We start from the raw sequence: 71,523 nt of genomic DNA, 5'->3' as shown, positions 1-71,523 counted from the left end.
GAAAAATAGTAAAAAATAATGAAATGCAAACTTTCATCATATATTCTCATTATTTTTAAAACCTAAACAAAATGAGACAAATGTTTGTTTACAATTAATACTTTTTGTGGTATTGAATTGCCATTAAATATTATTAAGTCCAACAAAATCCGATAGTAAAAGAATGTATAAAAACACAGCTGAGACGAAAATATGATTTATTAAGACCAATCATAGTTTAGTCAGTATACTATAAAAACGAAAATCTTAAATATTTTTATACTAAAATTAGAAGCTATTAAAACATATGGTATAAAAATAAGAGCATGTCAAACAAATCATTACACCCATTTAATTATCAGAGTAAAAAAAAATCCACAAATGGTCCACTTCATAGGATGGGTTAAATATAAATAAACGAATATATTCCATTGAATGAAAAATAGTTATATTTTAAGCTTTATACCAAAACTGAAAATTGCTAAAACCTCCGTATGAAAAACGTTGTATCTTTTTTTCCTTCATAAATACTTAAAAAGTGACGGAAATATTTATTCGTAATACATTAGACGTTAGTCCCATGGTGCAATAATTAGAAATTAATCTGTCCCTTTTACTTTTGTGTGACGCATGACAAGCTTGTTCCATGAACATGTACAAACCAATCTTCAAACGTTTAAAAGTTTTAGAGTGATGACCATGGTAACGATGAGACAACGTAAATAAGACAAAAGATGCAGTTCGTTTTTACATGTAAGATATCAACGGACAGAGCCATTTTCAACCGATGAAGGCGCAACTTGTTTTGCTTGTTCCTCTTCTCCCTTGTTGTCCTCTTTCACAGCCAACACAACCAGAACCAACAACAAGGGATAGCTAACACTAGTCAACACCCAATTCACAATCAACTGACCCATACCTGACACCTTATGGTTATCAATTTGCCATGCCACTGCAGCTCCTGCACTTTGTACGCCTTTATAGAACCCAGCATACCTGCATAACCATAACCACAAACATTACTTAGTTCCCAAATTTCAAGCATGGTTACGAGTATATTCTCAATTAATCAAACAATTAAGAATGAGAGATCATGAGATTGTTAATCTAAGTAGTCAGATTGAAATCCTGATTCTTAACACAAATCTGTTTGTGTGTTAACTGAAAGAAAAAACAGAACATAAGACATTCGCTATTACATATGTACCTGCTAAGAATCTCAGAATCATTGGCGAGGGCCCCAATAACCCAATAGACCATGCTTTGGAACATGGAATCAAGCAAGCCAAAACTGAAATACAAGACAAAGGGTCCAGCATAGCGAGAACCAGAGTCCTTAAAATCCATGATCACACCGAGGTCACGCTTGATCTGATTCGCAAGGGCACCACCCCATATACCAGACGCAAGAAGAGCAACCACACAAATTCCCACAACCCCTCTTTTCCTGCGACTCTTGAAACTGAAATCCATCACATAACCAATGGCAACCGAACCCAGCATCTGCGCCCCCCAATAGAACACATTGTTGAACCCTCTGGTCCTCAGATTGAACTGTGGCTTATTAACATGGTTGAACTGGTAGGTGTAGAAGAAGTTGCTCGACCAAGCAGCGGGAACGATGAGAAGCATCTTCCAATTGTAGAAAAGCTTGAGAATTTCGTAGGATTCAGTTGTCACATTGGAGTACACCATGTGAGTGCACCTGGTGCCATCGTCTCGAACAACCTTGCTCGCTGGCAAAATGGTCAACGATAAAACAGCCCCAGCGGACATAAAAGCCATGAACCCTATGTAGGTTCCGTCGTTGACGGTGGCAGGAGCGTCGCCACGGTTGTAATTCAAAATGAAGGGAATTAAACCACCGATGACACCCCCCATGTTGAAAATGCTCCAGAAGAGGGAAATGTAAGTGCCTTTGCGATTCTCTGGCGGGTAGGAGGTCATGATGGCGCCCTGCGCCGCCCAGAGGAGACCGGCACCGATTCCCAGAATGGCGCCGGCGGTGATGGCGAAGAACTGGTGCTGGTAGTGGTTGTAGTAAAGGAACGAGCCGGCGTAGAGAACGTAGGTGGAGCAACCTGCGAAGAGGGTGAGGTGGGGTCCGAGGATGTTGTAGATGCCGCCACCGAGAATACCGAAGACTGCGAAGGTGGTGTAGAGGGCGGTGAGGGCGTTATTGGAAGCGGTGGAGTTGACTTGGCCACCGCCACCCATGCCGGAGAGGGCATTGAACATGCCGGGACAGCAAAAGCATACCAACCCAATAAGAACGATCTGAATGGTCGGTGAATTGTATCTGAAAAGGTTAAAACTTTTTCCGTATTCAGGAATCTGGGTGTTTGAATCCCCCATTTGAGAAGGATAATTGATTTGGCAGAGTAGAAGAGTAGAAGAGAGGTAGAAGAAAAATTATGATTGATTGAGGGAATAGAAGAGTTTAAGTAGAAGAGTAATGGAAAAAGAAACTGGGGTCCATAATAGGACAAATTTAGAGTAAATTCTCCCTTTTCTTTTGTAGTTTGCAATTGAAAGCATTGAAGAAGCTTACGCAAACTCCTTCAGTCAGCGGAAATGGCCGTTTTCTGCTATGGAAATTATTTGTTTATGATGAAATATTTGATTCAGGAAGATGCTCTCAGCGAAAATGGATGAGTGGATTTCTTTCTCTTCGTTTACTTCCGTTCCGCATCACAAAACTTTATCACAATAATTATCAATTTAAAAGTCAAGCTTCTTATGACTGATGTCGGCATCTTTGTTGGAAAATAAAATAAATCTGATAGAAACAAAATATAAAAGAGTAATATATATATATATATATATATATATATATATATATATATATATATATATATATATATATATATATATATATATATATTACTCTTTTATTCTGAAGTCGAAACAAGAAAAATAAAAGCCTTTTTAGATTCACACTCCAAACTATGTAGAGTCACATGGAAATTAAACAAAATTATAATACAAAAAAGCTAAAATAAAATAAATGCCTACTATTTTTTGTGTTCGTTCTACTTTATATATATCAAATTTTTTTATATAATTAAAATTTAAAATAAATGAACTTCTTAAATATATATTAGTTATATTTAAATTAAGATAATGCCTAAAATATATTATTTGTGTTATTTTAATTTTTAATAAATAAATTAAATTTAGATATAAGTAATTTTTTAAATCAAATGAAAAGATAAAGATAAACGAATGGTAGCAGAGATGGTTAATAGAAATTCTTTTTATATTTACTATCTTTTTTATTATAGTAGTTCTTATTATTTATAGTCCTTTATCTATAGCTTCCCAAGCAATGGTGAAAATGTAATAAAAATATTTAATGCTCCATTGATATATTATAAAATAAGAGAGTAACAAGGAGCAAGCTATTTTGACAATTTCTAGAGCAAATATTATCCACAGCGATATGATTTTCTTTGAGGGACAATTTTCGAACAAAAATAATTCACTCCACACGATTTTACGTGAATGAATGAACTGTTGTTAAGTAGTGACAATTTTAAAGTTACTATATAATTAATTAAACAAGAAATTATAATTAAAAAGTGGGTTAAATATGTTTTTAGTCCCTAAACTATTGACAGTTTCTGGTTTTCGTCCCTCTTCCAAAGTAAGGTATAATTTAGTCCTCAATCTTTAAAAAACGTTCGTTTTAATCGAAAAAACGAACGTTTTGAGGACTAAAACGAGGACTAAAAACAAAATTTTGAGGACTAAAACGAACGTTTTTCTAAAGAATGAGGACCAAATTGTACCTTACTTTGGAAGAGGAACGAAAACCAGAAATGACCAATAGTTTAGGGACTAAAAACATATTTAACCCTTAAAAAGTACATCTTTCTTATTAAATTAATTTAGGTGGTTCAAGTATTTTTTTTATCGATCTATAGCATCCACGTGAATGAAAGCTGGATTCAGTTGTAGCGGTAAAACCAATGGGATAACGATACAGAATAGAAGCCAATGGAATCAACGATGTACTTTTCTTGTTTCGAGAACTGAAATGAATGAACTTTTTATCAAAGTCATCCTTGCTATTTGTTATTTTTAAAATTAACTTAATCTGATTTAAGGCTTTGATTTAAAAATAAAATAAAATGTGGCGAGTGTCTGAAGTTCAAATTCCACGTGTGGTTGAAAGTTTCATAAGCATTGATTATGAATTGATACGAGACATTTGTAGTTTTGTAATAACCCTTTTGTTGTTGTCACATAGGATGAATAGCGACCGAGCCGTCTGGGCCGGCTTCAAATTCAGCCCCTGTTACTTCCTCCTCTTTAGTTTTTTTGCCTTAATTTTGACTTATCACAATCATAACATCATCACTGCTTAATTCTACTTCTACCTCTATTCTATTTAAACAACAAAATGGAAAATACAATTCCATTCCATTACTATCAATGACTTTTTCAGATAAACTTATACCAAATTGTATCGGATACAGTGTATATTAATTGGTGAATAAATAAATTTGTTATTAATAGACTTAGTTATTTGGGTTAAATATGTTTTTAGTCCCTAAACTATTGACCGTTTCTGGTTTTCGTCCCTCTTCCAAAGTAAGGTACAATTTAGTCCTCAATCTTTAAAAAACGTTCGTTTTAGTCGAAAAAACGAACGTTTTGAGGACTAAAACGAGGATTAAAAACAAAATTTTGAGGACTAAAACGAACGTTTTTCTAAAGAATGAGGACCAAATTGTACCTTACTTTGGAAGAGGGACGAAAACCAGAAATGGCCAATAGTTTAGGGACTAAAAACATATTTAACCCTAGTTATTTTGTATGTAGAAAGACTTGTTTAATATATATATATATATATATATATATATATATATATATATATATATATATATATATATATATATATATATATATATCCTAATTTTAATAAAAAGGGAAATTTATCATTTGTATTATAATTCTAATATTTATGATTTTGTGAGCATCTTAACCAACTATGGATTTTAACCATTTGGTCATTACTATTAAGTTTAAAAAATAAAAATTGTGGTATTTTGATAACATTTTCTTCCACTTCGATATTTTGAATTCCAAATCTGTCTTGTTTTTCTTGTTTGCGTGCCCTCTTTTATACACACAAAATCCTAATTAGTATAATTATATCATTTATTTCTTTATAAATTTGATAAAAACTTTACAACACCCAAACGGCCAAATGTGATATCTTTAAATTCTTAAAAAAAATTCCAGTTTTCATATTTTATTTTCTTTTGCTCAAACATGTAGCATACAAGTGATTTCTTAAATATTACACAGCTAAAAATGTTAACAACACAAACAAGAAATAGTTGGATGATTGTTGAAATTCAGAGAATTAATGTTGGATCAGGAGTTGTTTTGTGGACTTAGAATTTGGAAAAGAACACAGTGGATAGTGCAAACTAGTGTTATAGAAAACTCAAATTCACCAAATGAACAGAATCAAACAAGCACAGTAAGTGGAAGTTTTTACTTAGATCCCATATGCATACAACAACAAAAACTCATTATTTTCTTGTCTTGTGTATATAACCCAACCCAACAAATGGTTGTAGGATATTTAAATATGACTCAATATCCACAAGACATCCTCTTCCAAACAAAAACCAGCTCTACTTTGTCTTCCAAGCCCAATGGGGCCCTCTCTTGTTCTACACAATCCAAAACAACATTGTTATATCCTAACTCATACACCATATCACCAGTTTTACAAAAGAAAAATCTACACCATCAATATAGTCAAACACAGACCCTGAAAAATCATCTATGAATAACTGAATAAAATCCTAAACTGATAGAGATGATTAAAAATAAAATTAATTTGTAATAAAAATAAATATCTTTCTAATAAATTACTTTAATGAAATTAAGTTAAAATTAAATTTCATTAACTCAATATAATATCAAAACAATTCAAAGTTTATCTTATTCAAAATTTGAATATATTATGTTAATATCGGAACCCTCTCAATTTTTATTTTTAGGCATGGAAAAATAGATCGGATATCTCATCTCACCTACATAAGACAAATTTTTAACGTGTAAATGATAAGAAATTTAGTCTTTCAAATACTTTGTGACATCAAACTAAAAAAATTACTCACTCATTTTTTGATCAGATCCTCTCCAAATTTGTCTTGTTAATAGTGATAATGTGGATCTTATTTTGAAATTAACCCAACTGGTGTTGGTTTTTTTGCAAGTAAAGACAAAATGTTGGGTTGTCTCCTTGTGTTTAGAACAAAGCAATTGTTTCACTTGTTATTGTATTTTAAAAGATTAAATATGTTTTTGGTAATTTTATGTGACAATGGAAATTAGTCCAATTTTAAAATTTTGGTCCAATTTAGTTTTCCACTTTAAAAATATGTGGATTTAATCATTTTAAACAAATTTTGTTTAGTTTATTTGACAATTTAAATACATGTCAGGATAATATTTGAGTTATTACATCGTTTAACATATTATTGGTCTAACATTTTGAAGATGGACTAATTTCAATTTTTACTGAAAATTCAAAGAGAAAAACATATTTAACCCTAATTTAAAATGTAGAACTTGTAGGGAGGTTTAATATACACACATATCTCCACACTGGTAAGATATTGTGCGCTTTGGGTCAAGCCCTCACGGATTTGCTTTTGGTACCACTCCAAAATGCCTCTTACCAATGGAGGTATCTTATGTGTATATAAATCCATGTTCATCTCTTATTTTATCCGATGTGGGACTTTGTTTGTACCCAACATCCTCCCCTAAAACAAAGGATTATGGTTCTCCTACCTCCACCTCCCTACAGCGGAAGTCTTTTCTTATCCTCGAGTACACCATGGTCAACACTGAGTGTCTCCTTGCCCACTTTCACGATCCATGGTCACAACACTGAGCATCTTTTGTTCTCCACCTCTCATGATACATCCGACCACCTACCAGGCTTCACCTTATCATGGAGGGACGTACTCGTCTGAGCCTGGTCACCAGACCTGAACCATGGGCTCTGATACCATTTGTAGGGAGGGACAACACACATATATACATAGATCTCCATATTGGTAAGATATTGTCCGCTTTGGGCCAAGCCCTCATAGATTTGCTTTTGGTTCCACTCCAAAAGGCCTTTTACCAATGGAGGTATCTTATGTGTATATAAGTCTATGTTTATCTCTTATTTTATCCGATGTGGGACTTTATTTGTAACCAACATAATTGTTGGGAATCCAAGTGTGAGTCTAAGTCCCACATTGGATAGAAATGAGAAAGTAGAGCACCTTATAAAGGTGAAAGACCCATTAACCCATTGCCTTAAGGTTTTGGGTAAAGAGTGGTGTCGATCCCTTATATAGTTGGCTCAGATGTTATTGGTGTTTGTGTAACCCACAAGGAACCTCCTCCTCAATAGACCTAACAGTGGTATCATTGCCGAAGGTTTGTCTTGGTGACCGGCTTAGACGAGTATAATGATCCATATATCGAAAGTCTATCTGGCAAAGGGTATTCAGGTAAGCAAGTTCCGTTAAGATGAACGGCGGTTGGAAAGGGTGTGAAAGACCCATTAACTCATTGCCTTAAGATTTTGGATAAAGAGTGGTGTCGATCCCTTATATAGTTGGCTCAGATGTTATTGGTGTTTGTGTAACCTACAGGGAACCTCCTCCTTGATAGACCCAACATAACTATCTAGAATGACTCTACAATTTTCGTAAGTAAAATCTAAAAAATCTAGAAAGTTTCTAATTAAAAAGGATGTATATAATGGAGTTTTAATTTGAGAAGCTCCTAAAAGAGAGTTTATATCTCCCAATGAAACACCTATAATATTTGATATTTTCAAGCAAGGAAATTTAAGTTTTATCTTCTACTTCTCACCCCTTCCTCTAACAAAGTGATATTACGAGTTAGGTTTTAATTATAGAGTTTAGAGAACATAAAACAAATATAGAGTTGAGAGATGAAAAACAATGAGTATATTACCTTCTAATTTCCTTGTCTTATAAAATAAAATTATTAAGAATAGTATCTTCGTATGAAAGTGTTGCTTGACTTTCAAAGTTTTTGGGAGATTATAAGATAGATTATCTCCAAATGCGATGGAGACTTTTTTGAAAACAAAGAAAAATGATCAACAAACCCTTACTCTCATCCATCAATGTTTGGATAACCACATGTTTGAGAAGGTTGCATACACTACTACATTAAAGGAAGCTTGAGAGATCTTGGAAAAATCCATCCAAAGCATCGACAAAGTGAAGAATATAAGGTTTCAATAACTAAAGAGTAAATTTGAAGCTTTGAAGATGAAGGAATCAAGATCAATTTCATATTACTACTCAAGAATAAAGGAAATGGTTAATCAATTGAAGAAATATGGAGATAAAATAGAAGATGTTCGTGTGATGGAGAAGATCCTTTGTTCTTTGATTCCAAAATTCGAGTATGTGGTATATGTAATTAAAGAGTCAGAAGTTCTTCACTCCATGAGTCTTGAAGAATTGAAAGGTTTTTTACAAGCTCGTGAAGAAATAATAAAGAGGGGATAGAAAGAGTTGTAGGAGAAATCCCTCAAAACTCAAGCTTTTTTTCTTAAATATAATAAAGGCTTTGGTAGTCAATTAGAATGTGGATGAAGAAGAGGATGTGGTTAGGGACAAGGAGGAAGAGGACATGCTCATGTACACGGAGGAAGAGGAAATGGTAACAATGATTCAAACATTGAAAAAATAAGTTATATATTCATCATTAATAGCCTATCGAAGAGCAAGAGGAAGAGGTCATGGTTATTTTCAAAATGAAAGAAGGTATGAGAAATATAAAGTTGAATGTTGCAATTTCAAAAACTTGGTCATATATCTTGGAAATGTCATCTTAATGACATTGAGGAAAAATCTAATCTTGTTAATGAAGAAGAAGAACCAACATTGTTAATAACACTAAAAGGTGAAAATAAGGATGCCATTTGTTTATGGTACTAGACTTAGGTGCTAGGAATTACATGTGTGGATATAAGGGAAGTTCATGGAACTTAATGAGAATGTGAATTAAAAATGTGTCTATGGGAGACTCATCGAAAGTTTGAATTGAAGGAAAAAGGTACAATTCTTATCTCTTGCAAAGATCGAGTCATAAGTTGATCAATGTTGTTTATTGCATTTCTAAATTAAAAAATAATATTTTAAGTCTAGGTCAACTTCTTCAAAAAAGATGTGAGATTCTCATTAAAGATAAATACTTTTGGTTTAAATCAAAATGAAATTTGATTGATGAGGTGCTTATGTCAAGAAATAAAATGTTTATCTTAAATTTAAAAACCATTAAAGTAAAGTGTCTGAAGGTGAGTGTGCAAGATAAAGCATGACACATGAGGTTTGGACACTTAAACTTTGGAACCCTTAAAAGTTTAGGAGAAAAGAGATGTTGAAAGGGATACCTACAATTAACAATCCTAATCCTATGCAGTCCATTTGTGTAACCGCTCCTCGACATCCAATCTAAAAAAAATCAAACTCCATAAGAAACATGGAGTGGAAGAAAGCCTAGTGTTAATCATTTATGCATCTTTGGGAGTATAACATGTGTCCATGTACCAAAACAACAAATATCCAAGATGAATGACTAGAGTGTCAAACATGTCTTTATTGGCTATGATGCTCAATCTAAAGGCTATAAATTATACAATACAAACAAGGGCAAATTCATGGTAAGTTATGATATTGAATATGATGAAGAAACTTTGTGGAACTAGGAGACTCAAGAAGAAACCAATTTCAATGAAGACACAAGATATATGTGACATCTATGAAAGGTTTAAGGAAGTCACTTGTAATATTGAAGAATTATATTGCCTTCAAATAGAATATGAGCCATTGAATTTTGAGGAAGCTCTGAAAGATAAAAGGTGAAAATGTGTCATGGAAGAGGAGGTAAATTCAATCAAGAAGAATGATACTTGAAAATTAACATTTGTTTTCCAACGTCATGAAATAATTGAAGTAAAATGAGTATACAAAACGAAGAAAAATGTTAGTGGAGAGGTGGAGAGATAGAAAACATAACTTTTGTAAGAAGCTACAAGAAAAAACATGAAGTAAACTATGATGAAGTTTGTACACCTGTTAATCGTATAAATATAATTTGTTTGTTGATTTCTTTGGTGGCTTGAATGAAGTGGAATGTTTGGAGTCTCTTAAACCCTAAAGTTTAAATTTAAATTTTAATAATAAAACAACTAATGGATTATGTAGCTCAATAGGTTAAAACATGAGTTTACCACAGGGTTCATGAGTTCTACTATTAACTAGAGCACTTATCAGTTTAAATATTATTTTAAAAAACAATTGGAATTGTTAAGTGGAAAGTTTGATATTAAGGTGTATGTGAATGATATGGTCAAAGTAGTATTGGTGTGTGATAATTAAAGTGCAAGTAAACCTCGACAAAGTGTATGATATTGGTGTTGGTTTCATGAATTAATTTAGATCTTCGTGATGCGAGGAGGATATTTAAGAAAAATTAATGGACTGTCTTATCTTTTAAGGTAATTAAATTATATAAGACGTATGCAGGGATGGATATCTAAAGTATATAAATATCATTATTTTTACTTAGTTTAAGTTTGATGTGGTAGGTATTAACAACGGAAGATACCAAGAATGTGTAGTTATGATTATATTTTCTTCGACTGTGGAAAAGTTAAAGTATGTTTGGGTCACTGAATTTTAGTATTATCATTAATATTATAAGGTATAGGTATATATTCATATTTCTAAACCTTATTTTATTACATTTGTGTGTGTGATAAATGTATACCTTTGTATGCTTCAGTGCATCATTATTGTTTTTTACTTATTTATGAATTTAGTAATTGTATGGTATATAATATCTACTGAACGGTTAGCATCCATCACCGTTCGGTCCATCCGTTACATCAACAATGTTGAATCATAATTGGGTCACCGTTCGGTCCATCCGTTACATCAACAATGTTGAATCATAATTGGGTCAGTATTGTTTAAGTTATTATTATTTAAATCATTATTGGACCAAAAGTTTAACACACGATAAAATAATAAAAGATATCTTATTAGAGATATTGATAAGCTGTTTATGAGTAACTAACCAAATCTCAAGGTAAGATTGTTTTTATTTAATCTATGAAACACTTATAAATAAAATAAGAAGGCCAAAAGCCAGGTACGTTCAATTACAACTAAAATACTCAACTGTGATAAACAGTTCATTAAACCGCTTCTAACTTGAGCGACAGAAGGTCTTTTGTAGGTATCTCCCCCTTTGATCAATAATACAACCGAGCGGAGCAGGCGACGGTCGAACGGAACAGTTGACAAGCGAGCGGTCCAGACTGAAAGCGAGCGGTTCAGACGATCCAGACATTCGGAAGCAAGGAGGACACGTTAGAAAGGTTAGTCTCTCGGTCCTGCACAAATATCTACCGGAACATTTTGGCGCCCACCGTGGGGCCGAGTGACATCCCACTAAAATCGCAAGGAACCAGATAAGGACGCAGTCTTAGTATCATCATGTCAACCAGGCCCCTACATATTGATCCCGATTAAAGAAACTCTCACCATCAACAATTCAATGACGCACTCACCACTTAGCCATATTTGGCATCAAGTGCTCAATCATTCAACTATTAGGTCATTCGGCCTCAACTATTCAGCCATTCGGCCTCATAGGTATTCAGTCATTCAGCCTCACAGGTATTCGGTCATTCAGCCTCACAGGTATTCGGTCATTCAGCCTCACAGGTATCACAGGTATTCGACCCTTCGGCCTCCACTATTAGGTCATTTGGCCTTACAATTATTCGGTCTTTCGGCCTCACAGGTATCACAGGTATTTGGCCCTTCGGCCTCAACTACTCAGCCTTCCATGGCCTCAAATACTTTAGCCAAATTTGACATTAAGTCTTTAAGCATTCAACTGTTCGCCCATTCGGCCTAACAGTGCAAATGCCAAGCGGATCAAGACAAAGGCACTTCGGACAACTAACATATTACAAATATGAAAACCTTTAGCGAGATGAACCTTCAACATCTTCAACACAGCACCAACAAGCTCATCGATGACACATCTTAATATGGATTTCAGTTTTGATCTCCAAACAGTCAATTGAGGACCGAGCGGTCTTACTTGCTTGACCGACTAGCCTTATAGCATAATATATTTTGATATTAATTGTCTAACCTTGTAAATTCATCGGTTTGTTTTGCTACTCTTTTTCTCACAATGTAAAATTCGAGTTGTTATATTTCTTCCCTATAGATCACAAGATCTTTCACACAAATCGTGTGGCCAATCCAAAATTTTCCGTTCGGGCCATCCACAACCCAGGGAAGGTTCTCTAAGAACTTGTAGGTCAAAGCCGAGAGGTAAAGCCCTCTCACAAGGAAGTTCTCCAGGAAATCCTAGGTCAAAGCCGAGAGGTAAAGCCCTCTCACTAGGAAGTTCTCCAGGAACTCCTAGGTCAAAGCCGAGAGGTAAAGCCCTCTCACTAGGAAGTTCTCTAGGAACTCCTAGGTCAAAGTCGAAAGGTAAAGCCTTCTCACTAGGAAGTTCTCCAGAAACTCCTAGGTCAAAGCCGAGAGGTAAAGCTCTCTCAATAGGAAGTTCTCCAAGAACTCCTAGGTCAAAGCTGAGAGGTAAAGCCTTCTTACTAGGAAGTTCTCCAAAAACTCCTAGGTCAAAGTCAAGAGGTAAAGCCCTCTCACTAGGAAGTTCTCCAGGAACTCCTAGGTCAAAGCCGAGAGGTAAAGCCCTCTCACTAGGAAATTCTCCAGGAACTCTTAGGTCAAAGCCGAGAGGTAAAGCCCTCTCACTAGGAAGTTCTCCAGGAACTCCTAGGTCAAAAACGAGAGGTAAAGACATCTCACTAGGAAGTTCTCAAGGAACTCCTAGGTCAAAGCCGAGAGGTAAAGCCCTCTCACTAGGAAGTTCTCTAGGAACTCCTAGGTCAAAGCCGAGACGTAAAGCCCTCTCACTAGGAAGTTCTCCAGGAACTTCTTGGTCAAAGCCGAGAAGTAAAGCCCTCTCACTAGGAAGTTTTCTAGGAACTCCTAGATCAAATCCGAGAGGTAAAGCCCTCTCACTAGGAGGTTCTCTAGGAACTCCTAGATCGAACTCCTATCACTCACGGTTTGGTTTAGCCTTACCAGGTTCTAATTGTAAGACCCGGATAAAATAAAAATATCTATTTTTTATTTTATATTTTCTAATATTGGATATATAATTATGGTATGATATTGGGTTGTTTATTAGCCAATAGAGTTTCTTTTTGGATTGAAGAGAGAGAAAATTACATGGTATGGTAACAAAGGGCAGCGTGCATCTTTAGTTTTGTTGGCTTTCAGGTGCTTGGCTTTCTTTTCTTTGGATTTGTAGCCAGAGAATTGTATTTTCTTTAAGGTTTCCTTGCAGGTGTTTAACGTTAGGGGAAGGGTTTAGACATTTCTGGGTAACCATGGGTATTGACCCTTTGACTGGAGAGAGGAAATGCATCCCCATGCATTTTATTTTTGAACCAGAAGAGAGAAATTGGGTACACTTCTTGGATGGTTAAGGGAAGAGAGAGAGGCGTGGGGTCTAGTGCTCTTGAGTGACGTTTGGAGAACTTATTTCTCTCCTTTTGGCTTTTGCACGAGAATGGGCAAATTTGCCTATAATATTACCAAAATGGGCAAATTCAACCAAATTTACGTAAATGGGGAAGTCGTGGGGGGTCCAAACGACTTCAAATGAAGAAGTCGTGCCCCCCCTGCACGACTTCACACTGTAGATTACTACAGTGCTGAAGTCGTGCACCCCAAAAACGACTTCAGAGGACTGTAATCGATTACAATGTCAGGGTAATCGATTACACCGTGTTGAAATCGTGGCCACCCAGCACGACTTCAAATAATATGGGAAATACCCACTGGTAATCGATTACCACAGTTGTGTAATCGATTACCAGGTTGTTTTTGGTGGAAGATTCATACTGGTAAGCGATTACAGGGTTGTGGTAATCGATTACCAGTGGGTTTTTGGTTGGTTTATGAAATTTTGTATTGTAATTCTGGTGGATATTTTGAAGTTTATTAAGTGTGTTGATATGAAGTTGTGTAAGCACGCATTGTTGTTGATTACATTGTGATGTATTGTTTTGTATAGGAAGAGTATGTGATTTGATGTAATAGAAATAAGAGAATATCATAATATGAAAAGAGAAACGTAAATTAGTATTTTATTGAATGAAAAGTGCATTACATAAGGAAGAACAACCTAAAATGAATAGAAAATGACAGTACAAATTGAAAGGCATCTAGGAAGATGATCCACCGTGTGGACCAAAATGACGACGCAGATACTGGATGTCGTGCTCCACATTTTCAACTCTAGCATCAATAGTATCGAACCGGTCACCCATATTCAGCTCCAATTGTTCAAATCTTGCATTCATCGTTTCATAAGTGTATTGAAGCTGTCCCCAACAAATGTTCGGAGATCGTTTATCCCCGTCATGACATCATCAAATCTACTAGTTTGTTCTGGACGAACTGGTGGTAGTTGTAGTTCAGGAGGTGGGTGACGCTGACGTGGAGGAGGAGAATTTCTGTGCACCCATCTGTTGTCAGCATTTTGGATCAGTCCAAATGATTGTATGACTGCTCCTGATATCATCCAATGCCTAGTTGGTGGGACCGATATTTCATCCTCCAGTGGAACTTGAAAATGTTCCAAGATGCGGGTGACCAATGTTGGATATGGAAGTGGAGCACCGTCCCTCAAAGCCTTCTTCATCCTATGTCGGATGAGATGGGTCCAGTTGATCTGCTTTGCCGTCATTATAACCCACATTATCAGAATATCTTCCTCGGTTGCCTGTGCAAAGTTAGAAACACGAGGAAACAAAACACGACATATAGTATAATGTAATACTCTAGCCTCAGTTGTCATATTCCCTGCTAGAAATCTAGTGGTAGGGCGATTGTGTGGCAAACAAATTAATTGTCTGGCTACGTTCATATTGAAATCATTGGCCCAATCCTCACATAATTTCCCTTCAAAGGGCAACCCAACCGAGGGAAGATTGGCTATAGCAGCGAAAATGCTGGGTTTGATAATAATTTGGACATTGTTGACCTCAGTTTTCATTGTGCCATTTTCAGAAAATTTGAGGTTACTATAAAATAGACGTACCAAATGAGGATTATATGGACTAAAATCGCAGCAAAATTCATCTAATCCCAAATTTTTTAGCATGCCAAAAAATTCAAAATCATGTGTCTCAAAATACTGCTCATCTAGATATTTTGGCTCAATGATTAGGCGGTCTTTGTATAGGGACAAATACCTTTGGGCTTGTGCAGGAGTTGAAAACTGAACATTGTGGTGTTCAGCGGTGGGTGACGGTGGTGGTGAGGGTGGCGGAGAGTTTTGTGGCGGTGAAGGTTGACGGCGGCGACGTCCCCCACCTGTAGAAGATGACCCCCTTACTCTTTGCCTTTTTAAAGATTCCGCCATTTCAAAATCCAATCGGTGCAAAGTGAAGAGAATTGAAAGGGGAGTGAAGTTAAGGTGTTTTAGAGTGAAAAAGGTGGAAGATTAGATGATTTTTGGAGGTTGGAGAGGGTGGAAAAACCCTTGTTGCCGCTGCTGCTCGAGTGGGAGGGGGTGTTGGTGCGTGAGGAGAGAGAAAAAGTTGAATATATAGAGTCTGGTCGGACGAGTATCGATTACAGGTTTTCCGTAATCGATTACAAGAGCCCACTGGTAATCGATTACCAAAACCATGTAATCGATTACCAGTCAGTCTGGTAAGGCCCAGTTTAAAAAATCCTGGAAGTCCTATGAGTGTTATTGTGGTAATCGATTACGGACTTCATGTAATCGATTAACAGTCAGTCTTGGCTGTGGATTTGGAAAATTTTTGACCTGTTACGTTAAATTAGTTATTGAATGCATTATGTATTAAAATTCCTTTGTATATAAAGTTCAATTGAATAAGGTAATATGACGATAATAGTTTATGATGTTATAAATGTTTTTAATTACTTTAAGAGAATTAAACAAATTACATATTTTTAAATAAATAAGGCAAGCAGTCTATCTATGTCCTCTAGTCCCACACGGTGGTCGTCGTCGTTGTCGTTGGGCTCGCCTTTGTGATTGTTGTTCAAGTGTGGGATCGTGCGTTGGTTGGTCTTCATCCGTCGGATCACTTTGATTGCACTGTTGAAGGCTTTGAAAGTCAAATGTCGGTCGATTCACGTTATGTGAGGATGAAGGGTGTACGTATGAAGATGGTGGAGTCATTGTGGTGGTTCCAAAATAATTGGATGGACCTCCACTGAACGGTGTGGATGGTGGAAAGGCGAAATAACCACTCTCAACCCCAGGATATGTTGGTGTCGGTGGAATGTTCTGTTGAAACCTTGAATTTACAGCTGGATGTTGATAGTTGCCATGGTCAGAGGTAGACCTTTGTGGATCATGATATGAAGAAGATGCACGGTGTTGAGATGGCGGGTGGAAGTGTTCGTCGTGGTCCATGTCATACTGCCAAACACAATTTGTGATGTTCATAACACAAGATATGAACACTATCATAATTTTTATGGAGGGAATATTGTAGTACCTCAGAGTCCGTTGAATCTTCTATTAAACCAATGTAGCGGATGGTATGAGTTATATACCACTGCATATACTCCGATTCATCTCGCAAGTGACCATTTTTCTGAAAAGGTATCCCGTTGAACACACGATTATGCCGGTCATTCCACAATGCAATCCACTGGTGATGGTGTTCATGCCAATTCCAATCAGCGCGTCCTCTCATATCCAATTTATGTTCCTCATCTAGATTCATTGGTGGATGGGGAACATTTTGTCTAAAACCAAATTGTTGCATGACCCGGTTTGATTGTTGGTATTCTACCACAGAGAAACATATAAGTGGCACAACTGCCCGACATGTCGGTGGCACTTGTACTTGAATGAGATGTGAAATTTCAGCACGTCTGTACGGTGTCCATAGGAACTGCATGATATGAAGTTTTTGGTTTAGGGTATAGTAATTAAGCCATCAATTGTACATTAATTTTATAACCCAATATTTGTTATGTATTTAAAATATACCTGTCGAGGTGATACGTCGTCTATTTTCTGGCGAAATTGTTTGACAGTTGTAGTGTCCTGGAATATTGACTGTGTTGTGCGACATCATCTTTTCGCAAGTGGAAAAACTGCACCAGAAGAAATCTCGTGTTCTGTGACTTCAAGTAATTCTGGTGAAAGACATGTTATTCTTTCCCATGCCCAGCACTGTAACAAGATCATGCACCCTCTGATATTGTCTTGGTCAACCCTAGTCCCGTGATCAAGGGCACGATACAAGCAGGAGAGCGTGGCTGATCCCCAACTATACTGTGAAACGTTCTGCAGGTCGGCCAATAGGGGGAGATACATCAAATGCACCATGCTTGCAGATGTATCTGGCATCATCACACTGCCAATTATTATCAACATATACGCTCTAGCGTATTGTTCAATAACCTGTTCCGTTGCATGATGAGGCAATTGGCGGAAAGTGTTATTCAACCATGACAACTTGATTCTGTTTCCCCTTACACAATTCTCAGGTGGAACATCTCCTAGTAGTTGATGACAAAATACTGTTAGGGGACCACTACTGATGCCAGTCACCACCTGTCCTTCAATAGTAAGCCCCAGTTGTAATGCAACGTCTTCCAATGTAATCGTACTTTCACCATGAGGGAAGTGGAAAGTATGAGTCTCCACTCTCCACCTTTCAACCAAAGCAGTAACAAGGTAGTGATTTATCTCCAGACTTGAAGCTTGCAAAATATGGATAAAACCTGCTCCATGTAAAATATTCTTTATTCTTTCATCAATTTCGTGGACATGCTTTGCTAACCAAATTGCATGTCTTCGAGGGCAAATGACTCGTTCATTGCCTTCCCAAATAGAATTGACGACGTGTTTATCTTGTAGACGTAGAAGGGACATATGAACGGGAAGTTGACGGGCAGTAGCCATATTAAATTTTGTGGGTGAAAGTGGGTTATTCAAGCAATGACAAAGGAGAAGTCTTTTTGGTATTGCAACTCAGATTTGAAGTGGGTAGACTAGAGGGATATGGAAGAAAAGACCATGTTTTAGGGGGTTTGGGTATTGGAACTCAGAGGACGTTGGGAGAAATGAAATGCACCCTCTACCAAATTAAGTAGAAGAATTGATTCCCAACAATCTTGAAAGTCACGGGACAGAGCACATGGAAATGACAATTGATATAATACACAATAAGTGCCCCTCAGAGATTCTTCAACCTGCAAAAAAATAAGAGAGCCATGTGAAAAAGTACAAGTATCATTCAAGGTCAGCAAATGTAAATGTAGGCATGCAAATGAATAGGAAGATGAATAGGAAATTTGGTAAGCATAGTTCAATACCATTATTGGTGGTCAGAGGAAAATGTGAAGCATGCATGTGTACCATCTCTTGTCCCGTAGCCCAATGCATCCATAAATATAATTTACATATTTCTAATGAATATTATTAAATTCATATAATACATTTTTATGAATTGGAAAAATAATAGAAGCAATTTCATAAATTTAATACAGTGTACAAATTATTTTTCAAATTGTAAAAGTCATGGGAATAGGATATTTGAAACAAAAAAAATCTGAAATAGGGAAGTTGGGGGGGGGGGGGGGGGGGCACGACTTCAATAGGTGAAGTCGTGTACCCCCTACAAGACTTCAACAATTGAAGTCGTGTAGGGGGTGCACGACTTCACCTATTGAAGTCGTGCCCCACCCCCACAACTTCCCTTTTTTGTGTTTTGTTTTTCAAAAATTCCCTTTTAAAATTTTTTTTTAAACATCCTTTATCTATATGTATTTTTAATTTAATTCATTTATAAACTATTTTATTATTATATTTTAAAGGTTTAATCCTTTTTGACGTCCCTATTTGTGTAGGAATGTCTCAGATAGGTCCTCGTTTTCTAAAGTGTATCAAAATGGTCCTTAATTTTGAAAATTTATATCAATTGAGTCCTTTCCGTTAAGTTAGTTGGACGGCGTTAAAAAAATTGATGAGTGAGATGCTGAGATGACGAACGAACGCTCGTCCACCAGCGAACGAACGCTCGTCGACCTCTTACCGCTGGACGACCGTTCGTTCCACACTGGACGACCGTTCGTTCGGTGGTCGCCGAGCGTTCGTTCGCTGGTGGACGAGCGTTCGTTCGGTGGTGGACGAGCGTTCGTTCGTCATCTCAGCATCCCACTCATCAATTTTTTTAACGCCGTCCAGCCAACTTAACGGAAAGGACTCAATTGATATCAATTTTCAAAATTAAGGACCATTTTGATACACTTTAGAAAACGAGGACCTATCTGAGACATTCCTACACAAATTGGGACGTCAAAAAGGATTAAACCTATTTTAAATTATTTACAAACTATTTTATGAATCACTAGTTTAGGGGAACTATAAAAATGACAGTGCTCTCTATTGATAGCCATATTCATATCACTTTATACGAAACCAATAAATCTAATACTATTGGTACCTTCCCTTTACATCAAAGTCTATGTCTATAGATGACAGTGTCCAGTGCTATACTCACAGTCCTGGAATATTGTTCACTACTTTCTATTTGACATCATAACACCCACTCATACTTGTGAATGTATTATACGCTATAAGAAGTGTATCTTCACATCCGAACTCCACCCCCAAAACCTCTTCTACTACTGCTTGCTAACCAAACTCTACCCAATATTTAGTAAAAAATGGCATCATGGAACTTGCCATCATCTTCATCATCGCAGTTCATTGATGAAGAACCTTTAATATTGGATAACATTGATGACTTCAGCACGGATGATGAATTAGACAACATACTCGAAGATGACAACAACGACGACGGCCACATAACACAATCATCTGCACAAGTAATTCCAGAGTTGAATCAAGGTATGCAGTTCCAGTCAAAGGAGGAAACTATTCTTGCAATCAAACATTATCACATTACAAACGGTTACAAATACAGCGTCATTGAGTCCAAACCCAACATTTATGTTATCCGTTGTCTGGAATATCACAACGGTTGTCAATGGCGTCTGAGGGCAGCTTATAGCAAAGTCCGTAAATATTGGGAAATAAAAAACATAGACGGACAACATTCGTGTTTCTCAACAATACTATCTCAAGATCATACAAATCTTCATAGTACTCACATTGCGACGATCATATCCAATTCAATCCGGACAAACCCATCCATTCGTGTGAAGAGTTTGATTGCAGATATTAAGGGTCGATTCGGATATTCTGTGTCGTACATAAAAGCTTGGATCGCTAAACAGAAGGCTCTTGCTATGGAGTTTGGAGACTGGGAGGACTCTTATAACCACATGCCGAGGTGGTTGCATGCCGTCAAGGAAGCAAACCCAAGTACAATTTTACAATGCACTGGTTCTCCTGTGAATATTGATGGAGAAACCGACGATAATTGCTATATTATGGAAAGAGTTTTCTGGTCTTTCGGTCCTTGCATAGAAGGATTCAAATACTGTAAACCCATTCTCCAAGTTGATGGCACATTTATCACGGGTAAATATCATGGAACTTTGCTAACCGCCATAGGTCAAGATGGCAATAGAAATATTTTCCCACTGGCCTTTGCCATTGTAGAAGGTGAGACAAAGGAGGCCTTGATATGGTTTTTTGAACTACTTCGAGAACATCTTTGTCATCAACAAAATATTTGCATCATCACTGACAAAGGAAAGGGTATACTATCCGCCTTAAGATCAGATGAAGTTGGTTGGGAACAAGATGGTTTGAACTCTATTTATTGCATACGTCATCTAGCATCCAACTTCAACAGCAAATTCAAAAATCACGACCTAAAAAAACAATTCATCAATTTAGGTACTCATACAAAAATTCTTCTAACACTTATACTTTTATAATTTTTTTAACATTATTATTCTTTAATTTAATTTTGGTATTACCTTATTACAGCTTACGAGGTCAAGCAACCAACTGTCACGGCAAAACTTGCTGCATTGAGAAACCAATACCCACAACAAGTTCAATGGATAGATAAAATTCCATTACAAAAATGGTCTCAGGCTTTTGATGGAGGGAGAAGATATGGACATATGACGACTAATCTTGCTGAGTGCACCAACTCCATTTTAAAGGGAGCACGTTCATTACCAATATGTGCTCTCATCAGAACAACATTTGAGAGGACACAATCATGGTTTGTTGAACGCGGATTAAAGGCGAACTCTATGCTACAAGCAGGACACCAATATCCTGAACAAATCGCCGACATCATTAGGAAAAATCAACAACAATCCGCATATTGTCATGTTCATCGCTACAATCGTGAAAATTCTGAATTTGATGTTCAAGAAATTTCAACACCTCACCACTACCGCCCTGTTCCACTTTCCTACAAGGTCAACCTAAATGACTGGTGGTGTGATTGTGGACACTTCCAGGCTACTCGTCTCCCATGTCATCATGTCATTGCTGTTTGTGCATTTTCGCATATCCCACTAACCCAAGTAATCGATCCAGTATACAGTCTTAACAACATTTTCAAGGCATACAAAGTACAATTTCACCCAATCCAAAATGAAGACTATTGGTCTCTGTATACAGGTCCAAACTTCATACCAGATCCTAAAATGCGACGCAAGGCATCCGGAAGACCATCTACAAATAGGCTTCATAATGAAATGGATCAATCCAATCCAGATAACCCAAAAAAATGCTCTTACTGCCGCAACGAAGGTCATCATAGGGGAAATTGTCCTTTTCGCCAATAGTTATTTCTTAATCTTACCAAATTGTAATCAAATCCATTACTGATATATTACTATAAATATTTCCTACATATATTTATTTTCTCTTTTCCTATAACATAACCAATACATAACATATGTCAAATACAAAATCATTTTCATAAACCAAACAAATACACACTGGTAATCGATTACACAAACTCTGTAATCGATTACCCGAGTGCTTCTTGCTTCACAACCAACCTGGTAATAGATTACTCACATGCTGTAATCGATTACCAGTACGTTTTCTATCTACAAATTTCAAAACCTTCAGCCACTCCATTTCAACACTCTGTAATCGATTACGAGGTTTATTGTAATCGATTACATGACCCAGAAGTCGTTTTTGGGGTGCACGACTTCAACACTGTTCCTATGAACAGTGTGAAGTCTATAAAGATATGTAACAGATTCATACTGAAGATTCAATAAATCTAAATATATCAAACAAGCACATTTAATCATATTCAGATTTACAAGAATAAAAGTGGAAGCAGAAAGACCAACCTCCAGCCATTGTTGTATGCTTGCCTAATTTCTGGTTTCTGAACCCTTGCTCTTAAAACACGATGGTGATGTATATGAAGGAAAGATTAGGTTCAGTGACCTAATATGAAATTTTTCTGTAGTCTATATTACTCCAAAAACCATCACAGAGTATTTAACGTTAAAAGAGATTATTGTGGGAATAATGGCACACCCACACGTTTGAAAACGGTTTTAAAATGGACCACTTCCAGAATATTAACTGCTTTATAATATTAACTAAAAGAAATAAAATAAATGGGAAAGATATAATATTAAAATGTAACCTCTCTTCTGTATAAGGCTAACATTCTCCCACTTGGCCCATTTTATTCAACCATCAAACGTAATAAGAGACCAAATATATGAATCATGGTGATAGTTCCTCTAATAATGAGTATTATCTCCCATGTATTACGATGTATTTAGTCTCACATCGCAATCTCTTAACTTTAATGAATAAACCATATGTCTATTCTAGGTCACAATTAAATGAGTTTTCTCAAAGTAATTAATTGTGTGCACAAATAATTGAGAAAACATTAAACTGAATAAGAGTTTTATCAAAATGAAAGTACTTACAATGATTGTCACATCATGGAACCAAGTCCCATTCGCGTTCATTATCCTTAAAATTCTTTGGTGGCATGCCTTTAGTTAAAGGATCAGCAATCATCAACTCAGTGCTAACGTGCTCAATAACCACTTTCTTTTCTTTAACACGTTCTCTTATGGCCAGATATTTAATGTCGATGTGCTTACTTCGACTTCCACTTTTATTAATCTTAGCCATGAAAACAGCAGCAGAGTTATCACAGTACAACTTCAGTGGCCTAGCAATTGAGTCCACAACTCTAAGCCCAAATATAAAACTCTTCAACCATACACCATGTGAAGAAGCCTCAAAACAAGAAACGAATTCAGCTTCCATAGTAGAAGTAGCCGTCAAGGTCTGCTTTTTGCTACTCCAAGATACTGCTCCATCAGCTAACATAAAAATGTAACCAGGCGTTGATTTTCGTGAATCAACGCAGCCAGCATAGTCTGAATCGGAGTAGCCAATCACTTCTAAATTAGCAGTTCATCTATACATGAGCATGAAATCTTTTGTTCCTTGAAGATATCTCATTACTTTCTTTGCAGCTTTCCAGTGGTCAACACCTGGATTACTCTGATATCTTCCTAAAACTCCAACTACAAATGCAATGTCAGGTCTAGTACAAACTTGAGCATACATAAGACTTCCAATAGCTGAAGCATATGGAATATTTTTCATCTATTCCCGCTCAAGATCATTTTTCGGGCATTGACTTAATTCAAGTTTGTCACCCTTTACAATGGGAGATACACTTAGTGAACAATTCTTCATATTAAACCTCTCTAAAACTTTGTTGATATAGGTCTCTTGAGACAAACCCAAAATGCCCCAAGATCTTTCCCTGTGGATCTTAATGTCAATGACATAAGATGCCTCTCCCATATCCTTCATGTCAAAGTTATTTGAGAGAAATTGTTTCACTTCATATAGCATACCCTTGTCGTTGGTTGCAAGCAAAATGTCATCCACATATAAAACAAGGAAACAAATCTTACTCCCACTGACCTTTTGGTATATACATTGATCCATGATGTTTTCTTCAAAATCGAATGAAGTGATAACATCATGAAATTTTAGATACCATTGGCGAGAGGCTTGTTTTAATCCATAAATGGATTTATTAAGCTTACATACCAAGTGCTCATTGCCTTTAGAAGAGAATCCTTCAGGTTGTTTCATGTAAACCTCTTCTTCCATATGACCATTAAGGAATGTTGTTTTCACATCCATTTGATGTAACTCAAAATCAAAATGAGCTACTAATGCCATAATTACTCGGAAGGAATCTTTCTTAGATACAGGAGAAAAAGTCTCTGTGTAGTCAATTCCTTCTCTTTGAGTGAATCCTTTAGCAACAAGTCTTGCCTTATGTCTCTCAATGTTGCCTTTTGAGTCTTTCTTAGTTTTAAAGACCCATCTACATCCAATGGATTTTACACCATCAGGCAACTGAACGAGATCCCAGACTTTGTTGGATGCCATAGAATCCATCTCGTCTTTCATGGCATCATACCATAGTTTTGATTCTTTAGAACTCATGGCTTGTGAAAACGTTTCAGGATCATTTTCGGCTCCAATGTTGTAATCCAATTCTTGTAAATACACTTCATAATCACTAGAAACTTCTGGTCTTCTGATTCTAGTAGATCTTATTAATGTTGTCTCAACATCTTGATGAGAAACTTGTTGTTCAACATTTACTTGTTGCTTATCATTTTCAGCAATTTGTGGAACATCAATTATTGGTTGTTCAATACGCTTTTGAATTGAAGGAGCGTGAATGACTACCAATCTTTCATTTGATTGAGAGGTTTGAGCTTCATAGTGATCTTTTTCAAGATCAACGTCTTGATTTAAATCACTCCCACTAATCAAATCATTTTCAAGAAACTTTGCATTTCTTGATTCCACAATCTTAGTGTTATGAGTTGGACAATAGAATCTATAACCTTTGGACCTTTCAGCATATCCAATGAAATACCCACTAATAGTCCTTGGGTCTAGTTTCTTCTCTTGTGGATTACAAATTCTCACTTCAGACGGACATCCCCAAACGCGTACATGTCGTAAACTAGGTTTCCAACCTTTGAATAACTCAAAAGGTGTTTTTAAAACAGCCTTAGTTGGGACCCGATTTACTATATACACAGCCGTCTTAAGTGCTTCAGTCCACAAGAACTGAGGAAGTTTTGAATTACTCCTCATACTTCTCACCATATCCATCAAGGTTCGATTTCTTCTTTCTGCTACACCATTCTGATCTGGAGAGCCAGGCATGGTATATTGGGCAACAATCCCATGTTCTTAAAGAAATCTAGCAAACGGACCAAGTGCTTGTCCATTCTCCATGTATCTACCGTAGTACTCTCCACCTCTATCTGATCTCACAATCTTAATTTTCTTTCCACATTGTAACTCTACTTCAACTTTAAAAACTTTAAAGGCATCTAAGGCTTCATCCTTAGAACGAAGTAAGTACAAATACATGTATCATGAGTAATCATCTATAAAGGTGATAAAGTATTTTGGACTACTTGCATCCATATCCAGACAACAAATATCTGTATGAATAATTTCTAGTAAACTTGAACTCCTCTTAGCACCTCTTTTGGACTTGTTAGTTTGCTTACCCTTAATGCAATCCACGCAAGTCTCAAAATCAGTAAAATCCAAAGTACTAAGTACTCCTTCATTTACTAATCGCTTAATTCTCTCAATGGAGATATGTCCCAATCTACGGTGCCATAAAACAGAAGAATCCTCATTCATAACACATCTTTTTAACCCAGCAGAAACATGCATAGAACTATAAGCAGCGTTGTTTTGCAATTTAATAAAGTAAAGACCATCGCATAATTCCCCAAAGCCAATAACTTTGGATTCATTCAATAAAGTAAAACCAGAATCCGTAAAATTATATGAAAAACCCAAAGGTGCAAGTTGTGAAATAGAAATCAAGTTCTTACTAAAACTAGGAACATAAAAGGTCTTTTCTAAACATAAAACAAAACCACTGCTTAAAACTAAATTGCACGTCCCAATGGCTTCAACATGTGAACTCATCTTGCTTCCTGAATAGATGTGTTGCTCACTTCCCATCGGTTTCCTTAGGTTTTCCATACCCTACAAGGTATTAGAAACATGGATTGTAGAACCATAATCAATCCACCATGTGTTATGATTAAAACTAGTCAAATTAGATTCATAAAAGACAAAAGCAAACAAGTTACCTTTCTTTTCAAGTCAATCCTTAAACTTTTGACATTCCTTCTTCATGTGTCCCTTCTTTTTACAAAAGAAACATCTGGACTACTTCTTAATAACTGGTTGAGCAAGAATCTTTCCCTTCTTATTAACTTGGTTCTTCTTATTCTTAAATGAAGTGGTCAAGTTCACCTTTTCCCCTTCTTCAATCAATAGCCTTTCTTCTTCTTGAACACACATGGTCAATAATTCATTAATCGACCACTTGTCCTTATGTGTGTTGTAAGAGATTTTAAAGGGAGCGTAATGGTGAGGCAAAGTGCACAAAATATAGTGCACTAGGAAAGAATCAGACATGGTAACTTCCAAAGCTTTTAGTTGAGCCACCATGTCCCTTATGCGCATGATATGATCACGGACTCCCTTAATACCAGTGAGCTTTAAGGATGAAAACTGCATTATAAGAGTACTCGCAAGAGATTTGTCAGATGTCGTAAACTGCTCATCAATAGCCCTCAGTAAATCCTTGATATTCTCATACTGATCAACCGAACCCCGGATTCCAGCAGAAATATTGGTTTTTATGAACGTTACAGAGAGACGATTTGACCTCTCCCATTTTTCATAAAGTTCAATGGCATCTGAAGTGCTAGTCTCAATAATACCCGGTGGTTCAGGTTTTCTAATAGCATAGTCTATGTCCATCCAGCCTAAATCAAGAAGAACTCTCTCCTTCCAAATCTTATAATTATCTCCTTTCAATTCGGGAATACCACACTTGATATCATAAATATTCACAAATTGAGAAACTGCAAATTCAAAATTTTCATGTTCATTATCAAAATTTGAGACTAAAATAAATATCATGTTTTACCAATGTAAAACATGTCTTTACCAATAAGTCTATTAACATAAAACTTGCCTGTGGGTTAAAGTCTTACTCAATTAGACTCATTTAACCTAATGATAAAACTATTAAATTATATCACATTCCTAATTCCTGTGGGAAATTTAAGAATTATAATAAATATTTTATCCTAATTAATCATACAAATGTAAGGAAAATCCTGTGGGTATATTTCATCACATTATATATAATTAATTACAATTAATGTTTCAATAAAGTGATATTTATAATATAATTTAATTAATTAAAGATGCTGTGGCTACTCTCTAATTATTAAAAATTATATTTATCACTAAACATTAAATTCTCTCTTATATTTAATCTAAATAAAATATAAGATTCATATTATAAATATATAATATTCAAAAAAAAATTTAAATATTATACTAACACGCACCGAATAAACTTAATAGCGTGTGTAAAACTGGAGCCTATCACAAAAGTAACTAACAAATATAATATATATGCAAACGTGCTATACCAGAAAAGCACCGAAAAAGGCAATGCAACTTTCGTACTATATATATATATATATATATATATATATATATATATATATATATAATATATATATATATATGTGTGTGTGTGTGAAAAGCAAAAGATCAATCTGAATTGAAACCAAAAAACAGCGTACCTTTCACCTCCAGTGCACATATGTATGTAACAGGGAAAGAAGAAAATAAAATAAAATAAAAATTGAAACGCAAAACCAAACACCGTTTCAATCATCTTCAACCTCCACATCAAAATATTTCATAGAAAATTTCACAGAAAGCTTTATTCTTTCTACCCAGTTTCAAAACAATTGATAAAATTAAAAAACACAATACGCACAGAGAAGTGAACCAGATAAGGTAGAGGATAAACGTTGCTCTGATACCAAATATAAAGATATATATATCAAACAAGCACATTTAATCATATTCAGATTTACAAGAATAAAAGCGAGACCAACCGTATATGAAGAAAAGAGTAGGTTCAGTGACCTAATATGAAATTTTTCTGTAGTCTATATTACTCCAAAAACCATCACATAGTATTTAACGTTAAAAGAGATTATTGTGGGAATAATGGCACACCCACACGTTTGAAAACGGTTTTAAAATGGACCACTTCCAGAATATTAACTGCTTTATAATATTAATTAAAAGAAATAAAATAAATGGGAAAGATATAATATTAAAATGTAACCTCTCTTTTGTATAAGGCTAACAAAGTCGTGCAGGGGACACGACTTCTTTTTTTGAAGTCACTTTTATCCCCCACGATTTCACTTTTGATCAATTTTTGCCTATTTCGGTAATAAATTGGTCATTTTTGCCTACATTCGTGCAAAAGCCCTCTCCTTTTGCATGCAGTACGTGGTGCAATTCTTTACTTTGACCGTGGGTTTAAGTGAGGGAGAGAGGCCAACTACTGGTGTTAGCTTGGGAGCTTGATCCAGGGGGACATTAGTTTTCTTTTCCCTTAGTCTAGGTTGACGGGTATTATGGGAAATTATCATTAGCAGTGTTTTGAATGAGATTTTAAGGTTATTTTAGGAAAGGTATTTAACCCTAAACTTAAAGGGTGTTGGGCCGTGGCTGTGAGTAGAGAGGAGCAGTGATATATAAATAGTATTTTAGGTTAGGATAGAAAGGGGAGGATGGGCAGCAGCCGCGAGCATAGAGAGGTAACCCTAGATGCTTGCTTCAACACCAAATATTTGTGAGGGAGTGGGAGAGATCTTATCGCCTTGTGGAGTGAACTGTGGACGCGGGGAGAGGTTCTACTACTGCCACGGGAGGGAGGAGGCCTTCCAAGCATTCTAGGAATCCAAAGAACCGTAGAGAACTCTCTAAACACCCAGGTAAGGGGAGTAAACTAGAATTATTGTTGTACATGATGATTAATGTTTTATATATGTTTTCGCGCTGGTTTTCTTTCCTGGCATGAGGTTTGGTTCAAAGAGGGGAACCCTGGTTCCATGTAGACCTAGGGTGAGAGTGTGCGGGTGTAAACTGTAAAGATAGCCACTGGTAGGGTTTGGTTTTGTGGTGTTATTCTCGTTCAATAAGAGAACTGTAGAGAAATAAGGGAGTGAGTGCATGTGAGTCTCATCCTTTATCGGTTGCATCCAGTGTAGTAGGTTACGGTTCTAGAAATACCTGGGTGAGGGAGAGTTGTGTGGTTTTGGGGTCTATGGAGAAGAAAGAATGAATATAGAGTGGTCTTGGGTCTTGTAGAAGAATAGGTGTAAGGTTAAAATGTGAATGGAGGTGTGATGGTGTTACGTGATGTTAGGATGAGAAGAAAGAATAGAAGAGTGTTTCCTTTGCTTAGCTTGGTGCGTGGAGTTAAGGGGCAGAGAGGAGGAGTTTCTCTGTAGAAGGGTTGAATGATGATGTAGGGAAAGTAGTTTCAGGTTGATGCTTAAGTAAAGATTGGGTAAATGTTAGCGGTTGAGTGGAGAAGGTGGAAGTGAACAAAATGGTTGTTAGTGGGAGTTAGAGTCTTCCCGTTAGGTTAAGAGAAGAAGGAGTGGGTGATGTGGCCTGGGTGTAAGTGGACGCTAGGTTCAGACCTAGGGGAATCTAGGAGTGCATGGGAAGAAAGGACTTTGATGTTGGATAATGAAAAGAGTGCAGGGATTATTGAAGGAAAATGAGGAAACAGGAAGAAGGTTCGTGCTTGGATGTTACGTGTGGGTGATGTTGTATTGTGTACGTGAGAAGTGAGGTTCTAGGTTGATGATTTGTAAGTGATGTGGGTCCCAATTGGTGAGAAAGGAAGGAGAAAGAGTGTTTAATTTGGTCTCTGGAATAGATGAGATGATGAGGAATGATGATAAAAGGGAAGTGGGTACGTGTTCGGCGAGAAGAAGTATAAGAGAGAGAAAGAGATTGAAAATACTTGAAGGGTTGGGTTTTAAATTGTTGAATTGGGTGAAGCACTGTCACTGCATGGGGGTGTGTTTTGTTATGTGAAAGAGGTGAGAGAAAGTTAGTGGCGTTAGAGAAGAGTTAAGTATGTAAGGTGAGGTTTTGGGTTGATGATTTTTTAATGATATGGACCAATTGGAAGGAAAAGAGAAAGAGGATTGAAGCAGGGAGAAGTTTGGTACGTGAGGTTGCATGCAAAGTCTGGTAGGAGAGGAAGTACAACTTATGTAAAGGAGTAAGGAAAGTGATTTTAATTTAGAAAGATGAAAGAAGAAAGAGAGGAAGAGATATGTAGGGTGTGTGACGTGAGAATTAAATTGGAAAAGAGAGAGGAGAGAAAGAGTTGGAGGCACTGGGAGTTAAAAAGAAAAAAAAAAGAATTTAAAAGAAAGAATAATAAAGTGGAGATTTAGTGTGGGCCGTAGAGAGGAGAGAGAAATGTGTGAGAAATTGTGTTACAGGGAGGAGTTTTGTGCCTTTTGGGGTTTGAAAGTTTTTTTATTTTATTTATAAGAGGATTGGAAGGAAAGGGTGGGTCCCACGACAATTAAAAAGGAAATTAGAAAGTGAATACGGGGTTGGTGATTGCACATAAGGATTTTTGGACGCGGTGATGATCAGGGGTAAATAGAATTAATATATTATAAAGCCAAGTAAATGAGTAATAGGTAGGAAATCAAATTTTGGGCTATTTGGATTGTTAAACTTCTTTTTGTATCACTGTATTAAAATGGTATTAGAATGGTATATTAGAAAAGTTGAGGTTGGTTGTTATTCTATTAATTAAATAAATAAGCTGTAATTTAAATATAATAAGATAATATTCTATGAGTAAGCGTTCTACTTGTTGGTTTATATGTTGTGATTGAAGTATATCTATGTTTATAGTTTCAAAGATTAGGTTTCGACCCTTGTTTCGTTTTAAGAATGTTGTACTTTTGGGGAGAATATTTTCTGGATTTATTATTAAGTAATTATAATGGTGTCTTGAAATATTGGGATTGTTATGTTAATTCATACTTGTGAGACTGTGTATGGGAAGTAATGAGAATAATAATAATATAAAGAGGCTATTGGAAATATTCAGAGTAGATTTAATGAGGTTGAACTTAGTGGATTTAATGAGTAATTAATGAGAATTGTGTTTATATCTTGTGGTTGATGAATTAATGGCTATTATTGAGATTAAGTGTGAAATGCATTGAGATTGTGTTATGAACCTTGTGATTGGTGAGTTAATGTATAATATTGATACTATGTATGAAACGTAATGAGAAGGACAGTATAAATCTTATGATGAGTGAGCAATGCATGTTATTGAGAATATGTATGAGATTGTGATGTGAATATGAAACTATATTATTTCCTTGTACTGTGGTCGGTTATGGATGAACTTTTCGTACTGTGCTACGTTAAGAATGTGTTAGACTCTCATTTTGAGATAGTGATTCGAGTGTCACTTCCCTCTGCGCGGGGATGTGAATGTCTCGCCCAAAATGACTTCGGCTCGTGTGAGTATAGTGCTCGGTAGTTGCGCCTAACCGAAGTTTTTACTCGTAATTCCTTGAGAAGTTAGGGAGATAGGTCGGAAGTTGTGATGGAAGACGACTTGAATTGCCCTGTTTTGCGAAACAGGTTATGACGACATAGTAGAAGGAAATGACATTGGGTCATGAATGAATTGACTGTGATGTTAACGCTATAATGAAATATGTTGTATGGTTATATTACTTTGTGTTTAATATGAATATGATATGTTGTGTATTATGACATTTCTGGTTGCTCGCCCTTGAATGTTGTGGTTGTGGTTTCACCCTACGATCATCGTACTTGTACGGGAGTAGATGACTTTGCAGATAAGACTGGATCGAAGTAGCTGACGTGAGAGTTGGGATCTTATATGTCGGGAATGATGAATTATTTTATTTAAAAGTTTTCAGACTTTGTATCTTTTTAGAAAAAAGGATTCTTTGAGATAATGGTTTTGAATAGACAAAGTTTATAATTATGTTTTTCTTCCGCATTTTAATCAAATAAAGTTTGATTGTCTTAAAGGATTATTTTATGGAAATACTTTACGAAAGATTTTTACACCGTGACATCTCAAAAAAAAATCGGGGTGTTACACTAATTACTTTTCATTGATGCGATTACTTTACTTAACGCACATTTCTACGGGAGGAAATATCTCGTACAGGAAGATTCTGTCAGGATCTTAGCGTCTACTGCTCAACATGGGAAAAGGTTTTTGACAAAACTTCCATCTCCTAGAGTCCATCGTTCGGTTCAGAGATGAGCAACGACTAAAAGCACATTAAAAACAAGCTCCCCAGCACCACGAGAACGACCTCTCTCAAGCTCATATAAGTCCTATAGTTAACCTTGGCTAAAGCCGAATGGTTAACTCAAACTTGGGAGGCATATGTATGGTATATAATACCTACCGAACGGTTAACATCCATGACCGTTTGGTCCATCCACTACATCAACAATGTTGGGCCATAATTGGGCCAACGTCGTTTAAGTTATTATTGTTTAAATCATTATTGGGCCAAAAGTCCAACACACGATAAAATACACAAAGATATCTTATTAGAGATATTGATAAGTCGTTTATGAGTAACTAACTGAATCTCAAGGTAAGATTGTTTTTATTTGATCTATGAAACACTTATAAATATAATGACAGGGCCAAAAGCCAGATACGTTCGATCAGAATTAAAATACTCAAATGTGATAAACAATTCACTAAACTGCTCCTAACTTGAGCGTCGGAGTGCCTTTTGCAGGTACCTCCACCCTTGATCAAGAATACAACCGAGCGGAGCAGGCGACGGCCAAATGGAGCAATTGACAAGCGAACAGTCCAGACTGAAAGCGAGCGGTTCAGACGATCCAGGTGTTCGGAAGCAAGGAGGACACGTCAGAAAGGTTAGTCTCTCGGTCCTGCACAAATATCTACCAGTAATTATTAAGATATTAACATAAATTTTGTATTGGGTCTTGGCAATTGAAACTAGGGCTTTCTCCCAACAACTCTAAGCTTTCTTCATGCATTTTCAAACCATTTCTTAACGTTTAAACAATTTTGTTTCTTCTCTTCCATAATTAATTCACTTACTTAGCATTAGTTTTTCTTAACCTAAATATAGTGTGCACCTTCTTTATGAAGTCATTGAATTTTAAAATCCCATTGAGAAATTTATTGAATTTCAAAATCTGATTAAAAAACTCATCAAATTTTAAATTTCGGTTTAGAAACTCACCAAATTTTAAAATTTGAATAAGAAAAGTCATCATATTTCAAAATTCACAAAATTTCGAAATTCAATTAAAGAAGTTAAGAGATTTTGAAATTCGATTAAGAAAGTTATCAGATTTTGAAATCTAATTAAGGAAGTTACTAGATTTTAAAATCCGATTAAGAAAAGTCACGAGATTCTGAAACTCACCAAAATTTGAAATTCAATTAAATAATAATCAAATTTCAAAATTCGATTAAACCCAAAGTTCGAAATTCGATTAAAAACTAATCGAATTTCGAAATCAAATTAAAAAACTGATTGAATTTCAAAATCTAGTTAAAGAACTCACCAAATTTTAAAATCTAGCAAACACTTCTCATACATTTTGAAATTTGACATTCAATTCATTCCAATTTCGAAATATGATTAACACTTCTTTCATATTTCCAAATTCGATAATCATTTTATTATTTTTTTAAAATCTAGTATTCATTTTGAAATCCAACACTTTATCTTTTTTATTTTTATTTACTGATTTTTTTTTATTTTTTAATATATTTTAGTTTAAGTTCATTAAATTAAAGGTTTAATACCTTATTTGATCTCTAGTTTGGGGCGATGTATTCAAAGTGGTCATATCCTTTTTCGAGAGTTCACTATTGTCTCATATTTTGTAAAAATGGTTCAAGTTGGTTCTTTTTGCTTACGACGTTAAAAACCTAACGGCGTAATTACCCATCTGGCCAAAAGTGAATGAGGTAAGGTCAATTGAGATGTAAATTTTAAAAGTAAAAATTAATGACGTGGAAAATTTGTTTAACAGAGGGTTAAATGAAATCGTGGTTGTACCGTTTTGCTACTGCTCATGAAATTGTTGTTGTGTGCCATGACTAATTGCAGGGCGGAGGAAGTGAAGAAGTTCCCTTCTCCTTCACCATATCCATCATCTACCATTTTTTGACATTCATCATAACCATAAACCTCCATTCTTTTAACACATACATTATCACATCTCACTTGTACAAATAGAAAAACAACAACCCATTACCCCTTTCTTCATCTCGAACCCATAATCAACACATCATTCCAGCACCATCATTTTTTAAGTTCAACGCATACACAATAACATTCTCGAAACCCACACGATCATCATCCAAAATCTCCATTCTCTTTCCCTTTTTCCTCTGTCCATTCACGCATAAAGAATACAAAAAACAAAGGGGAGTCACCATTCCACCACTACCCAACACATTGAACGCTGGAATCACAAAGCAATTTTAAACAAGGAGCAAGGTAAGGAAAAATCTCAAATTGCAAGATAATGAACACCAAAACCTAAAACGCGAAATCAACCTAAGAAAAGGAAACTCAATTCGTAAACAAAGAAAAGAACCTCAACACATAAAATTCAACCCAGATTCAAAATCCTAATATGAAATCTCTAAAATTTGCAATATCTGAAACACAAGAAAAGGAACCCCAAAACGCTGCAATCTGAAATCTCCTTCTTGCGAAACACTTTCGAACCATGAATCCAATTTTAACACCAATTTCAGCAAAATCTTCAACCCCAAAGCACCCCAAATCATCCCAAATCGCAAATTGATTTTACTATGTTATAAGTAATTTACGTCATTAAGTTTTATTTTTAAAATTGACACCTTAATTCACCTCAGAGTGCTACGTAATGATAAACTGGACACCTCATCCAGTTTTGGCCAGGAGGGCAATTCTGTCATTAGCGTTTTTAACACCGTAAGCAAAAAAGACCCACTTGAACCATTTTTTACAAAATATGGGATGTTTCTGAACATTTGAAAAAAGTAAGATCATTTTGAACAAACCTCACAAACCGAGGGATCAAAATATGTATTAAACCTAAATTAAATTTTAAAATACTAAAATATTTACATATATTAAATTATATTAAAATATTAGATTAAGCTAAATATTTTTTAAATTTTAACTTAAAAATCAAAATTTTAAAAATCATGTTTGACCGGACACCTGGTTAATAAATATTCGTTTTGACATATATTAACATATATTAAATTTGATTTATTAATATTATTTATTTTTATTATTCCTATTATTATTTTATTTACTTATCTATTTTATTATTATTATTTTTATTATTGTTTTATTATTATTATTATTATTATTATTAAAAATATAATAATAATTATTATGATTAGTATTATTATTAGTATAAATATTATTTTTATCATTATTATTATTATTATTATTATTTTTCAGAAGTAGTAGTACTTTTATAATTATAATAATAATTATTATTATTATAATTATTATTATTATTATTAAGTTCATTATTTTCATTATTATTGTTATTATCATTATTATTATTTACTATGTGTTAATTAGTATAATTTAATATAATGTTTTAATTTAATTTAATATATGTTAATATTTTAATACTTCAAAACATAATTTATTAAACTAAAATAATTAAACACATCTAAAACAATTAAAAACAAACATTAAAAAAATAAAAATAACAAATTAAACGACAAATATTGATATGTGAATAAAATGTAATTGGATTCATATTTTAGTTTAGGTCATTTGCATACATAATTGTATTAATGAAATGATTTCACCATGTATTATCTTTATTTTGAATCATATATTTGGGTTTTATGTTTTTCTTGTGGATAGGTATTTCTAAGTGTTAAAATCACAACGTTGGAAGACTTAATGTTCAAGATGCGGAGTTGAAATTAGAGAGTTTCACAACTTAGCTGCGAATGTTTCTACAACTTGTGGATTTTGCTCTAAAATGCAAAGTCAAAACAAGAGAGTTTCACAACTGAGTTGTAAAAGTTTCCACAACTTGTGGATTTACTTTAGGAGTGCAAAATTGAAACTAGAGAAGAGCATAAGTAGATTGTGGATTTTTCCATGACCAGTGGAATCATTCAAAATAGTTACTAATCTCTCATATTACGTGGATTTAAAAAGATTAAAGAAAAAGAAGAAATTGAGGATAGTTTCTTAAAGAGAGTAACCACTCTCCTAAAAAGGGGGAATTAGACGAAAAAAGGGGGACATAACAATTGGAAAATAAACGCAGATCAGAGAGCATGGGAAATCATTCGACTACTTATTCTCCTTCCTTTAGTTTCATGTAAATTTTACATTATGCAGAACTAATTTTCCTTTTTGTTAGAAGATTGATGTAATACTTTGGATTATAACTTTTAAACCTTTTCAATTAATGTTTAGTTAATTTTAATTATTCCAATGTTTTATTTAGGTTCTAATGTCTATTCTATGAGCAGTTTCACATCTGGGAAATTGGAGATTGTTTGTCATTATAAATAGAACAGATTAGATGTTGTCACAATTGGGAAATTGGGCATAACTAATTAGTTTGCAATTGAGATAATAATCGTTCTTCATGATTTTTTATAAATATATTATCTTTATTTTATATTTATTTTTTATCTTTAGTTAGTTTGTTATTATTTCTTATTTGTATTTTGGGCTTAGCCCATATTTCTTCTATTATAAATAGAGGACTCTGTGTATACTCAATCCAAGGGAAATTAATCTCATACATAATTTTTGTTATATTCAACATGATATCTTGAGCCTAAGGTTCTTTTGAGAAATTTTTTTTTGTTGCCTTTACCACTGCACCCGCTGTCGGCAATGATGCCATCTACCGCTGTCAGCGACGCTATCGTCTACCGTCGTTGTCTACTACAATCACTACCAGAGTTCTAGTTTCGACCGACTATCACATGGTTTTGATCGTCTCGGCCAGGTGACCATCATGCCATTAATGACGCCTTCATTGGAGCTCTACGTGCTCTTAGCACCTTTTGAATTTGTGGATTTGCTCCCTTTTTTGTCGTGCATGGTGGCATTTCTAGTAGCAATTCAAAGCATCGAGTTCTCTTGTTTTCCTCTTTCAGGTTTATTGTGCATTGTCGCACATCCCGTCTTCTCTCAAGCAGCTATTCAAAGCATCTAGGTTGCTCTTTTTCCTTTTTCAGGTGCCTTGATTAGAGAATCTTAGATTTTTATGGTTTCTCTCTCCATCCATTGCTTCTTCCATTGTCGTCTCCTCTGATCTCCCTTTTGTCACCATTGCGTTTGACCCGTCCATATATGTTTTTTTCTCCCATGGAAAAGATGACATTTTTTAGTTTATTTATAGCTTTCCAACAATGACCTTTATCCACTAGATATCAACAATGCATTCCTCAATAGCGATTTGCAAGAAGAGATTTAGATGGAGAAACCTCCCATATTTGTTGCTCAAGGGAGTATTTTTGGTTGGTATTTCGTCTTCTGTGTCGTCTTGCAAATCATTAGCAATTTGGTGTCACTTAAGTGCAGAAACAAATATTTTTACTAAGTCTTTATATATTATTTTAGTAACAAGCTTGGTACATACGATTTGTATGCACTAGCTTGAGGGGGAGTGTTAGATATATATTATCTTTATTTTATATTTATTTTTTATCTTTCGTTTGTTTGTTATTATTTCTTATTTGTATTTTAGGCTTAGCTCATATTTCTTCTATTATAAATAGATGACTCTATATGTATATTCAACACAAGGGAAATTAATCACATACATAATGTCAATACCCAATTTCGTCCGGATAAATAAATTAAAAAGTGTTTTTTGTTTCTTTTATTTTTCATTTTTATCTTTATTTTATTTTTTTTATTTCTATTTTATTTGTATTAAATTTAATTTTCGTTTATTTTTTTATCATCTTTTATTAATTGTTTTTGAAAAAAAATGAAAAAATGAAAAAAATTGAAAAAAATGAAAAATAAAATGCAGTGGTCAACTAAGTTTTTTAGAGTCCTTTTTTGGATTGTAGTTGATTTTCCTCTATTCAGTCGAGGTAAGCATTATCTGGTCATTCACCGTGAAACTTGCAACAACGATGCTTACGATTCCCATGAGGCCTATCACGTGGTCGACTTTGCTCTTCTGGCTAAAAAGAGTTAACACGAAAAAGGGAATGGTGTTTGTACAGGGTGGCTTTGACCATGGAGCAAACACGAAAAAGGAAAAAGACACAAAAAGGAAATCTTAAGTCAGAAGATCGGCTTCTTCCCCTGGGTTCCCAAGCAGAGCTGGAGGAGGCCTTTTCTATTTTGGGGATGAACCTTTTCTTTGGGGGGAGCCATTTTTGGATCCCATAATCACAATTCATCTTCTGGCTTCCACCTATCACGCACCTCATTACCACATCCAAAAAACTCTTAGACTCCCTTCACCTCCAACAAATCCACCATTCACCTCGGACCCTTTTCTCTATTTTCCTACATCGCGCACATCAAAGAGAAGGGGATTCTCCCACTCAACTTCATTTTTTCCAATTAGCGAAAACCCCCAGCCCAAGCTTTTGTTGCTCTCATTCCATCTCCACACCTCAGACCTTCAGCGCCCACAAACTCATAGTCACCATCGCTCCCCGCCTCTCGTGACAGCAAGCTGTAAAAATTCATACTAAAGATTCGATAAATCTAAATATCTCAAACAAGCACATTTAATCATATTCAGATTTATAAGAAAGAAAGCGAAAGCAGTAAGACCAACCTCCAGCCATTGTTGTATGCTTGCTTAAATTCTGGTTTATGAACCCTTGCTCTTAAAACACGATGGTGATGTATATGGTAGGCTCAGTGACCTGATATGAAATTTTCTGTAGTGCTCCAAAAAACCATCACAGAGTATTTTTATAACGTTAGAAGAGATTGTTGTGGGAATAATGGCACACCCACAGGTTTGAAAACGGTTTTTATTTAAAATGGACCACTTTCAGAATATTAACTGCTTTTAAAATATTAACTGAAAAGGAAATAAAATAAATGGGATAGATATATTCTAAAATGTAACCTCTTTTTTGTATATGGCTAACATTCTCCCACTTGGTCCATTTTATTCAACCATCAAACGTAATAAGAGACCAAATATATGAATCATGGTGGCAGTTCCTCTAATAATGAGTATTATCTCCCATGTATTACGATGTATTTAGTCTCACATCACAAGCTCTTATCTCTAATGAATAAACCATATGTCTATTCTAGGTCACAATTAAATGAGTTTTCTCAAAGTAATTAATTATGTGCATAAATAATTGAGAAAACATTAAACTAAATAAGAGTTTTATCAAAATGAAAGTACTTACAATGATTGTCATATCATGGAACCAAGTCCCATTCGTGTTACATGATCCTTAAAATTCTTTGGTGGCATGCCTTTAGTTAAAGGATCAGCAATCATCAACTCGGTGCTAACGTGCTCAATGACCACTTTCTTTTCTTTAACACGTTCTCTTATGGCTAGATATTTAATATCGATGTGTTTACTTCGACTTCCACTTTTATTATTCTTAGCCATAAAAACAGCAGCAGAGTTATCACAATATAACTTCAGTGGCCTAGCAATTGAGTCCACAACTCTAAGCCCATATACAAAACTCTTCAACCATACACCATGTGAAGTAGCCTCAAAACAAGAAACGAACTCAGCCTCCATAGTAGAAGTAGCAGTCAAGGTCTGCTTTTTGCTACTCCAAGATACAGCTCCACAAGCTAGCATGAAAACATAGCCAGATGTAGATTTTCTGGTATCAACACAACCAGCAAAGTCTGAATCAGAGTAGCCTACCACTTCCAAATTATCAGTTCGTCTATACATGAGCATGAAATCTTTTGTTCCTTGAAGATATCTCATTATTTTCTTTGCAGCTTTCCAGTGGTCAACACCTGGATTACTCTGATATCTTCCTAAAACTCCAACTGCAAATGCAATGTTAGGTCTAGTACAAACTTGAGCATACATAAGACTTCCGACAGCTGAAGCATATGGAATATTTTTCATCTGTTCCCGCTCAAGATCATTTTTCAGGCATTGACTTAATTCAAGTTTGTCACCCTTTACAATGGGAGCTACACTTGGTGAATAATTCTTCAGGTTAAACCTCTCTAAAACTTTGTTGGTATAGGTCTCTTGAGACAAACCCAAAATGCCTCGAGATCTTTCTCTATGGATCTTAATGCCAATGACATAAGATGCCTCTCCCATATCCTTCATGTCAAAGTTCTTTGAGAGAAATTGTTTCACTTCATATAGCAAACCCTTATCGTTGGTTGCAAGCAAAATATCATCCACGTATAATACAAGGAAACGAATCTTACTCCCACTGACCTTTTGGTATATACATTGATCCATGACGTTTTCTTCAAAATCGAATGAAGTGATAACATCGTGAAATTTTAGATACCATTGACGGGAAGCTTGTTTTAATCCATAGATGGATTTATTAAGCTTACATACCAAGTGCTCATTATCTTTAGAAGAGAATCCTTCAGGTTGTTTCATGTAAACATCTTCCTCTAGATCACCATTAAGGAATGTTGTTTTCACATCCATTTGATGTAACTCAAAATCAAAATAAGCTACTAATGCCATAATTACTCGGAAAGAATCTTTCTTAGATACAGGAGAAAAGGTCTCTGTGTAGTCAATTCCTTCTCTTAGAGTGAATCCTTTGGCAACAAGTCTTGTCTTATGTCTCTCAATGTTGCCTTTTGAGTCTTTCTTGGTTTTAAAGACCCATCTACATCCAATGGATTTTACACCATCAGGCAACTGAACGAGATCCCAGACTTTGTTGGATGCCATAGAATCCATCTCGTCTTTCATGGCATCATACCATAGTTTTGATTCTTTAAAACTCATTTTCGGGATCATTTTCGGCTCCAATGTTGTAATCCGATTCTTGTAAATACACTTCATAATCACTAGAAACTGCTGGTCTTCTGATTCTAGTAGATCTTCTTAATGCTGTGTCAACATCTTGATGAGAAGCTTGTTGTTCAACTAGTTGTTCAACATTTACTTGTTGCTCCTCATCAACAACTTGATCTATATTATCACTCTCAGCAATTTGTGGAACTTCAATTATTGGTTGTCTAATTTGCTTTTGAACTGGAGGAGCGTGAATTACTACCAATCTTTCATTTGATTGAGAGGTTTGAGCTTCATAGTGATCTTTTTCAAGATCAACGTCTTGATTTAAATCACTCCCACTAATCAAATCATTTTCAAGAAACTTTGCATTTCTTGATTCCACAATCTTAGTGTTATGAGTTGGACAATAGAATCTATAACCTTTGGACCTTTCAGCATATCCAATGAAATACCCACTAATAGTCCTTGGGTCTAGTTTCTTCTCTTGTGGATTATAAATTCTCACTTCAGACGGACATCCCCAAACGCGTACATGTCGTAAACTAGGTTTCCAACCTTTGAATAACTCAAAAGGTGTTTTTAAAACAACCTTAGTTGGGACCCGATTTACTATATACACAGCCGTCTTAAGTGCTTCAGTCCACAAGAACTGAGGAAGTTTTGAATTACTCCTCATACTTCTCACCATATCCATCAAGGTTCGATTTCTTCTTTCTGCTACACCATTCTAATCTGGAGAGCCAGGCATGGTATATTGGGCAACAATCCCATGTTCTTGAAGAAATCTAGCAAATGGACCAGGTGCTTGTCCATTCTCCGTGTATCTACCGTAGTACTCTCCACCTCTATCTGATCTCACAATCTTAATTTTCTTTCCACATTGTAACTCTACTTCAACCTTAAAAACTTTAAAGGCATCTAAGGCTTCATCCTTAGAACGAAGTAAGTACAGATACATGTATCGTGAGTAATCATCTATAAAGGTGATAAAGTATTTTGGACTACTTGCGTCCATATCCGGACAACAAATATCTGTATGAATAATTTCTAGTAAACTTGAACTCCTCTTAGCACCTCTTTTGGACTTGTTAGTTTGCTTACCCTTAATGCAATCCACGCAAGTCTCAAAATCAGTAAAATCCAAAGTACTAAGTACTCCTTCATTTACTAATCACTTAATTCTCTCAATGGAGATATGTCCCAATCTACGGTGCCATAAAACAGAAGAATCCTCATTCATAACACATCTTTTTAACCCAGCGGAAACATGCATAGAACTATAAGCAGCGTTGTTTTGCAATTTAATAAAGTAAAGACCATCGCATAATTCCCCAAAGCCAATAACTTTGGATTTATTCAATAAAGTAAAACCAGAATCCATAAAATTAAAGGAAAAACCCAAAGGTGCAAGTTGTGAAATAGAAATCAAGTTCTTGCTAAAACTAGGAACATAAAAGGTCTTTTCTAAACATAAAACAAAACCACTGCTTAAAACTAAATTGCACGTCTCAATGGCTTCAACATGTGAACTCATCTTGCTTCCTGAATAGATGTGTTGCTCACTTCCCATCGGTTTCCTTAGGTTTTCCATACCCTGCAAGGTATTAGAAACATGGATTGTAGAGCTAGAATCAATCCACCATGTGTTATGATTAAAACTAGTCAAATTAGATTCATAACAGACAAAAGCAAACAAATTACCTTTCTTTTCAAGCCAATCCTTAAACTTTTGACATTCCTTCTTCATGTGTCCCTTCTTTTTACAAAAGAAACATCTGGACTCCTTCTTAATAACTCACTGAGCAGGAATCTTTCCCTTCTTATTAACTTGGTTCTTCTTATTCTTAAATGAAGTGGTCAAGTTCACCTTCTCCCCTTCTTCAATCAATAGCCTTTCTTCTTCTTGAACGCACATGGTCAATAATTCATTAATCGACCACTTGTCCTTATGTGTGTTGTAAGAGATTTTAAAGGGAGCGTAATGGTGAGGCAAAGTGCACAAAATATAGTGCACTAGGAAAGAATTAGACATGGTAACTTCCAAAGCTTTTAGTTGAGCCACAATGTCCCTTATGCGCATGATATGATCACGCACTCCCTTAATCCCAGTGAGCTTTAAGGATGAAAACTGCATTATAAGAGTGCTGGTAAGAGATTTATCAAATGTTGTAAACTGCTCATCAATAGCCCTCAGTAAATCCTTGACATTCTCATACTGATCAACCGAACCCCGGATTCCAGCGAAAATATTGGTTTTTATGAACGTTACGGAGAGACGATTTGACCTCTCCCATTTTTCATAAAGTTCAATGGCATCTGAAGTGCTAGTCTCAGTAATACCCGGTGGTTCAGGTTTTCTAATAGCATAGTCTATGTCCATTCAGCCTAAATGAAGAAGAACTCTCTCCTTCCAAATCTTATAATTATCTCCTTTCAACTCGGGAATACCACACTTGATATCAGAAATATTCACAGATTGAGAAATTACAAATTCAAAATATTCATGTTCATTATCATAATTTGAGACTAAAATAAATGTCATGTTTTACCAATGCAAAACATGTCTTTACCAATAAGTCTATTAACATAAAACTTGCCTATGGGCTAAAGTCTTACTCAATTAGACTCATTTAACCTTATGATAAAACTATTAAATTATATCACATTCCTAATTCCTGTGGGAAATTTAAGAATTATAATAAATATTTTATCCTAATTAATCATACAAATGTAAGGAAAATCCTGTGGGTATATTTCATCATATTATATATAATTAATTACAATTAATGTTTCAATAAAGTGATCTTTATAATATAATTTAATTAATTAAAGATGTTGTGGCTACTCTCTAATTATTAAAAAATTATATTTATCACTAAACATTAAATTCTCTCTTATATTTAATCTAAATAAAATATAAGAGTCATATTATAAATATATAATATTAAAAATTTATTATACTAATATTTAATGTTAGTATAATATTCACGCATATCAATGCCTGTATATCTAATTGCATGTATACCAGTGCTATATATATTATATATATTATATATATTATACACATATAACAACAATAAGAAAAAGCATCCAATATAAAACGTAACCAAAAAATATTATATATTTATATATATGAAAAGCAATCTGTGTGTGCAGAATGAAAGGACAAGGCAGAGGAGATAAAACCAGAAGCGTACATTATTAATTAAAACCAGAAGCAACGTACCTAAATCTCCAGTGCGCGTACAGTAGATAAAGAAGAAAAATAAAAACTGAATATATTTTTCTGAAAGATGCCCAAAATGAAACGCAAAAAACAAATGTCGTTTCAATCATCTTCAACCTCCAGCATGGTTCCAACAAGGCGTATTCTAACACGAACCCAATAATATGTGAGGGTTTTAGCATCAAAATTTCACAGAAAATTTCACAGAAAACTTTCTTCTTTCGATTTAGTTTCAAAAAGAAAATTGATAAAACTAAAAACACAATACGCAGAGGAGTGAACCAGACAAGGCAGAGGATAAACCGCTCTGATACCAAATGTAAAAATTCATACTAAAGGTTCGATAAATCTAAATATCTCAAACAAGCACATTTAATCATATTCAGATTTATAAGAAAGAAAGCGGAAGCAGAAAGACCAACCTCCAGCCATTGTTGTATGCTTGCTTAAATTCTGGTTTCTGAACCCTTGCTCTTAAAACACGATGGTGATGTATATGAAGTAAAGAGTAGGCTCAGTGACCTGATATGAAATTTTTTGTAGTGCTCCAAAAAACCATCACAGAGTATTTTTATAACGTTAGAAGAGATTGTTGTGGTGGCACACCCACACGTTTGAAAACAGTTTTTATTTAAAATGGACCACTTTCAGAATATTAATTGCTTTTAAAATATTAACTGAAAAGAAATAAAATAAATGGGATAGATATATTCTAAAATGTAAGGATAGATATATTCTAAAATGTAACCTCTTTTCTGTATAAGGCTAACACAAGCGCCACCCGAAAATAAAGTTAAGCCTTCATGCCTCTGTTCATCTTCATCATCAATCATCTCCAACCACCTAAATGATTCAAAAATGGAAATCCAATCGTAGAATCGAGAAGCAATCACTCAGCGTGCGCGACACCATCTTCTCCTTCATCGCTCCATCACAGCTTCACTATCTCGCGTGAACAGCCAACACCGTACCTTGGGTCTCGTCGTCGCTCGCCCTCAGCCGGTTGGAGTGGCTGTTGTCAATGCCATTCACACTGGAGAGATCGCGTCTCCCATTGACTCCTCGTTCTGCAAGTGAGGTTGTCGTCGTTCACCGAGGTCGTCGTCGTTCACCGAGACCGTCGCCGTTATCACTGGCACTGAATCTGGAGCTCCCCCTCTCGACTCCGTTATCACTGGCACTGAATCTGGAGCACCGTCCTTGTGCTATAAACCTTTTCTTTTTCTTTCATAAAAAATACCAAAAATAAATATATTGTCCTTGTGCTAAAAATCTTTTCTCTTTCTTTTATAAAAAAAAAATACCAAAAAATATTTTAAAGGTTAAGCACATGTGTGATCACTCGCATCGTCCTTGTGCTTAAAAACTTTTTCTCTTTCTTTTATTAAAAATACCAAAAAATATTTTAAAGGTTAAGCACATGTGTGATCGCTTGCATCGTCCTTGTGCTAAAAACTTTTTCTTTTTCTTTCATAAAAAATACCAAAAAAATATTTTAATGGGTAAGCACATATGTGATCGCTCGCATCGTCCTTGTGCTAAAAATCTTTTATCTTTCTTTTATAAAAAAATACCAAAAAATATTTTAAAGGTTAAACACTTGTGTGATCGCTCGCATCGTCCTTGTGCTAAAATCATTTTCTCTTTTTTTTATAAAAAATAGTAAAAAAAATATTTTAATGGTTAAGCAGATGTGTGATCGCTCGCATCGTCCTTGTGCTAAAAAATCTTTTCCCTTTCTTATATAAAAAGACAAAAAATATAAAATCTTCAAAAACTAAAAACATCCACATTTTCAAACAACAAACAATTTTTCGGCCAGAACTACGTGATCCTTGATTCTCCATCAAGAGTGGAGATACGTAGGAGCAAGGCTGGTCCTTATCAGGTTCACTTCCCAAAATCCAAAATCATTTCAAAACAAATTTTCAAACAATTTCCAAACAAATTTCTCAAACAGATTCAAAAGAACTACGTAATCTTGATTTCTCGTTTTGAATGAGAATACGTAGGAGCAAGGTCAATCCTTGTCGGGACCAAAAAAAACAAAAAAATATATTTTGTTTCTTTAGAGTTTTATTTTAGGGGATAGTTAAACATTCTCAAAACCACATCATATTCGCGTATTTAGTTAAAGGTACTGCCTTAGGACAGGCGTTGTAGGGTGTTGATACCTTCCCTACACGTAACCGACTCCCGAACAAAGAATCTCATTTCCGTAGACCTTGCCTTATCATCTTATGGTTTTTTTGTAGTTTTCCAGAATAAACTATGGTGGCGACTCCAAATCTTTTACTAAACTCGTTTCTTTTTTTATCGTCGTCCCGTTGCGATTCCGGTTGCGACACATAATTTTTATGTTAGAATTCAATGGATAAGTTTACTTGTCTAAATAATTAGGGGTAAACAAGCTCTTAATAAATTCAAGTGGATAATTATAATTCGTACATCAATGGGAAAGGGTAGAAATTTATATGAAAGCATATGAAATCAATTTTTCTCTTGCTCAAAATTACGTGAATTAGTAATTTAGTACTCAACTCATTGAATCTCAGAGGACGATATTTTGTTACTACAATAAAGATTGATACACTTGCCAAACGTTCATCATATATCATAATGAGTATCAGATTTTAAAAACAATAATAGAATTTGTACTTGATTTTGAAAACTGAGATTTCGAAATTTAAAAAAAGTTAAATATAAGATTTTGAATTTAAGAGAAACGTTTATTGAATTTTGGAATTTGGGAAAAACGTTTATTGAATTTTGGAATTTGATAAATTCTTTGATTGGATTTGAAAATACAATTAGTTTTTCACCAGATTTTGAAATATGGTAACTTTTTCAAATGCGATTGAATTTTAAAATTTGGTGACTACATTAATAAGCTTTATGAAGTAATGTGATTATCTTAATCAGATTTCGAAATCTGATGATTACATTAATTTCAAAATTCGGTAACTTTCTTAATCGGATTATAAAGTTTAATAAGTTTCAAAAATTTTTACTTTTCTTAATTGCATTTCAAAATTTACTAAATTTCATAATCAGAGAAATTTAATTAGTTTAAAAATTCAATGACTTTTCTTAATTAGATTTTGAAATTAATTAATTTTCTAAATTGGATTTCAAAATACTTTCTGAATGGGATTCTTAAATAATATGATACATCTAAAACAATAAAAATAAATATAAAATTTAAAACCTTAACAAAAAAATCCTTTTATCTAAAAAGAAGAGATGAAATGAAGAAAGAAGATAAAGGTGAACGAGCAAAGGTTTTGTTTTAGTGATAAAAACTCATCAAGCACTACCATATATGACAGCAAGAAAAGGATGAAGTGTGAAGAGTGATGACTTGGGAATATATGACAACAAGCTGACAATTTGATAAATAATGTTTATCTAATTTTCTTTTTTATATATATAATTTTACTAATGGGTAAAAATATTAATTTAGAGGTGTAGGAAGAAGGCTGAGTAGTGTTGGGGGAAGACCTATTGAAATTGATTGTTCATTATCTTATTATTATATCAAAAGCCTGGATTGGAATTTTTTTGGACTGTCTACTACATATGGATTATATAAAATTTTATTAATTAAGTAAAAAGTTGTTATGGGCGAAGTGATCTTCAAACTCATTTATCATCCATTTACTTGTTAAGTTTAAAGCTAAATATGCAAACCTTGAAGAATATCTTTCTCCCAAACAAAGATTTCTTAGCACCAAATAAATCAAGAGTATGCTAAGAATTAATGAGAGTTGCTCCCTCCATCACCACCAACCGCTCCCTGCACCTTCCCATACCTTATTTGCCCTTCTATAAAACGGATGTCAACATCCGTTTCACCTTCAACGAATGTTGACATCCGTAACATCCATTTACATATTTTATATTTTAGTTTATTATTTTTATTTAAAAAAAAAAAACTTCAACGGATGTGTCACATCCGTCACATCCGTTTAATAGATTTTTTAAAAGTTTTTTATTTATTATTTAAATAATAATATATAAATTAAAACAATAATAATTATTTTATTAAATAAAATAAATTTAATTTATAAATAATTAAATAATAATTTTTAAAAAATTAAATAATATTTATATATTAATTTAAAATATAAAAAATTAAAATACTAAAAACTAAAATAAAAAAAAGGCAACGGATGTGGCACATCTGTTTTAATATATTTATAAAAAAAATTTAATTATTATTTAAATAATAATACATAAATTAAAATTAATAATAATTATTTTATTAAATAAAATAAAATTAATTTATAAATAATTAAGTAATAATTTTAAAATAATTAAATTATATTTATATATTAATTTAAAACAAAAAAATAAAAAAACTAAACTAAAAAAAAAAAGCAACGGATGTCGCCACATCCGTTTTAATATATGTATAATAAATTTTTTATTTATTATTTAAATAATAATACATAAATTAAAATTAATAATAATTATTTTATTAAATAAAATAAAATTAATTTATAAATAATTAAGTAATAATTTTAAAATAATTAAATAATATTTATATATTAATTTGAAACAAAAAAAATAAAAAAACTAAAAACTAAAAAACAAAAAAAGGCAACGGATGTCGTCACATCCGTTTACGGATGTGGCACGTTCATGGAAGAATTTTTTTTTTAACGGATGTTGACATCCGTTGAAGAAAAAAGGTGGAGGTGTAGGATATTTTAAAATATAAAGGATAGTTTTGGAAATTTAAAAAAATGTGGTGGTGCAGGAAGCAAAGTGGGGTGGTGTAGGGAGTAACTCTCAGAATTAATTCATAGTTTACTTCACTTGAGATCCTAATAATCAAACATCCCAAATATAAGTCCAAACTAGAAAAGAAAAAAAAAACTATTTTTCACTCACAACCCAGCACACCCTGCACACCCTGCACATGCATGATCTTCGAAAGAGGCATAACTAGGAAAAAAAAGTAAAAAAAGAAAGATTACATACTAAGATAGGTTTCTTTGGATATTAATGATATACTCATATTTCAATTTGGATCATGTATTTATGTTTGACAGTATTTGTGTATGATACTTTAGAATATTTTACGGTTGTTTATCAACAAAGTATCTAATTTATGATGACAATAATTTGTTACTTTTTATGTTTACAATATTTAATTTATATAATTTTAGTTTAGGTTCAGTGTTATCAAAACGAGTCACCCAGTCCAATCCGATCTGATCCAATTCGGCCCGGTTTATCATGAATTTGCTACTTAGTGAACTAACTCAATCCGGTTCATTTATTAGCGAGTTAAAAAAATTGGAATCTGACCTCGTCCATTACGGGTTGGTGGATTAAACGAGTTGATTCATTGACTTACTTAATTATAAGTTTTTCTAAATAAAAAAATTACATTTTCTTTGTAATTCAAATTTAAATTTCACTCTAAAATTATGTTAAATTCCAAAGACAATTCAAAATAAAAAAAAATTAACATACAACTCAAAAGTAATTCAAAAACAAACCCAAAAAAACGAATAAATAAGTTTATAATATTGATAATTTTTGTGTCACTTATCCATTTATAATATTATAATCTTGAATGGATAAATTTATAATATTTTACTTTCTTGAAACATTTTTTTCTTTATTCACATTTACAATACAATAAAAAAATGTTAATTAATAATATTAAAACACAAAATATTAAATAATTAAATTAAACTAGGTGAGTTAGTGAGTCAATCCAGCTCATCATAGATTCAATCCGGTGACTCAGGTTCTAAGTAAGTCGAATTGAAAATTGACCCATATTAAAAAATTTTAGTTTTTTCAAACCCAACCCTGCCGAACCTGTAGTGAGTCGAGTTGGTCAACGAATTCTAACCTATTTTGACACACTACATACAATATTAATCATATAGATATTATGTTTCTAAGAATTATTATATACTTTTCAATATATATATATATATATATATATATATATATATATATATATATATATATATATATCCTATTATGTTTAAAATAAATGTATCCGATATTTGTTATATCTCTAATACACATATGGTATCCGTATGAGAAAGAATGTTTGAGGTTACTATAAACACCTATTCAATTTTTAATCTCACCCCTCTTATCCAATGTATGAAAGTTGTTTTCAGCCCACTATCCTAAAAGCCACATCTTGTTTCTACCATCTCTACCCTCGTATAAAATATGGGTTACTCCCTACACCACCCCACTTTGCTCCCTCCACCACTATATTTTTTTAAAATTCCAAAACTATCCTTTATATTTTAAAATATCCTACACCCCACCCCTTTTTTTCAACGGATGTTAACATCCGTTGAAGACAAAATTCTTCCACGGACGTGCTACATCCGTTGCCTTTTTTTGTTTTTTAGTTTTTATTTTTTTTTATTTTTTTTGTTTTAAATTAATATATAAATATTATTTAACTATTTTAAAATTATTACTTAATTATTTATAAATTAATTTTATTTTATTTAATAAAATAATTATTATTAATTTTAATTTATGTATTATTATTTAAATAATAATTAAAAAATTTACTATATATATATTAAAACGGATGTGCCACATCCGTTAACGATGTGGCGGCTTTTTTATTTTCTAGTTTAGTTTTTTTATTTTTTTGTTTTAAATTAATATATAAATATAATTTAATTATTTTAAAATTATTACTTAATTATTTATAAATTAATTTTTAATATAATAATTATTACTATTTTTAATTTATGTATTATTATTTAAATAATAATTAAATTTGTTATAAATATATTAAAACGGATGTGCCACATCGACATCCGTTGCCTTTTTTTGTTTTTTAGTTTTTAGTTTTTTAATTTTTTATATTTTAAATTAATATATAAATATTATTTAATTTTTTAAAAATTATTTATAAATTAATTTTATTTTATTTAATAAAATAATTATTATTATTTTAATTTATATATTATTATTTAAATAATAAATAAAAAACTTTTTAAAAATCTATTAAACGGATGTGGCACATTCGTTAACGGATGTGGCCACATCCGTTGAAGTTTTTTTTTTTAAATAAAAATAATAAACTAAAATATAAAATATGTAAATGGATGTTACGGATGTCAACATCCGTTGAAGGTGAAACGGATGTTGACATTCGTTTTATAAAAAGGCAAATAAGGTATGGAGAGGTGCAGGGAGTGGTTGGTGGTGGTGGAGGGAGCAACTCTCATAAAATATATATATCAAATAAAAAATTACTAATTCAGACTTAACCTATATTAATATAGTTTCTAGTTATTAATTTATTTTATTCACTCATTTATTACATAAATACAAGTGCTTATTTAGATAATATTTAAGAGTTTAAGTATATTATTAATTAATTTATTATTAAAATTTCATGTCAACATATAAAAATTAAAAAAGATATTTTAATTGTGTATAAATAAATTCTACTCAATATGAGCAATCATATAGATATTCTTAATAAGAAATAAAAAATCAAATTACTCGTTAAATATGTTTGAATTGAACAAATAATTTATATTATTTTCTTTTCACCGACATCTTTAATTAAAAAATCTATTATTATTATTTTTTGTTTTTTGTATAAATACATTTAAAAAATATTTTTTTATTTTTTCATCGTAGGAGACTCATCTTTAAATAGCTAAGATTTTGTTTACATGTATCAGATTACAGTACTTGAATAAATATCTAAAAATTTGTGAGACTCATCTTTTAGGTATTGTTCTTTTTGAGTGAATTTGAGTGAATTTAAGGGGATTTGAGAGGATTTGAAGATAAATTTTTTTATCGTTTATTTGAGTGAATTTGGAGGTAAATTAGAGTGAATTTGGAAATAAATTTTTTTAATTTGTCACGTCATTACAATTCTATACTAATTCTCACAAATTTTATTTGATAACCTTTTAGAGATGATTTTATTTGAAGAGTATGTTTTAATCTAAATAATTCAATTAATTTCAAAAATCACTCTTAAGTAATAATATATAATTTTATATTTTTTTTACTATTGAAAAATTGAACATTTCAATTTTTTATGTGAATTTTCTATATTTAATAAGTTTTTTCTGCAGATTTTGTAATTTTTATATATCAGTTTAAATATTTTAAATTAATTTGGCGAAATTAAAAATAATACTAAACTGAAAAACTACTTAATAAAACTTGATTGAATGAAATTTAAAATATTATCATTCAAATTTAAATTTAAGATAATTTTATATCATATCATTAATTTTAAAATATGTTATTTTATTTAAAATATAATTTACTTTCAAAGTTTTATCATATTTTAAATATACATAAAAGGTCGAATAAGATATACTTTTAATCTCTAATGGTAAAATTGGGTATTAATTTTATTAAACAGATTTGTTTCAATCTCCTATAATAAAGCTTTGTCTAAATAATCTGAATAACTGTAAGTAATGCATTTGAAGACTGGGGTAGAACTCGGGTAACGGCGTGGCCCATTAAAAAGCCCATAAAAGCCCTATACATGAACCTGGGAAGACGGCGGTGCTTACACGTGTGAAGTGGGTACACACGAGGATAAGGTCTCTAACCATGAATTCTCTCTCCTCTTAATCCGTTTTATTAAGTAAATTAAGACGCTAAGCCAATGATGTGAGAGAGAGAGCGAGGTAGGCGTTGATCACGTGGAGTTATTAATTGAATTAAAATTAAAACTTGTTTTAAGAAAAAGAAAGAGCGTTGAATGGATCGGGTAGGTTTATCCAAAATTGTAGGTAAAGTGGGGTGAAATTACATTTGAGAAAAATTTGGATTTCATTTGGTTTGCATTTGATTTCCGTGTGTTTTGTCCTATGTGGGGGCGTCAACCCCACAAGTGTAAAGTCACCACCATCAGCGTTCAGCGCCGAGTTTCTATAAATACGCCACTCCTTCCGCTTATCTCATTGTTTAATTTTACGTTCTTCGCATAGCTTCTGCGGTGAGAGTTAGAGAGAGAGAGAATACTCCTTTTTCTCTTTTGTTGTTTTCTCTTTTTCTTTTTGAAGGTACACGGAAGGACCACGAAGACTTTATATCTCTGTGTTTCACTTAGCTCTACAACGCGTGAGTTATTTTCCCTTCCCTATATCTTTTTTCAGCCTGTTATGATTCTAAATTAAATGTATTTGTAAAACAATTTTGATTTGGATGTGTGGGAGGGAAAAGTTTGGATTTTTTTTTTGACAGAGCGCGTGTGTTTGTCGCGTTGTCTGTTGTTTTGAAAATCCCACTTGGGTACGGTTTAGATCTGTTGTCGCATGGGAGTGTTTGTCAAAGGTAGATGGAGCAGTTGAGTATATGATTCTGTTCACCAATTAGATTCCAGATTTGTGTTTTGTGATGTTTAATTTGATGATTTCTGAATATGGTTTGTCAACGGCTGTTCACCGAATATCCGTGGCGTTTTGTGAACGAGAATGAGATATTATTGTTGAGTGAGCCTTTGTAGAAGGGAAAAAGGTGATTTTGGTTGTAGAGTGTCAGTTGTTATGTATGTTTGTAAGTAGAGGATGAATATTGTTGAGTTTGACTGAAATGTGTGCTGTTGTGGTGGGCCATGCAGAGAATTCAGGCAAAGGCCTTGAAGTTGGAGTGTGTTAAGATTACTTAGGAGTTGCTGTCTTGACTGAAGGAATGGAGGTATATGGCAAATCTATGGTTGCAGGTCCTGCAAATGTTATTTTTCTGTCGAGTATTATGGGTCGAGATGGTCAAATTCCTGGTCACGAATGCGACTGGAAATGTCAAAATGAACATGTTTGTGGAAACATGTATCGCTGCAAGCTAACTGGGCTCACTCACATCTGTGATAAAAACTGTAACCAGAGAATTCTGTATGACAACCATAGCTCCCTTTGTCGAGCTAGTGGTCAAATTTTCCCCCTTACACCGGCAGAGCAACAGGCCGTGAGAGGTGTTCGAAGGAAGCATGATGCGGCGGAGAATTCTCCTACCGAAAGCTGTGGTTTTAAGCGTAGACGGGGCGATGCCCAATTCCACCCTTCTCCCTTTGAGAGATCTTTCTCTGCTGTCAGTCCTATCTGCAGCCAAGTTGGAGATGGCATGGATATGAGCTAGACATATACTATATAACTGGAAAAACTCTTTTATCATTGCACTTCACTTTTCCCTTTTTCCCCTTTTTCTATCAGATGAGTATGAATAACGGAACTTGAACAATTATATGGACTGCTTATTGGTGGACATGAATGTTCATCTATTGTAGGAACTCCTTATATTTCTAGTATCAATGTAATGTAGTGCTTAATGTAGTTGACTGTTGAATGGGGATTTGAGCTGGCTCTATTTAGTATTCAGATGGTTATGAAATCTGAACTGATTACAGTTTCTTTTGTTAACCTTGTTGAGAAGCAGACTGTTGGATCTGAATGGTGTGCTTTGTATCAACGATGTACTACACTGTTAACATTTTCTAGCCTGCTGTCAAGTTTCTAGTGTTTCTTTAATCGCAGGGCAGAGCTATTCGAGTATTAGTGTACTCATTACTAAGACCACTGCCTCTGATCTGAGTTGTATTATTCTACTCCTTTTATTTCCCTCAAATCCATTAGAACAACACATGATTATCAATCTTATCTCTTAGGATGATAACCTAATTCATAGTTGTGTTGAATTAACTTGACTTCTGTAAGCTCAGGTTCTCTCCAGTTCCTCACATGGACAAAGTTGCTGTGCATGTGAATACTATTTATTTTTATTTTGCTGCCTAATTTCTTGTTCTTTTGCAGACTCAACGGAGATGAGAGTCCATATTTTCATTAATTCATCTTTTACTTATGTCTTATTCGTTCCATGAGTTAACTGATGTCTGGATGTCTTGAGTTTAGTGTGACTTGTGCAGGTTTTGAAGCTTGTGCTACCAAGGAGCATTCAAAACATTTGTGTTGCAATACTTAATGACATATTTTAATATGGAATTGCTCTATGCTAGAAGTTGAAATATTGATATTTGTCTTCTTGTTTTCTTGTAGGTACATGCTTAGATACTTCTAATGCTCAAATTATCCTCTAGTGAGGTTTATGGTGAGATAAAGCAGCTTCTACGGAGGGGATGTAACAGTTGAGCATAGGAGAGTTATGATACCTCAACAAGTTTTGGTGGATGAAGACGCAATGGGGAAAGTTGAAAAAACTGGCACGCTCAATTTCAGATTAGTTTGAACATTTTGGTGTATGACCAGATGAATTTGTCTTCCACTGTGTCATGTCTTACCTGTTGACAGTGAAATTGATTGAACAGATTAAAGTGACTTGTTCCGGGATACTCAAATTATCAGCAGTCGGTCTCAGTCAACCCTACCCTCTATATTGGAGGTTTAAGTGATCTTTCCTTTGTTTGAAATATGAAATTAAGCTCTTCATTTCAGAGTTGATATTTTCTTCGAAGTTTTTTGCTTTTATTCCAGGCAGATTTTAAGTTTGTATCATGATATTTGAATGCAGCAGGCTTGTAAGCATATATAATCTCTCTGTCACATTGTATCACCTTTTACAGTTAATGAAATTTGGAATTGTCAAAGCTTAGATTGTTTGGTGGGAAAGAGAAAGAAAATTAATTTAAAAAAAAATTATGAAATTTGCAGCACTTGTACTCTATTATTCTCTCTTTTTCATTCATACATTTTTAACTGTTTTCCCTCATTTATATAACTTATTTCTTAACAATTTAACCGTTATTGTTTCAAAGCATTTTTATCACACAAACCTAAGGCACAACTGGAAGGAAAACAGAAAATAAAGAAAATTGCAATTTACAAGGTGTAGTATAGAATCTTTACTTTAGAAAACATCAAAATTTCTGATGAAAGTTTTCACCCATACCGATTGATTTTTAGATAAATTCTTTTTGGAAGCTGATTTACCCTGTGCTGCGGATTTCTTGGTAGCTAATTGGCCATCCAAGTTCGCATCATTATCCTTCAATTGTTTCCCTAAATTCGATGTTTCTTGAAGAAACGTTGGCAATGCCAGATGAAGAAGAACTCATGTTTATCCTCAAAGCAACGAGGTACATGATTGGTTGGCAAATAATTTCCATTTCGGCGTACCCTTTCTTTGAAGATTTGGCAAATAATCATCTTGGACTTGTCAATTTATCCAGGTTTTTCTCAAATAGGTCTTCGTATTCTAAATGGTCTTAATTAAGTTTTTTATTATGTAAAACTGAATCAATTTAGATTTTGTTGTTAATTTGATTGGACGACGTCAAAAAATGTTTTCAGAGTTTGGTCGAAGTTGGATTTGTTTTATTTACCTATTTAAAAAATTTGAATGAAATCAAAAACCATATTATAATTAAGAATTAATTAGAATTAAGATCGAATTATAAAAAATTAAATCTCTTCCTTCATAGTCAAACCCAGTTTTGGATTCTTCTTCTTCTTTATTCATTCTTTCTCTCGAACAAAACTCAATCATGACGCTCTTCGTCTCACACGAGAAGCAGATTAGGGGAGCACGAGCACCCACTTCGTCTTTTCCTTTCTTTCTTTTCGTTCAGAAACTTCTCCTTCCCTAAATCATTTTTGGCCTTGCTTCGTTTCGCAAGTCGGAGGCTCTGTTTTCTCCTATCTCTTCTTTAGGTTCTGGCGCGGTGGTCGTAAGGAGGAGGGGCTCGAGTTCGTTGAACCAGGCGGGTGGAGTGTAGACAGTGTCGCGGTGGCAGGTGAAGGCAGCAGTGACGTAGTGTTGCTAGAGGTATCGGCGCGGTAGTGGAGTGCGTCGTGTTTCCGGTCTAGAAACTTTTGGGTTTTTGGAATTTGAAAACCTCAGGGATTTTATGTCTTGGAATCTGATTCCTATAATTGAGTTTGAAAGGAAGGATTTTTGGTTTCTTGTTGTCCCTTGAATTTGTTTTTTTTTTCGTTTTGGGTTCCTTTGTTTCGCGAATTTGGGGTTTCATGGTGGTTGTTGGTGGTGGCGGGTGGCGTCAATGGAGATGGTGGTGGATGCCGTCATAGGGTCACGAGGGCTGGTGAGAGCAGCAACACCTTGTCAATGAAATGTGTGATAATAAGACAAAGAGAATTAAAAATAATAAGCTTTGGATTCTAAAAATAAATTAATAAAGAAAAAGGAAATTAGAAATAACGTTGCGTTTTGATTTCATTCAAGTTTTTTAAATATGTAAATAAAACAAATACAACTCAGTCGACCAAACTCTGTCACGTCAGTAAAACTTGGTCATGTCATTCTCCCACGCACAACATTTTTTAGATGACCTATTTGAAAAAAAATCTGCACAAATAAGAATATCCAAGATGATTAAACCTTTTATAAAAACACTTTAAATGGTAAATTATTGGGTGATAACTAGCCAGCCATTCAACAAAAAGAAATAAACTATTGAAAATATGTGTACTATATAATTAATTACGAAATGATTAGTTTTCCTATAGGGCTATTACTTTATACTTTATTCTTTATTCTTAGAGCACTCTCCATTTTAAAAGAGTTATATTACTTTAAAAGGTTCTTAACAAGTTACAATAAAGAGAACTCCACTCCATGCGTCATAAGAAATAACGGAAAGAGCGTAATGATTTTTTTAATATATAAAATGGTACTTAAAAGTGATGAAGTATACGTTTCGTTGGCCAGGATTAAAGATATATTTCAGGAGTAACTTTGGTAGAGTTGCTTCAATAACTCTATCTGTTGTGAAAAGTTGTGATTACTATTTTTTTTATAAATTAGATATTTATATTTGTGTAATCTTATAAGCAATATTTATTTATTTTTATAGAAAGTACATATTTGGATATGCTTCCTCAAAAGTTGACGTATATGACATGCCAATGATCAGATGCTCCCTGAGAGACCTAGTCTTGTTTACTTAGGAGGAATAGTGGCACCCTTTTTTATGGTAATCCCTTCCCAAGATCTTATAGGGTAGTCTCAGATCTTCTGAAACGATTCTTTGAAGAAATTAACAATTTATCCGATCGGGTCACTAAGAATTCCAGATTTGTACAACTTCCCATGCGATAACAAAAGCAAAGAATTGCTTCTAGATGAGACCATCCACAACATAAGAAATACTAAACCCATAAAGCTGGTCTTGTGACTGAGGATTTCACGAAAGCAACGTTAGTGTTTGTTTGTTGTAATGCATAACTGATTTAGCACACAACTCCCTCTCTCAGAATAGTATAAATTACAAATCTTAGGGGCATTGTCCATTCCCTTGGCCATAAAAGACAATCCCTCTAGTCTCTTAGGCTCAATATTACCAGCTATAAAAATCCTTGAATATGACAACAAAGACATCCTGGAAACTAACCAGTTTGCTCATTCTCTTTACATTCTTGACTTGTTCTTTCTCATACACATTCACCATCATCAACAACTGTCCACAAACTATATGGCCTGGCACACTTGCAGGTTCAGGGAGTCCTCCACTTGCAACAACCGGATTCCGGTTGGACACGGGTCAAAGCATCAAACTCACGACTGTCCCAGGTTGGTCAGGACGGATATGGGCAAGGACTGGTTGTAAATTTGATGCGGCCGGAGTTGGCAGATGCCAAACAGGTGACTGTGGAGGAAGGCTGGAATGTGAGGGAAATGGTGCTGCTCCTCCTACCTCACTGTTTGAGATAACACTTGGTGCAGGCAATGGACAAGACTACTATGATGTTAGCATGGTAGATGGTTACAATTTGCCATTACTCGCTCTACCACGAGGTGTACATGGTGGTGCCTGTAATGCGACAGGTTGTATTACTGATATTAACAGAGGTAAGAGTTTATCTAATGCACAAATATATAATTAGATACTTAAATAACAGAAGGCATCACAAGGGTACCACATACAATTAAAACAAATGAAACGGTACAGGTTGCCCAGCAGAACTTCAAGTATTAGGAGGTGTCCAAAATCAAGGGGTAGTGGGGTGTAGGAGTGCTTGTGAGGCATTCAAGTTGGATAAGTACTGCTGCAGTGGAGAATTTGCAAATCCAAATACATGCCAGCCTTCATATTATTCAACCTTATTCAAGAAGGCTTGTCCAAGAGCTTATAGCTATGCGTTTGACGATGGCACCAGCACTTTCACTTGCAAAGCATACGAATACGATATTGTTTTCTGTCCCAACAGCAACGGGTACACACTACACATCATCGCACTCATTCAATTAATTTCCTTTCCCATTCAATTTATTTCCAATTTTCCATACTTTCACAGGAGAAGAACCATTACTAACATTTTACATTACCACACAGAATCGGAAGACCAAATCCTGCATCTCCACCTCCACCAATTAGACAGCCCTATTGGAAGCATCACCAGGTCACTTCCTCAACAAATATTTTATTACCCTTTCCAGCGCCAATCTTTCTCTTGGTTCTCACTCTTACTTTCTTGGCATTTGTAACACACGGCAAATGATATAAAAAATCAACAAGATATCCTCAAGGGATTTCCAGAAGGGAAAAAAATGGCCAAATCAATGAGACGGAAATGATGAACCACGGAAATATTACAGTTGAAGAACCCTCTGTGAACAAATGATTCAGAAAGTACAGTTCTAAAGCTCCAGTGGTAAGCTAGGGGGCTTATTAAGAACTAATGGATATCATACAAACAGCATCCGGTCATAATTCCAGTCTACTGATTATTCTCTCGAGATAGCTAGGAAATCTTGCAAAAAAAATTTAAGGAAACAATGTAACCCAGGAACCTCAAATTCATTCTCTCATTCTATAGTACATGTTCTGCAGAAATTTAGCGAAAAAAGTGTACCTTCTCGATGATAATAGCCGGCTAATGGAGATCAATTAAAAGAAACGATAAATGATGTTCACTGGAAAGAAATTACAATCAGTAATATTGAAACTGGGCCCAATAAAATAAACCTTATAAGGAATTTCTGAGAACTCATTCCACAGATTATAAGCTTTCAATTCTACTGTGCGGGGTTTGAAAAAAACTCTAACAGCAGCTATTCTACTATCGCCATCTCGATCATGGGAAAAGTAATTCAGAATTTCTTTTAATCCAAGGGTTGAGTTATATTGGTGCATCACATATACAACATATTACAGAGAGCCTCTTTGACTCATTTCTTGGTCTTTGACCTTTTGGAACCTGGAGTTTTTTTCTTTGCTACCTTTGCTTGTGCTCTTCCTCCTGTATTTCTACCTCTTTTCTTTTCAGCACCCTGCATCCAGATATTCAGTAATTAAGTATGCAGCACGCACCATCATTTTCATTCCCAAAGCAGAAATCTAAAATCAAGAATGACTATTAGGAAACTTACTGATGTTTTGTCAGCCTTCCCTTTGGATTTACCATTAGCTTGTTCCTCACCATTCTCTTGTTGATCAGTTTGGTTGGTTGATTTCTGCATCTTGCCAGCCTCCTCATCCGAATCAAAGAAGAAACCATCCAGTGTCCCTTCTCAAAGGAAAGGAATAGATGTGAGGAAAGGAATTTATGCAGGATATATAAAGATAATAAATTATCATACATAAAAGACCAATTAGTTGGCAGATGCAAATAACCTTCAACCATAGTTTCGGCTTCGTACACATTAGACTGTGGCTTCAGCTGTATGAAATCATTCATGATGGCCTCGATCTGAAATAAATAACAAGTTAAATGACAACATATATATTTTCAAAATCCTTGGCAAGGCTGATTAAATTACTAATGAGTAAAAACATCAAATATTGAATAAAATATAAGCCAAATGCGGACATGTTTACTAACTTAATAAAGCAGTACTTATAGAGAATAATATAGTAAATAAGTAGATACTAGATAACCAACAGACCTTGGCCTCTGACTGCCCAAAACTAACCTGAAAAACAAAATACAAGCTCATGTTAAAACAATATTTGAAGGATATATCTTGATAAAGAAAACGTTATGATATCCTGAAGAAAAAAAAAACTGGATACAAGGAGATTGTCCCAATAAAAAACTTTCAGTGCTGTTAAATACAGATAACTTCACATACAACACAAAACGTCCGGCTAGGAACTATTGATGTTTTGTATATTGTTCCTGAAAAGATGAGGAAAATGTGAACCATCAGATGCAGGTTGTCACTGGTCACAATCAAGTAGTAGTGTCTCAACAACGAAGAAAATGGGAATTATGTTTTCAGACAAATTATTAACTTCCTACTTAAATATTTTGCTTACCATTTTTCTCAACATCCCTCTTCCTCTCCTGATTCGATTACCCTTAGGAATATAAATTAGCCGAATTTGAACTCCCTTTGTTATTTGCTTATACTTGTTTGCTTAATTAAATAAGCAAACCCAAACTTGAGATTATGTTTGATTATTTAAAATGAGCCGAGTTGAAGCTCTAAAAGATCAAATATTAAGGGCTTGTGAATAGCTTACTAATAATTTTTATGAAACAGTTATATATATTTTTCTACTGAATTTTTATAAAAGAATCTGTTATTTACTTTTCATCATTATTTTAGTAAAAAATAGAAAAAAATATTAAAATAGAAAACAAAAATAATTGTTATAAATAAATAAAACAAGATAAGCTCAAACTTAATCAAGTTTTCAATTAGGCTCATCTAAATAAACCATTCAAGTTTAAGCTTTAAGCTTAAGCCTTCAATTATTTTCTCAAAACAAACCCGAGCTTGAAGAACTCCGCACATTTACACCCGGTTTACCTTCCATTTCTTCTAGTGTCCTTCCTATGCCTTCTATAGGTCTTTCCAATAAATGCCCAAACCATCTAGCAAATATCTATCTATTTATAAAAGGAAAATATGGTTCAGTCTGAGATTTACATTTTCGAAAACATGGAGCAAGGTATTTCATGCAAACCCAACATGTAGCAATCAGAATAGCCCGAAAATAGTTTAGCTGTTTATGGTTCTGCATACATGCATGCTACAGTGTTATGATTGAGACATATGTGCTTGTCTCAATAAATAATAAAGAATAAGAGGCTACAATTTGTGTATTAATCAGAAAACTTAAACTAAAATACCTTTCAAGTCTAAATACATTTCCTGATCCCCAGATGGTGAGTCTGAAATTATAATCCGTCCAACAGCACCCATATCACCACTCAGATCTATGGAATCACCTTGACACTCAATGAGTGCCTGAAAAAACAGAAGGCTCCTTTTATCATGAATAAGAAGTAAGGAAGAGAGAAATTAGAATCAACACTAGAGGAAACATGTGAGTTTTACAAGAAAGTAAAGATCTGTCAACCCAAAACATAGCTAGAAGCCAAACTAGCAACTAGGCATCTCACAAAAATTTTATTTATTTTTAAAAGTGAAACCTTTGATACTCATTTGGATGTCTTAATAACAACACTAAACAATGGTCCTTACAATTATAAGACGGTACAAAACAGTAAAGGAAGACCCAAAACATAAAGTTGTCACCAAACCTTTGAACGATGGACTTTCTCAGAAAGCATCAAAGGCAACCTGCTGGAGGAAACCTGCAACTCACATATAACAAGCACAAGTCAGGATGCCAGCCTAAAATAAGAAAGTCAGTGTGACCTTCAATAATTAATACTTATTCAAGTTTTGAAGTCTGAAACATTTTTTAGACAGTTACTATAACCTTAGCCGTTCTTACATTTGATTCAGAAAGCTTTCCAAAAGTTTCTTCCTCTTCAACATTCACATCTCCACCACTACTTTTTCCCTTTTCACTTCCTTTAATTTTCTTCCCTTTAACTGGTGTATGACTGTCGGTATCTATTTGTTTTTGTGAAGACTTTTCTTCTGAATCCTTTTTGGATGGATACTTTCCCACATTTCTAAAAACAAGTCCATCTGCACTGTCTTCTTCACCTGATAATTGTGGCTGAGAGGTTTTAACTTGATCAGTATGATCTCCTTTTGGGCTATGATCATGGAATGACTCAGAATCTGATGACAGTGTCAAAACTGAATGAATAGATCCCTAAGAAAAAACGTTTGATATTAAAAGCAATCATGAGAAATATTGAGATGCCCGAAGAATCTACGAAATCATAAGTCAAGATACGGGAAATATGCTAAAGCATATAAATTGTTTCTTTCTTCTTCTAAATCTATATGAATATGCCCTGAAAATTAAAGAGGCGAAGAAAAGGCTCTTACTTTATGTTCTATATTCTTGTCGATGTTTGATTCACTCGCTGATTTTTTCCCCTCTTTGTTTCCTGGATCACAATAACAAATGACAAAATTACAATTGATAAAAAGTGAGAAACAACTCTCACATCCCGATACTCCTGTCATTCTTTTTACTAAAATTCTAAAACTGTATGTAAGTTGACTTTTATTTTTATCATACTTGCGTAAATATTATGTTACTGATCTCCAAGACCATAAAACCTAAACCTGTTTAGATAAATTTCCCCATGAGTAATGAGAGAAAAATATAAAATAAATATCGCAATAAGCTATAATTAGTTTATGCACACATATGTACTTAAAATAAGCTTTTGGAAAAACTAACATGAGAAAAGTTTTACACTTAGTATAAGTTAGTGTTAAGTTCTAGATAAACTCATCTCATTTTCTCTCTTACAAATACTTACGGAAAAAGTTTATCTAAATAGGTCAACATAGCCATCTGAGGAGAACACCAAAGCGTGTGAGAAAGACACATTTTCTGTTTTTATCACAGCTGGCACTATTCCCTTTACCCCACCGCATAGTCTATTTGTTGCTTTATTTGTTAGGATGGTTATTTAACCTTTCTAGAATCATCTCTTGTATTTACTTTGCTGTATAAATTGAACATTACACTGTGCTTTACTGGTGGGTTGGAATAATGAGGATTGAGGTTTACCCCTACTAAATTCTATTCCCACTTTTTATTCTCTGACAAAGCGCTAATCAAATCTCAAATGTACCTTCATTGGCCTTCTTCTTATCTAATTTCTTTCTTTTGGATAGTGTTTGACTTTCAACTTCTGGACTCACTGGTGTCTTTCTCTTGCTTCCGGTAACCTTCAAAGATTGGGAAGACTTTGGAGAAGACCCTTCATTGTCAGTTTTATCCTCAATCCGAGATTTACCATCCCGTAAAGACCCAGAATCAGAGGACAGTGCCAAAGGCGAATGAGACGGCACCTAGTCAAGGATACAAAGTTTTTTGTACGACAAACAAAGACGTAAGAAGCTAGGAAGAAAGCAAGGTGTTGCGATGGCAGAGGCACAAGGAACTGGTGCTAAAATTCAAGGTTGCAATTGAACAATGAACATAGTAATAATTACACAGCAAAGGGAAAGTTGATAAGTTAGTTAATTGAACAGACATAAACTGATACCTGAAAAGAACGCAACCAATCCGGGGAGCTCTCCCTTGAACTGCTCATTTTCAGGGATGAATTTCAAATGAAAACAGGACTGGTCCCTGAAAGGAAAACGGTTTGTCAGTGTCCATTTTCAGTGAAGCAATTGATCGAACATGTTGTGCGCGGGAACAAAACCAGCAAGTGTCGAGAAGAAGATTATATATATAGCTGAAACCAAATTGAAAGAAATGTTCATATGCTAATTGCTACATACCTTCAATGCTTCTGCAGACACTGATGCTACCAACCAACGAGAGAGCGGGAAGTTTCTTTCGGGCAAAACCCAAGTCTGATATGTTATGCTTCTCCCAATTCCCAACGACACGTCGTTTCATCATCGCAGCACTTCCAAAATTAAACTTGTTTGATCTCAATATAAACAAATTAAGGTGCTTTATTAAGTGTGAAGTATTAATAGTGTGTGTGTACTAAATCAAATAGTAATTTTATTAATGGAAAGTATAAAATTCGTTTACTTTTTTGTTGAACCGTATTTTTTAATAAGTTCTAGAACAGTAGTTATTATAAAATACATAATTAATAAAACTTTAAGTTGTAGTGAGCTTGAAATAAATAAATAAATAAAACTTCAACGATGTGAACAGAGATTCAATAAAAACTAGGGAATTTTCACGATTCAAATTATATTAGATTTAGAGAAAAATAAAAATCGAACCAATTAACTTTTACTGGTTTAGAAATTTGTTTACAAATCCAAATCAACCGAATTAAGAATGGATGAGTTCAATTCATGTTAATCGGATTGTATTATATGTAATTATGTAAAATTACATTTTGAAAATCAAATATGTTTACACCCAAAGTCACATATTATTATGTTTTTAAAAATGTAAACAATATGTTTTATTGTAGTTAGTTTCCATAAATCAATAAACAGTAAAAGCTACACTAAAAATATATGATTTCTAAAACCCTAAAAAATGGTATATTTAAAAGTGATGGTAGTCTAAAAAAAATAAAACTCGATTATTTTAATATTAAACGATTTTATAATAAATAGTTTTGTTATAAACGAGTTTCATTATTTTAAAATGTACCAACTCTTTAGAAATCACTTTTCTCTAAGAGTTCTAACTCCTGAGTCATCTCTTTGACGATCAGGAGGTACCCAATTGACCACGACAACGAAGTCTACGTTTCTAGCTGGTCATTTTCTTCAATAGAGCAAGTAAGTTTCGACTCATTTTTCTCCTTTCATTCCTAAATCTGTTTTAGAGGAATATTATATTGTTGCATGTGTAGTCATGCATCTCCTACATGTTCTTGATTCATCTAGAGTTCTAAGAACTCTGTTCGTTTCTAATTTGGTGTTTCGTAGGTTCGTCTAGGCATTCCTTGTGGTTCAAGTAATCGACGAAGTGTTTTGAGAAGTTTGGCAGTTGGTTTAGAGGTAAGGGAAGCTAGATAATTATTTTTAATTAAAGTATGTGGTGTGAGTTTGATGGTATACGAGGATTAAACTGTTTAACTGGAAAAATGTTGTTTTGTGTTAGTAATAATTTAAGTAATTGGGTGAAATTCATGTTTTGTATGTTGATGGATGTTGTAAACATGTGGAATCTGTTGTGTGTATGTTTATGATGTTGAAATTGATCTTGATGAAGTGAATTGTGCTAATTAAGTTGTTAAATGAAATATGGTAATCTTGGTTGTTGGTTATTTGGTCTAAAATAGGATCTAAGGTAGTGAAATGGTGAGGAATGATTGATGAACTGATTGGATGAAGTTGGGGTTGGTTAGGAACTAGTTAGAGACATGTTCAACACTTTAAAATGGTAGAAATTTGAATTAGGAGTGTGTGGTTGTGAATGTGTATAATTCTACTTGGTTTAAAACTCAATTTGAGAAAGTGAACTAGTGAAAACTTGAATTAGGAGTTTTGTGCTCAAATGGTCAGTGGGGATAGTCTTAGTAAGTCATTTGGGACTTGTTAGAGTCCATAAGGTGTTTGAAATTGTGCCACAAGTGGTATAATTCAATTTGAGTCTCTAAGTTGAGTTTTTGTGAGTTTTTGGTTGAGATCTTGTAGCCATTTGTTAAAAATGAGTTTAGAAAGGTTTAAACACACTTGGTTGAGTATAACTGAGCGAGAGGTGAGTGAGCAGAACCCACTGTTTCTGTTTTCGCACAGCGAGCAGGGTCGCTGAGCGAGAGATTTGGGGTTTGGGGGTACTCTCTGTGTATTCACACAACGAGCTGGGTTGCTGTAACACCCCTTACGGAGTGCCATTAGAAAATAACAAAATCCAAAATTTTACGCCAGTTTTTTTTTCTTTTAAAATTAACATCACGGAACTAAACCATCAAAAGTCTAAGAGTCTTACAACATAAGGTTAAAACCTTACAAATATCAAATTCATTATTCAAAGACATAAAATTACTTTAAAACATGATAAGTCCTCCATCGTTATTCCCATAACTCTCGTCGTGCTACTTCATCTCTGCCTCATCTGCAACGCCATCTACTCCCGTACAAGTACGATCATCGTAGGTGGAACCACAACCACAAAAGGAAAGGGTGAGTAACGAAGAACCTAACATAGCATATAATTTCAATATCAAAATATCATAACTTAGATTATCCTGGTCACAACCTTAGAATACAACATAATATTCAACTCATGACTTAGATCATCACCACTCAGACTATCAAAGTCACAATATTACAATACATCACAGTATTAAACTCACGACTCAATCATTTACACGAGCTTCTGTTGTTTCCTTGAATTTTGTCGTACCAAACCTGTTTCGCAAAACAGGGCGATTCGAGCCGTCTTCCATCGCAACTTCAGACCTATCTCCCCAACTCCTCAAGGAATTACGAGTAAAAACTTCGGTTAGGCGCACCCACCGAGCACTATACTCACACGAGCCGAAGTCATTGGACGAGACATCCAACCCTCTCTAGTCCCCGCGCACAAGGAAAGGGTGACACTCGAACCTCAGTCTCCGCAGAGACTCAACACACTATCGTATCGCAATACGAACACCATCAATTCGACAAAAAATCTAAGGAAATGACAGAACGCTTGCTCTCACAATTTTACCATCACAACCATCACCATCATATATAAAGTCAACTAAATTCATTGACTAACAAATAATTAAATAACTTAATTTAATTATTTATCCTACTGCCGCACCCCTCTGAAATTACTAATTTCACACTTCCATAAACTAGAACAACATTTATAGTGCACCCCCACTTTTACTAAATTCCCAACACCAAAGAAAACACCTAATTTCAATACACCCTTTTTACTCTAAACACACTCCCTTCTACATCTAACTCTTCAAGTAGGTCCCAAGGCTATTAAATTACATTCTCTCTCACTTTCAAAGTAGGTCCCACATGGAACCACCCATTTCTCACCAAACTCTCTCTTTCTCTCTCCTTATCCCTTACTTTTACGTAACTTTGTTTTCATTCTCTCTTTATCTTTTGTTTTTCATTTAACTACACCAAGTCCACCTCACCCCCTTCTCTCACCAAATAAAACCGTGGACCCCACTCCCATTCTTCTACTCCTTTTAATCTATTTTATACATTAAAACTACAACTTCACTCCATGCACCAATTTCATTTACGTAGCAACCCTTCCTCTCACACTCCCCTTTTCTCTTCTCCCTCCTTCATTTAACACTCATGGTCCCACACCCCTTACTCACTCTTTTGTTTTATTCCCACTTCTCTTTGCTTTTTACGTAACCCTTCTTCACACACCTAAACACTACAATTTTCATTTCACTATTCTCTCTTCCATGCTCACGGCCTCACCTCTCTTTACTCACTCTTTTACTTTGTTTATTCCCAACCACATTGACTTCCCTTTTCTTCTCACTCTACATAAAATACAATTCACACCTACACACTTTACGTAATTTGCAAGCACCAAAACCACCCCTTTTCATTTCTATTTCATCCAAAACCACTTAGATCTTCTCGCCTCCTACAAATGTTAGCCCCCCACTCTTCACTTACCTCTTTTTCTTCATTTCCATAACATTCCAAGTTAATCTCCAAGACTCTACTCCATTCCTTTCTTTCTCAACTCCCACCCCAAGACTCTCATTACTTCTTCTTGCCTCTGTTGGGTGATTTGTAATGTGCCCATCTTCACCTTCCCCACTTCCATTCTTCTCTTTTCATGTTCTTCTTCTACCCAAGACATCAAACTTTCATTCTTCTTCACTGTTTTTCATCAACACATGTACCCCAACTCACCAAACATCTCTTTCACTCCTCTCATTCTCATAACTCATTCTTTCCTCTTCCAACAATGGAAGAGAATTCTCAATACCCTCTTACCCACACTCTTGGTTAAAGAGTGTAGATAATTGCTCCCAACAATATATAATTCTTACAAGGTAATAAGAACCAAGATATACAAAAATACATGATTTTAAAGTGTACCCATGACACTTTTTCATACACAAACAACACCCCAATACATCCAACATGTATACCCATTACAACAACACCACTTTTTCATAAAATATGAACATGTATAATCCATTAACTACCCCATATAGTAGAAAAACGAAAATGAACATGTGAATACCCATTCTCCATGCAACAACACATGAAACTTAAACCCAAAAGAAAAGTACATGCCTCAACATTTTAACTTTAATCCCAACACACAAGAAATAAAGCATGCAACAACATTATATTGTTACCTTCTACCCATCATAGACTATGTTATATCCCAAGTTAAACCCCTTACCTCAATTCCAAGCTAGCTTCCAAAGGTTCTTAGGTTTCTTTCCTCACTAGACAACAAGCTTCCACTCCTCTTGGTCTCCTACAAGTGACTTCCAAAAACTCCAAGGTTAGGGTGGCTCTTCCTTTCTCTCACCAACTTGGTTGCTTTCCAAAATCTCTTTTCCACTCTCCAAGTTTTAACCTCCCCAAGGTCACTTACAAGCTTCCTAAGTCTAGAAAACATGTGCCCACCACTCAAGCAAAGTGAAAAAAAAAGGGCAATGACTCAAGCACTCATGCAACATTTCACGTGAATGAGGGATTAATGGGAATAAAAGTTCCCTCTTGAAATCAAATAATGGATTTGGGAGCCACTTCCACGCTCATCTTAACACTTCAATTTCTATCTTTCTTAACTCATAGTGGGACCCACATGTCAAGGTGGAAATTAAAAAGAGCTAGGAGCCTTTTTGGTCTTAAGAGAGCTTGAACTTGAGACCAAGCACACACACCCTCCCATGCACACTCACATCAACCACTAGACCAGGCTCCATCCGCTGATATAATAGCGCAAACAATTATACTTAAATACTCTTTCAACTTTTTTCGAAATTTACTATGAAACCAATATTAATTTAATTTTCTTCCCTTCCTTAAATATTTCTCAACATTGTTTTTCATCACAATTTATTATATAATACCACAAAATAAAATACTTAAGGTAAGAAATCATTTTATTTATACGGGTCTTACAGTTGTTGTGCGAGAGAACTCTGTGGTTGCTCAGCGAGTGTATGCGCTAAGCGACTGGTCCAGGTTTTTGGTTCACTTTTTCATTACTTGTTATTAACTGAGTTGAATGATGTATTGATTCAATTGGAAACGATGTATGATTATGTATGAGTTTATATAAGTATCAAACGTCTGATGTGAGATTCAAAGTGAAAGTATGTGGTTCAAGGTTGTGGAAAGAGTTCCAAGGAGGAATTTCTTATTGTGATTTCAAGAGGGACTAGTATAAGTTGTAAGAAGTGTTGGAAGTCTCACATCAACTAGAGATAAGGCCCAATTATAATATATAAGTGAGGTGCAAACCTCACCTTACAAGCCGGTTTTATGGGGTTGAGTTAGGCTTAAAAAACTCACTTTCTAATATGGTATCAGAGCCATGGTTGAAGCCTATCCTAGCGATATTTCTTGTTTCTTGGGCATTTCTATTTCACCCGTTATCGGACCGCTATCGGACCACCCAATTTTTACTATCACACTCGAGATGTCTATACCTTGGCATGAAGGGGGTGTGTTGGAAGTCTCACATCGACTAGAGATAAGGCCAAATTATAATATTTAAGTGAGGTGCAAACCTCACCTTACAAGCCAATTTTATGGGGTTGAGTTAGGCTTAAACCCACTTTCTAGTAAGAAGCCGATATGATTGTTATCCTGAACCTCTAATGATCATCTATGCTCAATTAATGAGTGATGAGTCATGTCGTGAGAGGAGCAGAAGGTCCAAGCCTAGGCCTTTCTTCACGGTGGCAAAGGGCGTTTTGAGGACTAACCCTGTGTGCCAGCTTTGAGTGGGTCAATTGTTCCACCACACAGGTGCAGAACTATTCATGGCTCGATAGTTATACTAGATGGTAAATGGTTTAGCCAAGCCTGAGTCAGTATATGTGAAGAGAAATAATTTGAAATCTATGGTGTGCTTGATAGTATATTGCGTTTATTTTAGTATGAATGATTTTTTTCAACTAGCTTACCCTTGCTTTTGTGTTTGTCTGTCTGTGTATTGTTTTCTCTTTTGCAATTATCACCTTAACTAGTGTGAGCTTAGGAATGACATCTTTCAGGAGATCCATTGGTTTCTTGAGAGAGAAGCAACCGGATAGAGAGTTTTACTCTTCAAGGATAGAATCTTTGTTCTAGTAGTTTGTGGTTTTCTGGTAAGTTATGTAATGTTTTATTTTGGTAGTTTATTCTACTAAAATGAGATGTTACATAATTACATAATGTAATATCACATAGTTCAAATAATAATAATTAATAAAATAAAAATTATATAATATGTTTCATTCAATTTATTGATTTTGTAATAATCACATGTTACATAAATTCACAGTAATCAGAATTAAGTTTGGTGGGTA

At 34.3% G+C, this 71,523-nt stretch overlaps 8 protein-coding genes and 1 long non-coding RNA gene across 10 annotated transcripts; 4 read left to right on the top strand and 5 right to left on the bottom strand.

Annotated features, from left to right (window-relative positions):
* Positions 1 to 571: 571 nt before the first annotated feature.
* Positions 572 to 2,666, bottom strand: LOC124840420 (UNC93-like protein 1). The gene is made up of 2 exons (XM_047316475.2): positions 1,187 to 2,666; positions 572 to 975 (listed from the first exon to the last, which is right to left on the bottom strand). Exons 1-2 carry the CDS (start codon positions 2,332 to 2,334, stop codon positions 741 to 743), a joined length of 1,383 nt encoding a protein of 460 aa, XP_047172431.1. The 5' UTR covers positions 2,335 to 2,666; the 3' UTR covers positions 572 to 740.
* A 13,453-nt stretch (positions 2,667 to 16,119) lies between these two features.
* Positions 16,120 to 16,882, bottom strand: LOC148203878 (uncharacterized). Its single transcript, XM_088107559.1, has 2 exons — positions 16,652 to 16,882; positions 16,120 to 16,572 (listed from the first exon to the last, which is right to left on the bottom strand). The coding sequence occupies exons 1-2, from the start codon at positions 16,880 to 16,882 to the stop codon at positions 16,120 to 16,122; spliced, it is 684 nt and encodes a 227-aa protein (XP_087963685.1).
* Positions 16,883 to 19,838: 2,956 nt separating this feature from the next.
* LOC148203877 (uncharacterized) lies at positions 19,839 to 21,890 on the top strand. The gene is made up of 2 exons (XM_088107796.1): positions 19,839 to 20,886; positions 21,073 to 21,890. The coding sequence occupies exons 1-2, from the start codon at positions 19,839 to 19,841 to the stop codon at positions 21,888 to 21,890; spliced, it is 1,866 nt and encodes a 621-aa protein (XP_087963922.1).
* A 4,450-nt stretch (positions 21,891 to 26,340) lies between these two features.
* LOC148203876 (uncharacterized) lies at positions 26,341 to 26,940 on the bottom strand. Its single transcript, XM_088107795.1, has one exon. The coding sequence runs from the start codon at positions 26,938 to 26,940 to the stop codon at positions 26,341 to 26,343; it is 600 nt and encodes a 199-aa protein (XP_087963921.1).
* Positions 26,941 to 28,798: 1,858 nt separating this feature from the next.
* LOC124843712 (uncharacterized) lies at positions 28,799 to 36,468 on the top strand. Its single transcript, XR_007029305.2, has 3 exons — positions 28,799 to 28,994; positions 32,856 to 32,997; positions 35,988 to 36,468. It is a non-coding gene; the product is annotated as an uncharacterized LOC124843712 (long non-coding RNA).
* A 6,388-nt stretch (positions 36,469 to 42,856) lies between these two features.
* On the bottom strand, positions 42,857 to 43,441 carry LOC148203875 (uncharacterized). Its single transcript, XM_088107794.1, has one exon. It carries the CDS (start codon positions 43,439 to 43,441, stop codon positions 42,857 to 42,859), a length of 585 nt encoding a protein of 194 aa, XP_087963920.1.
* Positions 43,442 to 53,197: 9,756 nt separating this feature from the next.
* LOC124820390 (cyclic AMP-responsive element-binding protein) lies at positions 53,198 to 54,690 on the top strand. Its single transcript, XM_047292060.2, has 2 exons — positions 53,198 to 53,395; positions 53,895 to 54,690. The coding sequence occupies exon 2, from the start codon at positions 53,966 to 53,968 to the stop codon at positions 54,407 to 54,409; it is 444 nt and encodes a 147-aa protein (XP_047148016.1). The 5' UTR covers positions 53,198 to 53,395; positions 53,895 to 53,965; the 3' UTR covers positions 54,410 to 54,690.
* Positions 54,691 to 58,207: 3,517 nt separating this feature from the next.
* LOC124820392 (pathogenesis-related thaumatin-like protein 3.5) lies at positions 58,208 to 59,982 on the top strand. 2 transcript variants are annotated; one of them, XM_047292063.2, is made up of 3 exons: positions 58,210 to 59,092; positions 59,193 to 59,457; positions 59,577 to 59,982. In XM_047292063.2, exons 1-3 carry the CDS (start codon positions 58,606 to 58,608, stop codon positions 59,740 to 59,742), a joined length of 918 nt encoding a protein of 305 aa, XP_047148019.1. In that variant the 5' UTR covers positions 58,210 to 58,605; the 3' UTR covers positions 59,743 to 59,982. The 2 variants fall into 2 exon arrangements, with proteins under 2 accessions (XP_087962758.1, XP_047148019.1); XM_088106632.1 differs by having other exon boundaries at positions 58,208 to 59,092; positions 59,193 to 59,982.
* Positions 59,983 to 60,158: 176 nt separating this feature from the next.
* Positions 60,159 to 65,019, bottom strand: BIN4 (double-stranded DNA binding protein). Its single transcript, XM_047292062.2, has 12 exons — positions 64,862 to 65,019; positions 64,621 to 64,706; positions 64,204 to 64,423; positions 63,443 to 63,504; positions 62,934 to 63,263; positions 62,737 to 62,790; positions 62,323 to 62,440; positions 61,316 to 61,362; positions 61,130 to 61,156; positions 60,858 to 60,933; positions 60,614 to 60,750; positions 60,159 to 60,514 (listed from the first exon to the last, which is right to left on the bottom strand). Exons 2-12 carry the CDS (start codon positions 64,666 to 64,668, stop codon positions 60,413 to 60,415), a joined length of 1,221 nt encoding a protein of 406 aa, XP_047148018.1. The 5' UTR covers positions 64,669 to 64,706; positions 64,862 to 65,019; the 3' UTR covers positions 60,159 to 60,412.
* Between the last annotated feature and the right edge of the window lie 6,504 nt (positions 65,020 to 71,523).

Source organism: Vigna umbellata, chromosome 2 (genome assembly GCF_029865625.1).
Source record: "Vigna umbellata cultivar VRB3 chromosome 2, Vumbellata_1.0, whole genome shotgun sequence".
Classification (NCBI taxonomy): Eukaryota; Viridiplantae; Streptophyta; class Magnoliopsida; order Fabales; family Fabaceae; genus Vigna; species Vigna umbellata.
Note: the sequence above shows the minus strand (reverse complement) of the source record. Positions and strands in the feature narration are given on the sequence as shown.

What these genes read in the sequence shown, in the direction of transcription:
- LOC124840420 (XM_047316475.2), bottom strand. Translation starts at nt 2,334, where the DNA reads ATGGGGGATTCAAACACCCAGATTCCTGAATACGGAAAAAGTTTTAAC. An exon ending in GATTCTGAGATTCTTAGCAG is followed by an intron (nt 976 to 1,186) that starts GTACATATGTAA and finishes ATGGTTATGCAG; the next exon opens with GTATGCTGGGTTCTATAAAG.
- LOC148203878 (XM_088107559.1), bottom strand. Translation starts at nt 16,882, where the DNA reads ATGAATCTAGATGAGGAACATAAATTGGATATGAGAGGACGCGCTGAT. An exon ending in AAGATTCAACGGACTCTGAG is followed by an intron (nt 16,573 to 16,651) that starts GTACTACAATAT and finishes TGTGTTTGGCAG; the next exon opens with TATGACATGGACCACGACGA.
- LOC148203877 (XM_088107796.1), top strand. Translation starts at nt 19,839, where the DNA reads ATGGCATCATGGAACTTGCCATCATCTTCATCATCGCAGTTCATTGAT. An exon ending in AGTTGGTTGGGAACAAGATG is followed by an intron (nt 20,887 to 21,072) that starts GTTTGAACTCTA and finishes ACCTTATTACAG; the next exon opens with CTTACGAGGTCAAGCAACCA.
- LOC148203876 (XM_088107795.1), bottom strand. Translation starts at nt 26,940, where the DNA reads ATGGACATAGACTATGCTATTAGAAAACCTGAACCACCGGGTATTATT.
- LOC148203875 (XM_088107794.1), bottom strand. Translation starts at nt 43,441, where the DNA reads ATGGACATAGACTATGCTATTAGAAAACCTGAACCACCGGGTATTACT.
- LOC124820390 (XM_047292060.2), top strand. Translation starts at nt 53,966, where the DNA reads ATGGAGGTATATGGCAAATCTATGGTTGCAGGTCCTGCAAATGTTATT.
- LOC124820392 (XM_088106632.1), top strand. Translation starts at nt 58,606, where the DNA reads ATGACAACAAAGACATCCTGGAAACTAACCAGTTTGCTCATTCTCTTT. An exon ending in TATTACTGATATTAACAGAG is followed by an intron (nt 59,093 to 59,192) that starts GTAAGAGTTTAT and finishes GAAACGGTACAG; the next exon opens with GTTGCCCAGCAGAACTTCAA.
- BIN4 (XM_047292062.2), bottom strand. Translation starts at nt 64,668, where the DNA reads ATGAGCAGTTCAAGGGAGAGCTCCCCGGATTGGTTGCGTTCTTTTCAG. An exon ending in ATTGGTTGCGTTCTTTTCAG is followed by an intron (nt 64,424 to 64,620) that starts GTATCAGTTTAT and finishes ATCCTTGACTAG; the next exon opens with GTGCCGTCTCATTCGCCTTT. An exon ending in CTAGCCGGACGTTTTGTGTT is followed by an intron (nt 61,157 to 61,315) that starts GTATGTGAAGTT and finishes TTTGTTTTTCAG; the next exon opens with GTTAGTTTTGGGCAGTCAGA.